This window comes from Carcharhinus amblyrhynchos, chromosome 4, assembly GCF_965287045.1.
Source record: "Carcharhinus amblyrhynchos chromosome 4, sCarAmb.v2.hapA, whole genome shotgun sequence".
In the NCBI taxonomy this organism is placed as follows: Eukaryota; Metazoa; Chordata; class Chondrichthyes; order Carcharhiniformes; family Carcharhinidae; genus Carcharhinus; species Carcharhinus amblyrhynchos.
Genome location: NC_137327.1, coordinates 112,915,500 through 112,987,588, shown reverse-complemented (window position 1 = coordinate 112,987,588; position 72,089 = coordinate 112,915,500). Strand labels below are relative to the sequence as shown.

The window sequence follows — 72,089 nt, the reverse complement described above, 5'->3', positions numbered from 1 at the left end:
AGCGTTGCGATCTGATTAGGGATACGCAACATGGCTTTGTTCGGGGGAGGTCTTGCCTTATGAATCTGTTAGAATTCTTCGAGGAGGTGACAAAAATGGTTGACGATGGGCAAGCCGTTGATGTCATCTATATGGATTTCAGTAAGGCGTTTGACAAAGTCCCTCACGGTAGGCTGGTAGAAAAGGTTAAGGCACATGGGATACAAGGACAGGTAGCTAGGTGGATCGAAAACTGGCTGGGCAATAGGAGACAGAGAGTAGTTGTCGAAGGGTCCTTTTCTGGCTGGAGGTCAGTCACCAGTGGTGTGCCGCAGGGCTCAGTACTGGGGCCTCTCCTCTTTGTAGTATATATAAACGACTTAGAAGAGGGCATACGTGGTGTGATCAGCAAGTTTGCAGATGACACCAAGATGGCAGGATTGGCAGATACTGAGGAGGACTGTCAGGTGACACAGCAGGATATAGATAGGTTGGTATATTGGGCAGATAGATGGCAGATGGAATTTAATCCTGACAAATGCGAGGTGATGCATTTTGGAAGGAATAATGCAGGGAGGAGTTACGTGATAAAAGGTAGACTGATTAAGAGTATAGAAATACAGAGGGACCTGGGAGTGCAGGTGCACAACTCTCTGAAGGTGTCAACATAAGTAGAGAAGGTTGTGAAGAAAGCTTATGGAATGCTAGCCTTTATAGGAAGGGGTATAGAGTATAAGAGCTGCCGTCTAATGCTTCAGTTGTACAGAATGTCGGTTAGACCGCATTTGGAGTACTGCGTCCAGTTCTGGTCACCTTACTACTGGAAGGACGTGGAGACCCTGGAGAGGGTGCAGAGGAGGTTTACCAGGATGTTGCCTGGCATGGAAGGACTGAGTTACGAGGAAAGCTTGGAGAAACTGGGGCTCTTCTCCTTAGAAAGACGGAGATTAAGGGGGGATATGATAGAGGTGTATAAAATACTGAAGGGAATAGATAGAGTCAACAGTGGTAGGCGTTTCCCTAGACTGGGGACAATTACGAGACGTCACGATCTAAGGGTGAGGGGGGAGAAGTATAATTTGGATACGAGAGGAAGGTTTTTCACGCAGAGGGTCGGGGGGGTATGGAACGCGCTACCGAGTGGGGTGGTGGAGGCAGGCACGTTGGACTTGTTTAAGGTTTACTTAGATAGACACATGAGCGAAACAAGGATGGAGGGTTATAGTAGAGTGTATTAAATAGGGTCAGAGCCTCGGGACAACACCGGAAATGTAGTATTACATGTTAATGTTTTGTCTTTTTATTCCACAGGTGTCAAAAGAGGGGCATGCACACGGTGGGTTGTGCGTGGGCTGCTCTTGGAGGTTGCGAGAGTGGCCTAGTACCTCGTGTCGTTGTGTGTGCTTAATCCTGAACCAGCAGACGGGCAGCACAACAGCTCAGTGACTAGCACTGCTAGCTGTGCAGATACATGGATTTGGGCCTGTGTCTGTGGGAGTTTGCACATTCTCCCTGTGGTTGCGTGGGTTTCCTCCGGGCGCTCCGGTTTCCTCCCACACCCCAAAGATGTGCTCTTAGGCTGATTGGTTTACCAAATTGACACTATTCTCCCCTGAATCTGGCTAAGTTAGGGGTTCCACTCACAGACACACAGGGCAGGGTAGGTGTAGGAGGATGCGGCGACGCGGGCTCGTTGGGCTGAAGGGCCTGTTTCCCGTGCTGGGTTGTTCTTTGTTAGTTGTAGCTGACATGCCAAATTTCCTTCGTCTTCTGAGAAAGTAGAGCTGTTGGTGGGCTTTCTTAACTATAGTGTCGGCATGGGGGGAACCAGGACAGGTTGTTGGTGATCTGGACACCTAAACATTTGAAGCTCTTGACCTTTTCAACTTCGTTCCTGTTGGTGTAGACAGGGGCATATTCTTCTCTATGCTTCCTGAAGCCAATGACAATCTCCTTTGTTTTATCGTAAGTAGTAAAAAAGTAAATAAAATATAAAGGCATGATTTCTAAGTAAAGCCGTTGAAACTAAGCTGACCTAGTTTCCGGGATCACAAACTGATAATGACCCATTTGTAATAAATACATCACTATTCTCACTACAAATATAAAACATTAGGCAGTTTATAAAATACACAGAATGACAGATTTATTTTCACAACATTTGATGTTAATTAACAAAAAATGAATGTTTGTATACCATAGCTTGCCTGTATAATTTTCCTGTACTTTAACAAGTCATACTGTCAGCAAAATAAATTTATATAATGAAGTAACATTTATTTAATTCTTTGCCATAGCATTGTTGTGGCTAAACTGGAATATGAGCTGATCCTTGGGTTTAGCACATTCCTGAAAACATTTCCAGAATTCCCTGTGTGTTGCAGAGGTTCAGTTTCAACTCTATCTAGGTCCTGCTGGGACACCAGAACAAAAACACCTGAGCCTGGCATTAAATGGTTAACTTCTCTTGGAAAGATCATCAATGTTGATTTGTCATGAAACATGTCATACAGTTGCGGTGGGGTATGATTCTGAGCTAAGGCTGAAACTACGTCATTAGGACAAAAATGAGGAAGGTTTTACTTGGCATGTAGACCCTAGCTTGCTAATCTAAAGGTCTCATAAATAAACCAAGTGTGAAAAGTTGCTCATATCCACAGCATTGATTTTCATGAGCAACATTTACCAGGAGAAACTCATGTTTATAAATCATGTTACCTACGTTGTGCTATTGATTTAGAGTACTCTGTTCTTCCTAATGGCAGTTTATATATTGGAGTGAACAGATAGAGACAGAAACCACCAATTTATTTTTCCTTCCCATATCTATCCAGATTCAAGGCTGATAATGAACTTGTACCATCAGTGTTTGTAACAAATTATTATGAACATATACCTTTGATTCTTTTCTCAGAAGGAGAAGCATTTCAGTGGTACAATTAGCAAATTTACAGCCCAAACGTGGAAAATTCAACTGCAATATCATTCTCTCTTCCCCAGTCATTTCTAACCATGCAGTTTGTTCTAACCACATCATGTAAAGCTAAACTGTCAGACCAAGTCAGAACGATGGAGACCGCATGTACCAATGACAACATGTTTATAGAGCTTTTGTGGTTGTGGTTTGATTTTCAGTTCAATGGAATTAAAAACAAAGGGCAAAGGTGCCAAACGAAGCTTGCAGATTCACTTAAACCTCTCTCTGTGACAAGAACTTTTGTCATTTTTAAAGTTCAATGTTCCAAACATTGTAAAGAATTATAAATTAGATAGGAAGAAGTGAGGAAGTGGATGGTTCTGAAGACACCAGTGTTTCATTAACGCAAGACAGAACAGAAAAAGTAACTTAATCCAGGTGTGCTGCAGCCTGGAAAAGTGAACACATTTGACACAATCGGGTTTGAGTTTGCCCACCATGTTGTTGTCTCACTCTTATAAGCCATAACTTTTAGAATGTAATCATTCACTCTGTATTACCATAGAAACAGCATGGAATGCAAATTGGAATTGAGAAGGGAAGTTAAATCTAACATGGCACCTCCCACAGTTTAGCAGTTTTGTCGCCCTTCTTCAAGTCTGCTTGAGTAATTAGAATTCAGTGGGAGATAGCTTCCTCCATCATCCATTCTCGTTCCAAAACTAGATATGAGTAAACATGTACGTGATATATCCCCTTGTCATGAGTCAACAAACTTAAAATAAACCTGTTAATGCATTGCCTAAACGTGGTGTCAGTACAACCATCTTAAGCATTGATATGTGAATGGGACCAATTAGAAATAGTATTTTTGTGTTTATCCCTACCACTATTTAAGGTTTTAGTCCCATAGAAAAGTTATGGAGTGGAAAGAGGCCATTCTGTTGTGTTTGTGCCAGACTACTTTAGTAAGGAAGTTAAGCTTAGGGAAAAATAATAACTAGTAAACCTTGTCAAAGATGCAGCATGAACAAATCATGGAGAACTGCACTGGGGCAGGACAAATTAATTCCAAGTACTTACAGCATAGAAATAGGTTACTTAACCCAATTGATCCATGTGTAGACCTCGATGGAAAACTATCCTCCAAAGCATGCACAATGTTAGTATCTAAGCTGGTGGCTGAGTGTCAGAGTGAGTTACATTGTTTCTTTGTCACTGTATTTGTGAAGAATGATCAACTTGCTTCAATGTTACAGATTTTAGGTGAGGCTGTTGACAATAATATCAGACACTGGATCAGTGTGGTATTTGGCCATTTTCTGTGCACCATTTTAAAAGCACAGTCCATTTGCCCATAACTGTTGCCTCCTGACCACATGCCCAACTCCAATGGTAAATCAAAATGGTAGGATCTTCTAAGCAATTCGTGCTCCAGCCCCACCATCAGGCTTAAAACACTGTTGGGTAATGCTGTGGCACAGTGGTTAGCACTGCTGCCTCACAACACCAGGGACCTGTGTTCAATTCCTGCCTTGGGTCACTGTGTGGAGTTTGCACATTCTTCCTGTGTCTGCGTGGGTTCCCTACAGGTGCTCTGATTTCCTCACACAGTCTGAAAGACGTGCTGGCCATGTGAAATTCTCCCTCAGTGAACCCAAACAGGCATCATAGTGTGGCGACTGTGGGATTTTCACTAACTACATTATGGTGTTAATGTAAGCCTACTTGTGATAGATAAATTAACTTTAGAAAACTTAATTGCACTGTTAATGTAAGCCGACTTGCGACAGATAAATTAACTTTAAAAAATTCATTGCAGTGTTAATGTAAACCCAATTGTGACACTAATAAATAAACTTAAACTCTGTTGATGATACAAATCATATTTTCAATAATGTTTCTGATGTCACAGGAGTGTTAAGGGTCACATTCATTATGGGATATCACAATAGTGTGCCACCTACTGAAATCATAGAGTAATGCAATATGTAAATGCTTCCTGTGGTCAATTCAGCATGATGATCACTCTACGGAAATGTTTACACAGAACCTTCAACTGCAGCCATTTGACTCACTTACCAATTTTAATATAGTTTATCATATATTTTGTACAAAATTTATGAAGCAATTTTGTCTAGCAATTGATTTAAAGTGATCTTTCACAGACCACGTTATTCTAATAAATCTATTTACCAATCTATTTTTTGAAAGCCAGAGCTGGATTACCAGGGTTTAGGAATCTCCTGTGAATCACAACTTGACCATCCCCAACCTATCCGCCTGTGATTGTACGCTTCCCCCAAGCACTCTAATTTGCCCATACTGATCCAATTTGATTATTCACCACACAGTCATCACTCACCAATCAGATGCAACAACCAGGTCAATAGGACTACTGAAGGTTGCAATGACAGTCAGTATTAGAAATTCTCTGGTGGTCCCTCAATACATGCATTTCATTGTTCTGTTTTTTTTAAACTGCTTCCAATCCAAAACATGCCTCAACTTGTGCACATTGGTAATAGTTCTGTACAATACAAGTGCATTACTACAAATACTTCTAACTAAATGCTTTATATTGGGCTGCATGGCGACATAGTACTTAGTACTGCTCCTCACAGTGCCAGGGACCTGGGTTCGATTCCAGCCTTGGTGACTGTGCGGAATTTGCACGTTCTGCTTGGGTTTCCTCCAGGTTCCTCCCACAGTTCAAAGGTGTGCAGGTTAGGTGAATTGGCTGTGCTAAATTGCTGTTCAAATATATGTAAATTAGGCATATTAACCACGGTAAATGTGCAGGGTTATGAGGGAAGGGCCATGGGTAGGATGCTCTTTTGGAGAGTTGATGCAGATTGCTGGGCCAAACAGCCCACTGTATCATAGAATTGTTATAGTGCAAAAGGAGGCTATTCAGCCCACTAAGTCTGCACTAATTCTGACAGAGCACCTTAACCAGACCCATCTAATCCCCATAACTCTACATATTTACCCCACTAACCTAGATATTATATGGTTTATGCTGTGCTTCTGTTAAGTATTTGCATATTCACAAATTGTTTGCCTTCAAGGCTTTTACTATGCTGAATTGATATTTAATATTGACAGTGTACAGTTTGTTTTTCCAGAGTGGCTTGTAGCTGCTTAAGGTAAATTTCAAGTGTTATTGGCCTGGCAAAACTGTGGGTTCTGTAGCACACAGGGGTGAATCTGTCTGTCTTAATTTAAATAAGCTCTATATACACTGCTCCAGTACAGTGAAGCAGTCTTAATGTGCATCAATAGATTACAGTAATTCAGCCAACTGGGTTATTGCTTTGCAGGATAATATAAATAAGTTGTGTTGAAAATATTATTTAGCCTCCATTACTCTAAGGTCTACAAAGGCATTAACTTATAAAACTGCAAACTGTGAGTGGCACGGTGGCACATAGCTGCCTCATAGCTCCAGGGACCTGGGTTTGATTCCTGGCTTGGATTACTGTGTGGAGTTTGCACATTCTCCCCATGTCTGCGTGGGTTTTCTCCAAGTGTTTCGGTTTCCTCTTGCATTCTGAAAGTCGTGCATTGACACGAGCAGATGCTGGAATGTGGCAACTAAGGGAATTTCATAGTAACTTCATTGTAGCATTAATGTAAGCCTTACTTGTGACTAATAAATAAACTCTTAATTTAAGACTTTATGTAATGTAAAGGCCAGGACTTTCCCTGCCATGGCATTTTCTGGCAGCAGAAGCGGCTCATCATTGACTAGTGGCTTTGGTTCTGCCAAAGTCCATGGCATTTTGCATGGCTCACCCATCCCAGTTTCGGGAAATTCACCATGGCGGATTATCTTTGTGGGACCAGAAGATCCTACCGGTGGGAAGGGCCAGTAAATCCTGGCCAAAGTCTCATCATATCTCAACTGCCCATTCACCATATTTTCCAGTGTTGTATTTAAGACATTGAGAACTGGAACTGGACAACTATCAGATCAGCCATGATCTTATTGAATGGCGGGGCAGGCTTGACGGGATAGATGGCCTACTCCAGCTCCTATTTCTTATGTTCTTATGAAACATTAGGCACTTTGTAGTGAGGCTTTAAACTCACTACAAAGTACCTGATATTTGTCAATGTCTTGAGTACAACACTGCTACCCAAATTAAAGAAATTTAGCCATTTTAATGATCACAGAGTTTTGCAAATGCTTGGCAGCCAATTGCTTACCTGTTATGTAGGAAAACACAGTAAGATTCCACAATTTTTTTTTGTGTGGTGTTGATTGAGGAATAAACTTTGGCCAGTGTACTGAGGTGAACACCCCAGCTATTCTTCCAACTGTGCCACATATTACATCCAACACTTGTGTGTTAAGGAAAAAATTAGTCCAAAGTTTAAGACAAATTTGTTTCGGGACCTGCTGAGTAAAGACATGGACTCCTCAATTCCCCCCAACAATCAGTGCATTTATATTCTTGTAATGAACCCTTAATACCTCCCCAACTGGGAACAGCTGTTCTTGTTTACTAACTTAAAGCATGTAGTCCATTGCAGCACAATCCCAACATGAATACCATGGCATCTTTTAGATTATAATAAGAAGTTAAAGTGCAATAGGAATATTTGGAATCACGAGCTTTCAAAGAGCTGCTCCTTCCTCAGATGAGTCACAAGCTTTTGGAGCACTGTTCCTTCATCAGGTGAAGGAGCAGGTATGCCCACCCCAGTCCAACACCCGCATCTCCATATCACATCTTTTAGATTGACTTGAGAGGGCAAAGAGCAGCTTGGTTAACATTTCACCTGAAACATGACGTCTCTAACAGCATTGCCTCAGCATTGCACTGGAATGTCAGCCTAGATTTTGTGTTCACATGTCTAAATTGGGACCTGAATCCACAAAGTAGAGGAAAAAGTACTGCCACTGAACCACAGTTGATGTGCAGAGAAGAAAGGGCTACTTGAACTCTCCAAGGACAAGTATATGGCTCATGTAAACTAACACTGAAATTAATGGATAGTTCAGTGTTTGGGCACTAGTTTTACACAAAAGCCTCTTGGTTTGCAATTTCAACCTCTTGTCATATAAAATTCTCAGTGACCTAGCAGAATAAAAGCTAGTTTGTAATACACATGCACACACTCACACACATGTGTATGCACACGTATACATAATCTTGAAATTCCAGTGGGGTTGCAGCTGATGTAACTGTGATTTCTGGAGAAAGTATCTTTTAAATTGCAATTTGTCAGTCTATGCTGTGACACTTCAAGTTGCTTTCAATCAAACTTCTCTATCTCTGTGTTAAATTCCAAAACTAACAGAGAAAGGGCCCCAAACTTAAAAACAGAAGGGACAGATAGAGGTGGTGTGCCTGATCCATTCTACAAAGCTCGTTTGGATGTCTTTGCTTTCTGTGGACTCTCTGTGGCTGCCATGTCATTCACTGGCATTCACTTCTAAGTCACAATCCAAATAAAAACGTAATAGAATTTACCCATCAGATAGTGATGAGGTTCCCAATATCAAGAGCGGTGTCCCAATGACATCCTTTATCCTTTTTAGCCATTGGGATGGCAACAACGGGATTGAACATTCTCATTACCCAATCTTCAGAGTAAGCACTTTACATGGCTTAACATGAATCCAGCAACTTCAAATCATGAACTCCATCCTCCATTTTGATCATCTTTCAATCTTTTTGGCCCCCCAACACCACCTCCTGTAAACACCCCCTATCCCAGTCCACTCTGTAATTTGTTAAGCTTTCAGAGTGTTTTGGCCTTTGTTCTGCTGTTAACACACTCGGCTATCTGACCTTCATGCCATCTTTAGCACCTTCCTTTGTCTTTAACACTATTGTTTACATTTCTTTTGTTTCATGTCTATGATCAAATCTCACCTGAGTTCCCACTTATCCCTGACCATCTATTTTGCATGATGTGGGTATGCCGGCGTTGGACTGGCGTAAACACAGTAAAAAGTCTGACAACACCAGGTTTTAGTCCAACCGATTTATTTGATAATAGACTCACAAGCTTGTGAGTCTATTATCAAATAAATTGGTTGGACTGAAACCTGGTGTTGTCAGACTTTTTACTACATGTATTTTGCCTCAATATATAGTCAAACACATTTCTACCTCTCTTCAGCACTAAATAAGAGTCTTACAGACTCAAAATGTTTCTCTCCACAGATGCTGGCAAGACCTGCTAAGTTTTCTTTTTTCAAAATTTTCTCTTTTCAATTATGATTAAGTAGCCTTAGTTACGCAACTCTTGAATCAGTCATTCGTCCACCATGGGCCTTTGATAAAATAAGGAAGAACTCATCATCACCTCTCTAAGTCTGTGTTGGTCTTTCATTTAAAGTTGATTTATTTATTGGTCACAAGTAAGACTTACATTAACACTGCGACAAAGTCACTGTGAAAATCCAGTTGTCGCCACAGTCCAGCACCTGTTTGGGTCAATGCACCTAATCAGTACATCTTTCAGAATGTGGGAGGGAACCAGAACACCCGGGGGAAACCTCACACAAACACAGGGAGAACGTCCAAACTCCACAAAGACAGTGACCCAAGCCAGGAATTGAACCCACGACCCTGGTGCTGTGAAACAGCAGTGCTAACCACTATGCCACCATGCTGCCCACTTTTCTATCTCCATGGGATGGAATGTGGCTACACAGTGATGCTAATTCACAGCTAGATTTTCTTTTGTCTTTGCTTGGTAAAAGTGCTTTTATAAACGTTCAAAATAACCAATCAGCCAATAAATTAAAGATCGGTGTTCTACATCTCACACATGACACATCGCCATGACAGTGCCTTTTGTCATCCTTTGAAGATTTTAAATTGATGAGATAAGGATATGAAATATGTTTGATGTGTTGGTCGTCAAAGGGAGGTGCACAGAAGGGAATGAGCAAGAGGTGAATGACCAGCAGAGTCAAGAGGCACTGCCTACATCATAGAACAACAGACTAAATCTTGGCTTCTCTGACCTTTCAGAAGAGCAGTGCTTCCGCAGGTCAAGATTATCTGTCAGGTAGAATGGCTGACGTTACACTGCCCACAACCATTTTGCTTCCAGGTACTGCCATTTTGCTTGATAACACTCCTGTGAATTGACTATGTTAGAACGATGCTAATTGGCATTATTTCTAGTTTGTACAGTGCTGTTTGAAATTCCTTTCTAAGTGTTCTCATTATTTCCCTAAGTATTCCTTTTTCATAGTCAGTACCTTAAGATCAAGAAGGAGTAGTTTCCACTCCAGTTCTAAAGGTTCTGAAATGACTGATAAGTCCAAGGTGTGATCTGCAGACTCCGCTACATGTGGGGCAGTTGGTGCTTAAAGGGTTGGATAGATGAGTTGTTTGGAGGTTTATGCGCTCCTTCCGACACTTTGACTTCACCTCTGTATATTCCTGAGAAATGATGTGTTTGGCACTTTCCTGAATGAGTCTTCTCTGTCTTGGTCAGTCAAAAGTCAAGGTCTCCCATGAGTCAGTGGGCATGCTTGACCTACACTTGAAACTTTCAAGTGTCTGTGCTGGCCTCTGTGACCATGTAGAACTGTTGCTTTGGAAGTTTGGCGTCAGGCGTACAAATGAGATGTCCCTCCCCGTGGTTTTGAGTGATTAGCACATTGATGTGCGTTCGCTTGGGAGAGGCACCTAAGACACACAATTAGTTCAGGTTTTCCCGGATCTTATCACTGAACCTAATTAACTGGGGGAGATGTTTTGTTGTGGGAGCTGGTTGCAAAAGGAGCTCAGTTTTCCAGGTGTTTCGTGAAAAACCCATTTTCTCATTAGCTTCACATACATAATACATGATTAATTAGCTTCAACCATTGTCTTCAGTTTTGGAACTAAAATAAGCAAGCTGACCTCTGAGAACCTCCTTTAAGAGATTGTTGAAAAACACTAATGTATCAGAATGTAATGAATTGACACTGGCAAGCATTGCTTTCATGGTCTTTTTGTTCAAACTGCAGATTAAAATGTCAGAGTTGTTCAATGAATTATTTCCTGCAGTGCAAAGTTATTTCCTGCAATGTTCAAAGGGCTGTGGAGAGAAAGTGGAATGGATGTGAATTAATGAAGCTATCTTTAGAAAACATCTTTAGCCGTGTATTAAATGTCCGGAGATGTTTTGCTATCAGACAAAAATTGACACCGAACCAAAGAAGCAGAGAATAGGATAGCTGACCAAAAGCTTGTCCAGCGAATGGGTTTTAAGCAACATATTAAAAGAGGAAAGGGAGATTGAAAAATTTAGACAGGAAATTACAGAGCTTCTCACTTAGGTAGCTGAAGCACACAGGAGCAGCATGGTGGCACAATGGTTAGCACTGCTGCCTCACAGTGCCAGGAACCTGGGTTCATTTCTGGCCTCAGATCACTGCCTATGTGGAGTTTGCACATTCTCCCTGTGTCTATGTGGGTTTCCTCCAGATGCTCTGGTTTCCTCCCACAGTCCAAAGATATGTGGGTTAGGTTGATTAGCCATGCTAAATTGACCCTAGTATCAGGGGATTAGCAGAGTAAATATGTGGGGTTATGGGGAAAGGACCTGGATGGGATTGTGGTTGGTACAGACTTGATGGGCCAAATTGCCTCCTTCTGGTCTGCAGGGATTCTATGACGCTATGATTAGAGTAACATTGGAAGTGAATATTAATTGCTTTCTGCCTAAATATTGCCAGTACAGTGATACGATTACTTCAGTACATCCTGTTTTCAAACCGTCTGCATGCGGCTGACCTCGGACAAAGTTCAATTCTCAGCTCTCGGGAGACCTGCAGACACTGCAATCAAACAAAATGCAAAGATATTCATGGTTTTAAACAAAATACCAATTACCTTGATCACTTGTGAAAAAGAGGAAGCAGTACAAAACAATATTATTCTCCAACTGTGATAAAAAGCTAAAATCGTGGTCCAGTGAAAACAGCAAGATTTTTTTGTTACCATCTTAGAATTCACCCACATTTAGAAACCTTCTAAACATAGGCGTGGCACAGTGGGGTGGCATGGTGGCACAATGGGGTAGCATGGTGGCACAGTGGTTAGCACTGCTGCTTCACAGCACCAGGAACCCATGTTCAATTCCTGGCTTGGGTCACTGTCTGTGTGGAGTTTGCACATTCTACCCATGTCTGCGTGGGTTTCCTCCGGGTGCTCCAGTTTCTTCCCACAGTCTGAAAGACGTGCTGGTTTGGTGCATTGACCCGAACAGGTGCCGGAATGTGGTGACTAGGAGAATTTCACAGTAACTTCATTGCAGCGTTAATGTAAACCTTACTTGTGACTAGTAAATAAACTTTACTATATCCGAGGATCTTTTCTGGTTAAAATTACACAAGATTACCACTAAATTATCATTAAAAAAAGTTGAAAAATTGCCAAAGATATTTTGGACTCCAAAGATTAATGCTTTGTAAGTTGAACAGGAAGTGGCACTAGCTCAGTGTTTGTGCTTAGGAACACCACAATGAAGGCCAGAGGATAAATGTGTTTTGAGTTATCTATTTAGGTGTTAATATACAGAGGTGTTGGCTGCATTAAGAGCAACTTATTTTCAAATCTTTATTCCCACAACTTTGTCTCACAGTCATGAATAACAAAACTATCTGGTTAGGATAACAGTGATTAAAATGAGAGAAATGGGAAAGGCAAAAGAACATATGTATGACAGTTGTTAAAGGTAAGTGGTGAGTTCTTTGCCAAAGCAACAAAGTGCTGATGAAGGTAATACAGTTGGATGTTTTATGTGTGGACTTTCAAAAGGCTTTTAAAAGTCCACATAGACAAAGCATAATTCAAATATAGTGATATATAATGGATAAAATATATAACTGCTTTATTCACAAATTAGCAATAAGAAGGTGATAACAAGAGCATGTAATTGTTTAAGGGCTAGGAGCGGAAATTAGTGATGAAAGGATGTTTGATATCACATTGGGGGATTCCAGGAGGGTGCAGGATAAGACAGAGGCAGGGGATCAGTATTTAGATGACAGCTAATCTTGCACGGTAGCATAGTGGTTAGCACTGCTGTTTCACAGCTCCAGGGACATGGGTTCGATTCCTGGCTTGGGTCACTGTCTGTGTGGAGTTTGCACATTCTCCTGGTGTCTGTGTGGGTTTCCTTTGAGTGCTTCAGTTTCCTCTTACCGTCCAGAAATGTGTGGGTTAGGTACATCTTTGCCCTCAGTGTCCTGAGACGCGTAGGTTAGTGGGATTAGTGGGTAAATATGTAGGGATATGGGGGTAGGGGGCTGGGATTGAGGTTGGTGCAGACTCAATGGGCTGTATGGCCTCTTTCTGTACTGTAGGGTTTCTATGATAAATGGCTTGGATAAGTAGAAAGAGCACAATTTCAAAGTCTGAGATTTATATAAAACTTGGCAATATAAACACGGATATTCTGGTCTCCAAATGATCATACACCAGCGTTACCCTGGAAGATGCATTGGGGAATGCCTCAAAAGCCCCAGTGCAAGGTCTCCATGGGAAGTGCCCAGGAGATTTCAAGTTCCATTAGGCAATTTCCTTGCTTCAGAGAGGTGAAATCTTCCAGGACAGATGGACAATCTTGTGAGCCATGTGACCTACGGCAGCCATTCTTTGATTCATCAAAAGTCCACTTCAAAAGTAGCAAAACAAAAATAAAGTATGGTGAATGACTTTTTGACTTTTTTCCTATCTTATCGACATGTTAGTCATTTTACCCTCTGGGAAAAATATAGAAACTGGATGGATCCAAATGGTTCTGCATTGACAACGGAAAATAAATGCAGTAACTAGGGCCAACTCCTATCCAGTCTCACACTGTTAGGATTCTAATGACAAGACTCCAATGATGGTTTTAGTTCTTACACTAGAGAATTCTCCCAAAATCACCACACTTAGCCTTGAGAGTGTTTATCAACTCCAACAGGTCATAGAGTCATAGAGGTTTTCAGCATGGAAACAGGCCCTTCAGCTCTACTTGTCCATGCTGCCCCTTTTTTAACCACAAAGCTAACCTCAATTACCTGTGTTTGGTCCATATCCCTCTATACCCATCTTACACATGTAACTGTCTATATGCTTTTTAAAAGACAAAATTGTACCTGCTTCTACTCATACCTCTGGCTGCTTGTTCCAGACACTGAACACTCCACCCCACCGTGTGAAAAAATTGTCCCTCTGGACCCTTTTGTATCTCTTCCCTTTCACCTTAAACCCATGATGTGGAGGTGCCGGCGCTGGATTAGGGAGGCACAGTAAGAAGTCTCACAACACCAGGTTAAAGTCCAAAAGGTTTATTTGCCCCTTCATCAGGTGATTGGAGAATTGGGTTCACAAACAGGACATATAAAGACACAGACTCAATTGCAAGATAATGTTTGGAATGTGAGTCTTAACAAGTAATCAACTCTTTACAGGTACAGACAATGCAAGTGGAGAGAGGGTTAAGCACAGGTTAAAGAGGTGTGAATTGTCTCCAGCCTGGACAGTTAGTGAGATTTTGCAAGCCCAGGCAAATCGTGGGGGTTACAGGATCCAGGTTGAGGCCATCCTCTTGTACGGAACTTGGCTACCAGTTTCTGCTCAGCGATTTTGTGTAGCTGTGTGTCTTGAAGGCTGCCTTGGAGAACACTTACCAGAAGATCAGAAGCTGAATGCACTTGACTGCTGAAATGTTCCCCGACAGGAAGGGAACATTCCTGCCTGGGGATTGTCCATTCATCCGTTGTTGTAGAGTCTGTATAGTCTCGCCGATGTATCGTGCCTCAGGACATACTTTCCTGCAGCGTATCAGGTAGACAACATTGGCCAAGTCGCAAGAGTATGTACCGTGTTCCTGGTGGATGGTGTTCTCACGTGAGATGATGGCATCTGTCTCGATCCGACATGTCTTGCAGATGTTGCTGCAGCAGAGTTGTGTAGTGTTGTGGTCGCTGTTCTCCTGGGTAGTTTGTTGCAGACAATTGTCTGCTAGAGGCTGTGTGGTTTTTTGAAGGCAAGTAGTGGGGGTGTGGGGACAGCCTTGGCGAGATATTCACCTTCATCGATGACATGTTGAAGTCTCTGAAGAAGACGTTGTAGCTTCTCTGCTCCGGAGAAGTACTGGACGATGAAGGGTACTCTGTTGGCCAAGTCCCGTGTTTGTCTTCTGAGGAGGTCAGCGTGGCTTTTCGCTGTGGCGTGTCGGAACTGTCAATCGGTGACTCAAACACCACATCCTGTTCTTACGAGGATGTCTTTCAACGTCTGTAGGTGTCTGTTACATTCCTCCTCATCTCAGCAGATCCTGTGTATACAGAGGGCTTGTCCATAGGGGATGGCTTCTTTAATGGGTTTAAGGTGGAAGCTGGAGAAGTGGAGCATCGTGAGGTTATCTGTGGGCTTGCGGTACAGTGAAATGCTGAGGTGACCGTCCTTGATGGAGATGCATATGTGCAAGAAAACTGAGGCAGTTGCAGCAATGCTGTCATCTTGGGGGATGCCGGTGTAGTGTGCCGAGACATCCATTGTGATGAAGAATGTTCCTGGTTCAACTGTTCCATGTGTGCTGAGTTTCTGTAAGAAGTCCATAGTATTGTAATAGAAGCTGGGGCTTCCTTGTATGATGGGTTTCAGGATGCCCTTGACATAGCCAAAGAGGTTCTCACACAGGGTCCCATTGTCTGATACGATGGGGCGGCCAGGTGTGTTGGCTTTGTGTATCTTTGGGAGGCAGTAAAGATTTCCAACACGGGAGTATGTGGGATGAGAGCATGGAAGATGCTCTGAAGGTCCAGATCAAAGATCTTAATCAGTCTATTGAGTTAGCAGGTGTGTTCTTTGGTCGGATCTGCGGGTAACTGTAGTGTTCCTGGTTGTTCAGTTGTCGGTACACTTCTTTGCAGTACTGTTCAGTATGACGGTGGCCCCTTCTTTGTCTGCTGGTTTGATGACAATGTTGCAGTTGGTTTTGAGAGCATGGATAATGTTGTGTTGTGCTTGAGTGAGTTTGGGGCTGTCTCATGAGTGCGGCTGATGAATGCATCTCCTGATGCCTTAGGCATACATGCCAGGCGTTTAGCCTCCGACCTATGGGTAAGCGTTCACCAAGGTGGCCTTCGCGACACATGACAATGCAAAATTGCCAAGCAGAGACTGATAGTCAAGTTCTGCACGCATGAGAACAGCTTCAACCAGGATCTTGGGTTCATGTCACACTATCTTTAATCCCTACGATTTGCCTGGGCTTGCAAAATTTTACTAGCTGCCCTGGCTTGAAACAATTCACACCTCTTTAACCTGTGACTAACCTTCTCTCTACTCGCATTGTCTGTACCTGTAAAGATTACCTGTTAAGACTCACGTTCCAACCATTATGTTGCAATTGACTCTACGTCTATATATGCCCTGTTTGTTAATCCAACTCTTCACTCACCTGATGAAGGGGTAGTTCTCTGAAAGCTCGTGCTACCAAATAAACCTGTTGGATTTTAATCTGGTGTTGTGAGACTTCTTAGCTTAAACCTAATCCCTCTAGTTTTAGACTGCCCTACCTTTGGGAAAAGATATTGACTATATAGCTGATCTATGCCCCTCATTATGTTATAGACTTCTATAAGATCACGCCAATGTCCCCTACATTCCAGGAAAAAGAAGTCCCAGTCTATCCATCCTCTCCTTATAACCCAAACCACAAGGCCCCAGTAGCAGCCTAGTAAATCTTTTCTGCATTCTTTCTAGTTTATTATTATCCTTTCTTTAGGCTTTTTTAAACAAAGACATGACATTTGTCACCCTCCAATCTTCAGGTATCTCACCTGTGGCTGTTGCTGATTGAAATATCTCTGCCAGGGGACCTGTAATTTACTCTCTAGCCTCCCACAACGTCCTGGGATACACTTCATCAGGTCTCGGGGATTTATCTACCTTAATGTGTTTTAAGACTTCCAGCACCTCCTTCTCTGTTATACGTGCACTCCTCAAGACATCACTATTTATTTCCCCAAATTCCCTAGTATCTATGCCTTTCTCAATAGCAAATACTGATGAGAAATATTCATTTAGGATCTCATCCATCTCTTGTGGATCTGCACATAGATGACCTTGTTGATCCTTAAGAGGCCCTACTCTCTCCTTATTTACTCTTTTGACTTTTATATATTTGTAAAATCTCTTTGGATTTTCCTTTGCCGTATCTGCCAAAGAGCCTCGTGTCCCCTTTTTGCCCTCCTGATTTCTCTCTTCCACATACTAATGCGGAATTCATGCCCAGGCTCACTCACATTTTCATTTCCTTGGTGTTCCCAAAGCTAGGGGAGTCTAAAACTAGAGGGCATTGGTTTAAGGTGAGGAAGGAGAGATACAAAAGGATCCAGAGGGGCAATTTTTTTCACACAGGTGTTCCGGAACAAGTTGCCAGAGGTAGTAATAGAGCAGGTACAACATTGTCTTTTAAAAAGCATTTAGACAGTTACATGGGTAAGATGATACCGAAGGATATGGTCCAAACACGGGCAATTGGCACTAGCTTAGTGATTAAACAAAAAGGGTGGCCTGGACGTGATGGGCCAAAGAGCCTGTTTTCATGCTGTAGATCTCTATGATACTATGACACATAATGTTAATGGCTTTCTATAACAACAGAAAGAAATTTGAACTTCAGTGAGAATATAATTCAACATTTTGCAATTTTAGTCTGGAATTAGAATTATATTTAGCGCCATAATAATGGAGGAAAAAATTACATCCAGAAAAATTGGCCTTCAACTAAGATCTGAGAGTTCTTTCAAATGGGCACAAACCCAACAGTGGCTGAGGGTATATGATCTGCGACTTGTTGAGGGGTGAAGCTCTCTGATAGACAATGGAACACCACCCTGTTCCAAGGCAAAGCATACAGAAACTAATTGCCATCTCCAGTTGAAACTATGGGGCATAATAAGAGATGTATTATCTCCTTAACAGATATTCTGTGCGCAAAGTCCAGACATTTGTAGAGTTTGCCTTCTGAGATCATACATTCAAAAAAGGGGATTAAAAGAAAGCTAATTCCAAGTGTGTGTATGTGTGGGTGTGTCAGTGTATGAACCAACGTTGGGGTGTTTGAACATGTGTCACACCAAAGAAGGAGCCAGCAGCATGTCAAACTTGACTACTCACCTGCTGAAGTCAGTGCTAGTGGAATGTTGTAATAATCCCCATGAGATCCATGGGGAAATCACTGATTGGTCTCCCTGCAGGGCTTGTATGAGCTCCCCCGATAACAGGCAGTGGCCTACCCAGTTCAAATTCATTCACTGAGCCTTTCAGAAGGCCCAAGAATGCTGTTGCTGTTATGAATTGCTGCAAGTGAAGCAGCTGTGAGCTGTGAACAAACTGTTGTTCTGGGAGGAGCTATGAGGAGAAAGAACTGTTTTTCCTGTCTACTGGGAGCCATTGTACAGAAGAACTGCTGATTGGAGGGGGAGAGAGTGAGTGAGTGAGATGCCTGGGCCACAGGGGCCTTCAAGCCTGCAGGCCCAGAGGCCCCACAAATTGTGTGAGGAGGAGATAAAAAAACATCAGGAGAGATTAGGGCATGCTGCCCCTGCCTTTCTTTGGAGCTTGGCGATTGTTAGATGTGGGGGAAGGCTTGTTTTGTCTCAATTTGCTGACTAGCTGCAAGGGTGCGAAATGAAGCTGCAGGTGTTATCTTTGGACCCTTTCTGGGCTGATGACCTCCCCCTCCAAGTCCTCCCACCTGTGGGCTGAGGAATTTCTTGGCTCCTCATGCTCACAGACCCAGCTGACCTACAGTGGATGCATGAGTGCCAGGCTGTGTACTCTGCCACGTCTTCTGCCAGGATCAACCAGGCTAAGTGTTCTGGACTCCCGATCGGCCTATGGCAGATGAACCCCCTCCCAAAGGGGCTCAGGACTTCCATCTGGAGCAGGACCAGCCGCCTCTACTTGGGAGTCCACCTTTGCCAGCTGGGGAATCCTGGCCGGCAAATTGGCATGAGCCAAGGTCACCACTCACCTGAATCGCTGGACAGCACTGCTCTGAATGTGAATTCTCATCATAAACCAGATCTCATCTCCTTGCCTCCATGCTGTGATACCGGCTTTGACTCCTTGCCCTGATTTTGCCACAAACCTCCAGAGAAGGCTCGTGCAATTTTTTTTTTTAGGAAAAAAGGCTGCTTTGCATCGCTGCTGAGGTTCTGAGTCTCCCACTTAGGGAGGGCGGTCAGGCACCGGTGTGCCTTTGCACCCAGGTGCCAACTTTCCACCTTCAAACCCTGCAGCGACCCTTTTCACCAAACCCCTTCCTCGATAGTGTGCCCTGGCAACTCATTCCTTCCGTCAGGTGTGTGGCCTGAATAATGATGTGGACCTCCTGTTCATAGACCTGAGGGAACTCCTTGCAGTCACTGCTCATCTCTTACAGGAAAGTTTGGGATACGGTCACCTTGCGCCATAGTTCTCTCCTGTCTTGGAGTAGTGGCTATCGTTCGGGAGTTGCTGTCCAGGCATCCGGTCCTCCACCAATATCATTTCAAGTGGTTAGCGGAGAGATGGGTTGTGGTTGCTGGGGTGACCAGCATCAGGGACGTGCTGGGTGGCAGAGGAGTGGGCTGGATGACACCCCACAAGTTGGCTCAGACACGGAGTGTTTCATGTGGTCTCGAAGAGGCACAGCTATGCAGTAGAATCCCATCTGACTGCACCCCCGCTCAGGTGGAATTTCACATTGGCCCCTATACCCCCTCTGCCAGGGTTGGAACCTCAAAGCCTGAGCCACCTCATGGAAATGCTGTCTGTGCCCTTTGCCACTGCGTGGAAGGGTTTCCCGTATGGGGTGCTGCACACTTCCTTGCCCTCACCCAGACATGCCTTGACATAACATGTTGACTGACATCCCTGATGTCAGATTGCACTGGCTCACAAGCTCCCAAGAAGACTGCCCTTTTTTGTGGTCTTGTGGAGTCGGGTGACCACATTTATATAGGGCGTTTCAGACTGCACTCCTTTTTCAGTTATTTAAAAAATCTTTCATGGTTGTTTTGTTCGCATTTCAGCCCCGATTTACAGGCACCCGGTGAGGGGGAGGGGCGAGGTGGGAAAGAAAGAGGACCTTCTTATGAACATGACCCTGGGCCTGACCAAACTTGGCATCAGCAAGTTCAGGCAGTGGGCGACTAAGAGAGTGGGGGTGGTGGGGGGTGGGGAGGGTCATCCAACCCAACTGTCTGCCCCTCCATCCCAGCCACATTCATGGCTGGATGTCCCTGGGGAGGTGTCGGCGGGCACCATTCAGGCATTCCGTGCTCATTGGGCATCACAAGGAGGGCACTATTGACCCCTTAAAATCAAAAGATGATTAAAGTTTCCTTTGTGCTTTGTTTTTGGGGGCTGCCTTTCCTGCTTTATCACTCAGAATGGCACAGACTAGTGTGTACACATCACAATGGTGGTTTTACTTTGCATTCTGTGATCAACCACATTTCTTTCCACTCGGGCTTCGTGAGTCATTACAATCTCAAAGCCCGCCATTAGCCTAATGAAATTCTGAATCACAACAGCCGCAATCATCTACTCCTCATGAATTAAGGGCTGCTTAGTTTATCATTTTATTTTATAATTTTCTAACTTTGAACTCAATTCTCACCTCTAATTGACCTGAACCTTTATACGCACGTTCTTTTTGACATTTTCTTGTCCTTAATTAAGAAACCCATTTCATTATTAACTCCAGAAAGCCTGGTTAAATCGACACCTTTTGAAACAGAAACATTGCGACTGGGAAAATTTTTAGATTGATCTGGGAGCCAGTTCATCCCTCCTCACACTGGGGATAAAACGTTGGGAGGTATCCCAGCCAGTCGGTAACAAATTGAGGGATCTCATCCCGGTTATCAAATTTGGGGCACCTCGCCCAGGGACCAGTCATAACATGAGGTCAAGTTTGAAATGACCTGGAGTAAAGTGCATAACAGAGGTCACAGTATAATTTTTGTCTTTTATGTTTCTTCTCATACTACATTAATACTGCTTTGTAAAATGTTTCATAAAAGGAACAATACTTTATAGCTTTATTATTAATGTAAAAATAACCTTATTCGAACCAGCGAATTCTCAGCAAAGTCACCTGCTTGCTTTTGTTTTGTCATTTCTGTAGGCAGTTTCTTTAAGTGCTCATTGTTTGCTGCTGACTATAAAATGGTGACAGGTAAATGAGTTCTGATAATTGCCAAATCTATAAAAAGAGATATTGCATTGATCTATCACTGCCATGGTACATCTCAGAAGATTTTCATCATCACAGATGCCAATCTTCAATCTTACAAAATACAGTTCAATTTCTGTCATAGTTGCTAGAATTGCAGTTCTCTAGAAGTAACGTTTGGCTTCAAGCTTCAACTGACAGATCTGCTGGGTATTTGCAGCATTTTCTCTTTTTATTCCAATCTTCAACCAATTTGATTTCTTCCACATGTTATCAAGAAATGGTTGGAGGCATTGGTTACTGCAAAAGCTGTGGGCCCTGACAACATCCCAGCACCAGTATGTCCCAGAACTAGCCACACCCCTAGCCAAGCTGTTCCAGTACAACTACAACACTAATATCTTTCTGACAATTTGGAAAATTGCCCAGGCATATCCTGTCCACTAAAGCAAGACAGATGAATCCAGCCTAATTGCTGCCCCAGCCTCCTGTCGATTATGAGCGAAGTGATAGAATACCTTGCTGTTATCAAGTAGCATTTAGACCGAAATAAGCTGGTCACTGACATTCAGCTTTGGTTCCATTACAGCCACTTAGCCCTCATTGCAGCCTTGGTACAAACATGGGCTAAAGAGCTGAACTCAAGAGGTGAGGTGAGAGTGACTCCCCTCAAGGAGCCCGAGCAAACATGAAGTCGATGGGAATCGGGGGTTTTGGATGGGGGTTGGGGGGGAGCTACCCACTGGTTGGAGTTAACCCTAGAAAAAAAGGTGGCTGTGGTGCTTGAAGGTCAATTATCTCAATCCTAGGACATTGCTACATGGGGCCCTCAGGGTAGTATGCTAGGCCCAACATCTGCAGTTGCTTCACCAATGACCTTCCCTCCATTATAAGATCAGAAGTGGGGACATACACTGATTGCACAATGTTCAGCATCATTCACAACACCCCAGTCAAGGTTCATATGCAGCAAGACCTGGACAACATTCAGGCTTGTAAGTGGAAAATAACATACATGCCATATAAGTGCCAGGCAATGATTAGCTCCAACAAGAGAAGAATCTAATCAAATCTCCTGATATTCAATGGCATCACAGCCACTGAATTCCCCTGTTATAGACACCTGGGGGTTATGATTGATCAGAAACTGAATTGAACCAGTAATATAGGTACCGGAACTGGATCATTCCAGTGTCTCTCACTGCCCTTTGGGTAGGTGTAATGATTTCAATCAGGCCATTGAAATTGACCTATTGGAGTATGAACTCCCTGATTGGCCCATCAATTGGAAGTTAATCAGGGAGTTTTTGCCTCGTACCTAATGAGGAGTGTCAGTAACTCTGACACCAACCAGAGATAGACTGCTAACTGCAAGTACTCTGTGAGCTGCTGTTAGCGCTTATAAATAAAGGGATTTTGGTGAAGAGAATTCTGCCTCTGAAGACTTATTACAGTAGGGTACGGGAAAATGGTTTCTTCTCCTACACGTATTGGCAGTGTACTGATGTGGAACTTGAGAGGTGCAGCTGTAACACCATCCTTGTCAGATAGCTGATACCTTCTCTCAAGTGAATCATGTTCACTTTGTTGAATAAGCTGCACTGTCACCAATTTTGGCACCATAAACTGAATAATTATGGGCAGGATTTTCCAGCCATGCTCATCCTGAACCAGAAAAATCTCACCCGAGATCAATGGACCTTTCTATGGTCCATCCCCCATTCACAATAATTCCGATGGGGGCAGAATGGGAAAATTCACCCCAACATTTTAAAAGGTGACATAGACCTTTTATACTCTTAATGATACGCCTAAACTATTTCTTCCACGACACATCCAGAATAACACTTTAGAAAAACAAATAAACTTTTAATCAGAAATTAGAAAAAAAATTGAATATTTCTTAGAATTTGATTGGTTGAAACATCCTGAAAATAGGAATATAATGATGCTTTCTGGTTCAAAATGAGCCCAAACTTTAGTCCATTGGTAGACTTCAAACCAATTTCCAATGTGACACACGTCCAGAGAACTATATACTTTTAGCCTGAGATATGAAAGCTTGGCTTTTGACCCCTGTTCCAAAACTCAGTCACTTATTACTTGAGGTAGTTTTATAGATTGTACTTGGATTTTCTCATTTGCTGTTTAGAGACTGATCAGTAGCTGCTGTTAAGTCATGAGTCAATTGGGAACACAAGTTATCAGTGCTCAAGAATTCCAATGTTTCATCACCACACGAACTGACTTCACTGTCCTTTTCAGAGTCACCACTGAAATAAAGTTTTACTGAACTCAGAGGAACATCTGCCCATTTCCAAAACTCCGTATTCGCAGTCTCTACATGAATTTCCTGTAAAGTAAGACCGTGTTGCAAAGTCTTTAGTGCTGGGTCATACTCATCAGCATTGCAGCTTCTCATTTCTTCAGTGTCTTTTGAACTGGAAACTGGTTTGCATTGTAAATTATGGAGGACAGGTGTTCCAGGGCTGTTCTGCTGAACAGAGCTTGTACCATCTCCATTTTCAATAGATGACTGCATGTAAGGAAGAAGGCAGCCGACACCCTTATACTTGTAGACGTCTGTTTCTTTCACTGGGCTATTATGCCCATAGCCATCGGTATCCAAGCCATTACTTTCATAGCAAATGCTCGCATCCGTGAGCTGCAATTTGCTGGCAAGGTGTGTGCTCTGACATTCCAACTGATGATCATTTGGGCGATCGTCGTGTGTAATGAATGAGATGTGATCACCTTCTAGATTCTCATCCAATTCCTTGCAATATAGGTTCACATGTAAGTCCTCAGAAATAATGGCCTGTTCAGAGAAGAAAGACATGTCCTTAGCTTCAGTGATTATTGGTGTGAACATTTGCGAGAAAAAAACGCAACCCTCTGAACAAAGGTTCAACTGGATTTATGATCCGATGTTCATCAATACAATAGAGGCTCGGGGATTGTGTTCATGGTGAATTATCCCTCCCTATCTTTGTACAAAGAAGGAGCAATGATAATTATGACAGTAACTTGCAAAACCTATAAAAACAAATAGCTTCAACAAGGAGACAACTTAGCAGACAGGAAGCAAAGACTTGGAATATATGATCTTCTTTCCAATTGTCAAGCAGTAACTACTGGGGTATTGTAGGGACCCCAACTGTTCACATTATATATTAATGATTTGGATGATGGAACTAAACGTATTATCTACAAATTTTCAGATGATAAAAAGTTGGTGGGAGGGTGAGCTGTGAGGAGGACACAGAGGTACTTCAGCGTGATTTTGACAGGTTGGGCATGTGGGCATACATGTGGAAGATGCAGTATAATGTGGATAATTGTGAGGTTATCCACTTTGGTAGCAAAAATAGATTAAGACAGGTTATTATTTGAATGGGTGTAAATTGAGAGAAGTGGCTATTCAGCAATCGAGACCTTGGTGTCCATGTGCATCAGTCACTGGAAGTAGCTCACTGGTGCAGTAGGCAGTAAAGAGGGCAAATGATATGTTGACCTTGAACACAAGAGCATCTGAGTACAGGGATAAAGATGTTTTATTGCCATTGTATAGAGCATTAGCGAGATTGCACCTGGAGTATTGTGTGCAGTTTTGGTGTCCTTGTCTGAGGTACGATGTGCTTGCTATAGAAGGAATGCAGCAAAGATTTAATCAATATAACAATGTAATCTTTGTAAATTCCCTAAATTCCAGAAAGATCCCAATAGACTGGAAAACCACAAATGTAATCCTCCTATTCAAGAAAGGAAGAAGAGACAAAACAGGAACTCAGAGGAACATCTGCCCATAACATAGGCCAATAAGTGTCATTGGGAAAAATACTAGAATCCATTACGTAGAAAGTAGTAACAGAATATTTAAAAAATAAGAATAAAATCATGTTGAGTCTGCCCAATTGGATGAAGGGGAAGTAGTTTCTCACAAACATATTCGAACTCTTTCATGATATTACAAATAGGGCAGATTTAGGGGAACTAATAGATATCATAGAACCCGCAAATATTTATAGGGCAGAAAATTGCCAATCAGCCCATTGTGTTTGTGCCAGCCAGAGAAAAAAGAAACTAGCCACTCATTTTAGTCCTACTTTCCAGCACTGGTCCGTAGCCTTGCAGGTTACAGCACTTCAAATGCAGATCCAGGTACCTCGAGTTGAATGTTTTAGCCTCAACCACCAACCCTCTGACTGGAAAAGCTTTTCCTCATGTTCCCTCTAAACCTTCCATCATGCTAGCTATCAGCAAACAGTCAGGATAAATGGGTCATTTTCAGTTTGGTAAACTGTAAATAGTGGAATGCCACTGGGATCAATGATGGGGCCATAATTATTTATAATCTTGATCAATGGCTTGGATGAGGGGCTAACTGTGTTTGTACCCAAATTTGCAAATGATGCAAAGACAAGTGGGAAAGCAAGTGGTAAGGAGGACACAGTACAATTTAAATGTCCACCCTTGAGACATATTTGGTGGCCAGGAGGGGATATTTATTGGGGCAGGAGGATGGCAGATGGGGACCCTACTATTTTCAAGCTTTAGCTCCAATTATGATGATAACAGGGAAGATATCCCACAATGCTGCCATCCCATTGCTGGTATCCACCGATGGCAGATAGCGGACTAGCCATGTGTGAAGGCCGAAAAGTAAATCCTGTCAGGATTTCTTACAGGTTTCCTGGGCAGTGGGGGTGGGGGTTTCTCATTCAAAGGAATTCAGTGAGGAACCTGGCATCAGAAGGGTGCGAACCTGCTGAGAGCCCCCTCCAACTGCCCCACCCCACCCTTTGACTCCAACCTGCAATCTCCTCCCATTATCTGTGGCCTGGGTGACTAAGGGACCCAGGACCTAGGATGGGGGCATTAGCAATAGCAGCCAGCGCTTTCCTGGGCAAGCAATGAAGTAAAACACGGGAGAACTGGCAGGAGAATGCGATCACTCACCTCACTGTGCTAGATTACTGACCCCACCCCACTCCGGTAAATACCACCCTGCGCAGTGATCACTTGGCTTCTCACTATAGTTACTCCCTCATACACCACGAACACTCCCCGCAATCCTTCACCCAGTGAGCCCTCTACCAAAACTCAACCATCCCTCTTTATCAGTAACCTCTCTGATACCATTAGCCCTGTGCATTCACCGACGCACCCCCTGCCATCAGTGACATCCCCACGCTGCCTCAAATCACCAGTATCCCCCCAACACTCAGTGATCATCAATCCAAATTATGCTCTGTCATCACCCCCTCACCCCCAACTATGCAATCTCTACCCCAAAATATGGAAGTTGTTCCTGGAACTGCTGAATCTCTTAGGCAGCTTTCACCATCCCACACAGCCAGAATTATCAATCAGCTTGGCTTCTGGACAGGGAACTTATTCAAAAATATATTCGCTGCAGACCAAGACTCTATCCCACCAATCCAGTCTTAGCAATACCACCCTAGTAAATATTGGGCTCAATACCTTCAATACTTTCTGAGCCAGATAACTATCTATCCGTCATAAACTACCGCACAGCCAAAACATTGATGATTATCTGATACTTCAGTTTTAGAATTATTTTCCTTGACTTTACCAGCTTTTGTGCCTTCATAATCTCTGGCACCCTCCCCAGTCAGGTGGCACAGCGGCACAGTGATTAGCATTGCTGCCTCATAGCATCAGGGACCAGAGTTCGATTCCGGACAAGGAAGACCATCTGCATGTTGTTCCCGTGTCTGTGTGGGTTTCCTCCGGGTGCTCCGATTTCCTCCCACAAAAATGCGCAAGTTAGGTGTATTGGCCATGCTAAATTGCTCCTTAAGTGTCCCAAAATGTGTAGATTAGGGTGATTCGCAGGGTAAATGCATGCAGTTATGGGGATAGGGCTGGGGTAAGATGCTCTGTCAAAGAGTTAGTGCAGACTTGAATGGCCTCCTTGTGCACTGTGGGTATTCTAATCTATCAGTCATATCACCCATAGGCTGCCCAGTCCTCGTGATCGGAAATTCTCTCATTAAACATTCATTGCTGTTCCTTCATTGTCACTGGGTGAAATTCCTAGAATGCCCCACCCATCAGCATTGCTTGGCTTGGATTTCATTTCCTCATGCATCAGTACGATGGCATGTGACAAGCTGCTTGCATTCATGTTGATCACAAACCCACACAGAAGCCTGTTTTTCTTGTTGTGCCAGCTGGACACAGGTGCTACATTACATTCCAACCACAGCAGAATAACAAAACTGTTATTCAAAACATGCTCTTTAAACGCTGCTGATCATCCACTTCATTCTGGATCCCAGTAACACACCAAGCCCTCCTCCTCCTTGCACTAGGTTCCAAAGGCACTGGCACCCATAACCTTCCATTGGATCGGAATCACTTGCAGTCCCAGCAGTGGCCACACCTGATGCTGCTGAGCTGCCATGGCATCAGACTGGCCAATGGCTGTCAAAGGCAAAATCTCCCCTGAGGGGCGGTGTGTGTGTGTGTGTGTGTGTGTGTGTGTGGAGAGAGGGGAGGGGGGGGAGGGGAAAGTGGGCGGGGTGGCTTCTAGCCCTGACCCAATTAATGCCTTGCCACAAAATGGATGCAACCAGCTCTATCCTGGGTGGGCTTTCGACCAACTTTTCAGCCAGGAGGGCCGTAATCAAGGTGTCTAACAAATTCAGCCCAAATTTGCAGCAGATGAATGGCAATTGAAGTTATTGTACTCCTACCCTGGTTGTGTTGACTAATTCAACAGGGACCAGTGATTGAGATTGGAATCTGTCTCAGCTTCAAGGTTCGGTTACCTCACTGGAGAAATTTAATGATTGATCGGAAGAATGGAGTTCCCAAAAACCACATCAAATTTTATGAGACTGCATGATTTGGACAGGCCGAGTGTGTGGGCATCTGCATGACAGATGCAGCACAATGTGGAGAAATGAGATTATCCACTTTGGTAGCAATAATAAGAAGACAGATTACTACTTGAATGGGTGTAAATTGAGAGAGGTGGATACTCAACAAGACCTTGGAGTCCTCATGCATCAGTTGCTGTAAGTAAGTGCGCAGGTACAGCAGGCAGTAAAGACAGCTAATGGTATGTTGACCTTCAGGGCAAGAGGATTTGAGTATAAAGATAGGAATTTTTGCTGCATTGTATAGGATATTAGTGAAACTACACCTAGAGTATAGTGTGCAGTTTTGGTCCTTATCTGAGGGAGGATATGCTTGCTGTAGGAGGAGTGCAGCAAATGTTTACCAGGCTGATTCCTGAGATGGCAGGTTTGTCATATGAGAAGAGATTAAGTAAGTTAGGATTATATTCATTGCAGTTTAGGAGAGTGAGAGGGGATCTCATAGAAACTTTTAAATTCTGGAAGTGTTGGACAGGGTAGATTCAGAAAGAATGTTCCTGATGGAGGAGGAGTCATAGTTTGAGGATAAGGGGTAAACCTTTTAAGAACTGAGATGAGGAGAATTTTTTTCACCCAGAGGGTGGCGAATGTGTGGAATTCACTCCCACCGAATATAGTTGAGCCCAAAACATCTGATTTCAAAGAGGAATTAGATATAGCTCTTGGGGCTAAAGGGATCAAGGGATATGGGAGGAAGCGGGAAATCACGATATTGAATTCAATGATCAGCCATGATCAAGATGAATGGTGGAACAGGCTTGAAGGGCCAAATGGCCTACTCCTGCTTCTAGTTTCTATGTAATAGTTCCTTATGACCAAGTGTGGATAGTTAGTGCACAAAATGATTACATACCAGGGATTTGGGAAGTTTCGACTGTGCCAAACACAGGTAAGTAAATTCTCTCAACATCCAAACCACAACACAGCACAGACTTGTGACGCCAATGAAAACTAGCACTGCTATCAAAACAGCAATCCAAAGCATGTCTGGTGAAGAAACAGAAAACACAGGCAGCAAGGTTATGACCTCTATTTAGGCATATAAATGGAGACAATATCCAGAAAATAACAAAACAAAGTCATTTCTTCTGATTCACTTTCTACTGCTTTCTTCAGTTTGGATGCTAAATTGAATAGATTGACATTGTTCATAGATAGTTTGTGGTATTGATCATTACTGGGAGTAATTAGGTAGATAAATTGATAACGTCTAACATTACAGACATTTCATACACTGTTGCAAAGTTATATTTAATAGGTTCTTGTAAATTTTGTGACCTTGAATCTGTTTATTATGTACAAAGTTCTGGGCTATTTTTATTCAATGGCAAGTGAATCTTGACACCACCCCCCCCCCCCCCACCTCGTTTAAACAGTAACGAGCAGCCAACTGGTTCCTGGGAGGAGGTTGGCAATTTGAACACGATAACCTTGGATCGCCAGGTTTTCCAGGTCTCAGAAGAGGCCTCTGACCTCCCACTTTCACCAACAATGTCCACCAAACCAAGACTTCCAATTCATCCCCCTGGCTTTTTGGCCAAGATCAAGCCTTGGATCAAACCCAAGATGGGGTGTGATGCCTTATCATGTCAGTTTGGATCTTGTCTGTCTCTCTTATGGAGATAATGAATTGGATTCAATTTGAATTTGTTCATCGAGAAATAGATTCAGGTCTGGCCAGCCCATTCTGAGGATTGGCTTTGAAACTTTAAGAATGAATAAAAATGTTTTTAGAAACCCCAAGATCCAATCTCTCCATTGAGGTCTCTGACCTCATCCCAGGCTTCTGATGCTGCCATGATTTCTGATCTCACCCTCCCACTCAGGATCAGATCCTCACTAAAGCCCAGCAACAGCAGGGATCAGCCACTTACCCTGCAGATTGAATCTTCAGTGTGCAAAGAAATCCTGACATCCAGGTTTCCTGGAGGCCTCAGGGCACGGTGGTAGTGGCCTTGCCTCTGGGCCAGAAAATCTGGGCTCAGCGCCTTGACATCAGGATGTTTCACCCTGCCCTACCCAACCCCCACTCCACCCACAGTGGGTCTGGAAGTTTAAACCCAGCACCACGCCCATTACCCACCATACCTCCACCACAAAATGTCTCAGTTGGTGACAATTTTAGATGGCTGCTGGAAGAGTATTTTTAAAATATTTTAAACTCCATTGGCCCAAAAAAAATTCTTAGGAGAGCCTTAATGGAAATTCTCAATGAGAAAGTACATTTAAAGGAAATGAATTCCCCTTCCAGGCAGTACAGGCCGATGCTTCAGTGCTGGATGGGGTGCCTTCTTTCTCAGGTGAGTATGAAAGATCACATGGCACTACTTAAAGAGCAACAAAGTAATTCGCCTGGTGTCTGAACCAAAACTCATCCCTCATGAAGAACAGGTTATATGGTGAAATATCTTGTCACTGACTGTGGGATTGATGTGCCTGGCTTCCCTACATAACAACAGTGAATACAATGCATTGGATGGGAAGTTTTTGGAGTATCCAGAGCTCTTAAAGAATTAATATACATTGAAGTTCCAGCCAAGTCAGTTAAACCAGATTCCAATTGTAGTTACCCTGTCTTGTTGGAGTATTTTACGTCCCTCATTTAGGGGCAGGGTTGGTGGGGGGATGGTGAAATTGTAAAATTGGGCACATGCCAATGGCATCATTCCTGACATCCACCCACCCGCTCTCTACCCTTCTGCAATTTTAGCCAGCAACGGACGAGATGTCAGCTGGCCCACGCACCCATGGGCTGCCTCCAGTTGCTGGGATTTGATTTGCAACTAGGGATGAATGTAATGGGTTCTAACTATTTTAGGGGTTGAGGGTTTTAACACAAAGAAAAGCTGTGGTTTGCACATTGTGGATTCAAACTAACAACAGGCTTATTGTAGGATCTCTTGTCTGTACAGAGGACAAATTGAAAGTAAGACAGCAGCCTAATGGCATCATCATCAAATCATGTGCTCAGCTTTTAAAGCAACTTAAATATATATAACAGTTTGGGGGGGAGGCTTGCACCAAAAGCCAATCAATCAGCACCCTCTTCTCGTACAGCATAACTTGTTGTTTTCTTTGACATTTGATACCTGTAAAAAAATCTATCCTGATGAGTACAGGATGTAAAACTTTGACAGCATGTCTTTTTAAGCAACATATTATCGAGAAAATATATTATTCATCATAATTTATAACTAGATAGGAAAACAAAGATTAATTACCTGCATTTTGGGGTGAGGTAGTTGTGCAGACTTTTACTGAATCTTCAGTGTGTTTATTTGCTGCTGACCAGAGCCTTGCTGAAACACAGTATGTAGACTTGGATTTTAGATTATCAAATTGGTAATATCCTTTCCCAGAGTCATCAGGCTTTATTGTATCCAACTGGTGGGGTAAGCACAGTCATGAATGTAACATATACAATACAGCAAATCACAAAACAATAATAGTCTTTAAACTACTGTAGATGTTCAAAATCTAAATTAAAATCAGAAAGTGTAAGGGGTGGTTCTGGCAGCATCTGTTGAAAGAGAAGCAGAGTAGCTGATAAAAGGCATTGGCCTGAGACATCTGCCATTCCCACCGACGGGTTTCTTGCAGAAGAGACAGCTCACCATTGGCCCCGGCAGGATCTTTGGTCCCACCAAAGTCAGTGGCAACTTGCGTGGTTCGCCCATCATCCCACCATCAGAGAACCAGCAGCGGGGGTCAAATTTGGCAGGACTAGAAGATCCCATTGGCAGGAAAGGCTGAAAAATCCCACCCTTCATGCTGTTTCTCTGTCCACAACTGCTACCAGATCTGTCGAATATTTCTACCATTTTCTCTTCCTATTTCGCCCTCAGTCAGACATTACATGAAAAAATTATGGACTGCGGAAATGTAGATATTTACATAGAGCGATGATACAAATGATTTATACTGCAAAAATAAGTAAAGTAAATATATCAGCACAAAACTCTGCTCTCATATTAATAGTGAAAATAAAGCCTTAAAAACAATGTTTAAATCATGATGTCCCAATTTTCTAAATTGTGTGAATGGTCTGAGGTAACGAGAACAGTTTATCAGCATTTTTGATCCATCTTTGCAGCCTTAGAGCCCAGTTGAGCAGCATATATTTCCCATTCCTCATATCAGCTTATTGTGATGGGAAGTCTGAGGTCATGCACCAACCAACATGGAAACAGCTTCTTCCCTGCTGCCATCAGACTTTTGAATGGACCTACCTTGCATTGAATTGATCTTACTCTACACGCTAGCTATTACTGTAACACAGCTCTCTCATTTCCTTCTCTATGAACAGTATGCTTTGCCTATGGCATGCAAGAAACAATACTTTTCACTGTATGCTAATACATGTGACAACAATAAATCAAATCAGTGTGTAATCCTGTTATGTGCGAAGTACCACATTGCTATCAGATAGGTGAACACACGCCCAATGACTTGCACGTGGCATAGATATTTATTCAAATAACTAAAGGACATGGAACAGAAGTAGACCATTCAGATCTATAAGCCTGTCACAGCATTCAATTAGCATAAGCAAATCTTCACCTTATTTCCTTTTGTGACCAATTCATATCAAGTATGGCGCAGATGCAGGAATAACATTTGTCAATGAGGTTAACTTAATTTTTACACACAGTGCCATAAACATTAACGGGGCAATTGACCAGATGACCTGTTTGTTAATGATGATGTCTGAGAGACAACTGGTTAGGTTATTGGGAATACAGTGAAAGAAACAACATTTTTAAAGCAGACTTTCGTTCCAATTAGATCTTGAATAGGAGAGCAGATAAGCTGTTTTAATGACTGCGAAGTTTCTGTTCCTCCTTGTGGCATAATTGTTTTGAGTGAATGGACACTTAACAAGCCTATTTACATGTAACATACAATCTGAAAACACCATTATGTTTTATATTATGCATATGCCTGGCATCTTAATTGAAACATTATTAAAATAATCTTGCCAGTATAGAATAAACAATTGTTAATAATTACCGCAAGTTTTTTGCCGTCTTTGTTGAGTAAGGTAAGAATATAAATTAATGTTGAATCAATATTCTGCACTGTCATTAACTCATTCTTATCCTTGTGTGGAGTCAGAGGCATATCAAGAGTGATGTTGATAGTCTGAACATGGCTTGTTATATTAATAAGTGGAGGACCCAGGATGGCTGTATGAAATTAAGAAAAACATGAATGAATTACCCAGGTAAGTGGAAGCATCTGGAAAAGATGTGAAGGTTATTAGTCCAGCATAGCATCATTGTCTCTCAATGTATATGTTAGATATTTTTCAAGGTCAGTGTCAGTAATCGATCCTCCCAAAGGAACTGCATTCCTTACAATGAGGAGTTTCTAATTCCAATATTTAGCTAAACAATAGCATAACCTTGGGATTTGTAACATGCCATATACTCCAGCTAACAATGGGGAGGCAACTTACATACTCACAACACCTGGCATGAATCATGCTGATGTAAAGATACTGTGTCTTAAAAATATTTATATTAGTTTTCTTGTGAAGAGACTATTTTAAACTTCAGCTCTGATTATGGTACCAATTTGTCTGCTACAGGTAACACACATGCAGAGAATGTAAAAGCATAATTGACCCTGGATATAGGAATGTTTGCTTTAATCCAAGATAATGCAGTTTTGATCCAATTTTTTGGATTGTCCCTTAGGACTTCAGAGTAGGGTTTAATTAGGTTGATTGACAAGAGCAAGTCTTGTGCTAATGGGAGGAGCTAGGCTAACAGAGAAAAAAAGCAGGCTGTGTCGGTTTGGATTTGCAAGGAGCAACTCTTCTCTCTCTCTCTCCCAAGATTATAGCTTGGACCTGCTAGAAAATGGATATCTCACCACCGAAGTGTACTGGAGACTGGAAGACTAGCAACTCATGTATCAGCACATAAGCCTGTTGCTTGCTAACTGATTTTGAAGAGAAGTTTACGTCTATGAGAAATATTGCTTAGATTGGAACGAATAGAGATGGGAGAATTATACCTTATTTCAGTTGGTAACAGTTATGCTAATTCTTTTTGTTATAGTTAAACTATATTGTCAAATAAAGTTTGTTTTGGCAAAAGCTTCCTAGTGGATCAATAGAATCACACTGAGAATGAAACACCTTATCATTACACTAATGTCAAATTAAAAATAATTATTATCTGGGGTCTAACTTTATAATATCGCTTGGAGTTTCTGATTTGGTCCCAAACACTGAGCCCAGAAAATAGCCAGTGGACCTAAAAATTGGTTTCAAGTTGACATGACACCAAGATTGGGGGAAAGGCAAATTGTGCGGAGGGTGTGGAGAGTCTGCAGAAGGATCTAGATAGGCTGGGCGAATGGGCCAGGAAATGGCAAATGGAATTTAATGTTGGCAAGTGTGAGGTGGTCCACTTTGGTAGGAAGAATGGTAGGAAGGACTATTACTTACGTGGCGAAAAACTGCAGCAGGCGACGGTGCAGAGGGACCTCGGGGTCCTTGTGCATGAGTCGCAAAAACCCAGCTTGCAGGTGCAGCAGGTGGTCAGGAAGGCGAATGGGATGCTGGCCTTCATAGCGAGGGGGATTGAATATAAAAGTAGGGAGGTCTTGCTGCAGCTGTATAGGGCATTGGTGAGGCCGCAGCTGGAGTACTGTGTGCAGTTTTGGGCGCCGCACCTGCGCAAGGATATTTTGGCCCTGGAGGGAGTGCAGAGGAGGTTTACTAGGCTGATACCGGAGTTGAGGGGGTTGAGCTATGAGGAGAGGCTGAATAAACTAGGCTTGTACTCGTTAGAGTTTAGAAGAATGAGGGGAGATCTCATTGAGACGTATAAGATGATGAATGGGATGGATAGGATAGAGGTGGAGAGACTCTTCCCGCTCAAAAAAGACAGTAGGACTAGGGGGCACAGCCTCAAGATAAAGGGGAGGCGGTTTAGAACGGAGTTGAGGAGGAACTTCTTCACTCAAAGGGTGGTGAATCTCTGGAATTCTCTGCCCGTTGAAGTGGTGGAGGCTGCCTCGCTAAATATTTTTAAGAAGCGGGTTGATGGGTTCTTGATAAAAGAGGGGATTAAGGGTTATGGGGAGAGGGCGGGAAAGTGGAACTGAGCCACGACAGATCAGCCATGATCTTATTGAATGGCGGGGCAGGCTCGAAGGGCTAGATGGCCTACTCCTGCTCCTATTTCTTATGTTCTTATGTTCTTATGAAACAGTTTGCAATTGTTCTGGCTCCTGTCTAACAGTGCGAACCAGAAAGGGCATGAGGCTGATTAGCTTATATAAAGTAGCATGTAAGTATGCCTAGACCGTTCAAAACCCAGCAAATAGAATCTTCTGGCATTCGGTCACAGCACAATAATGGCAAGAGTCATAGCTAGTCTCAACTAGGGGAAACCTGGCACAGTGGTCACACCAGGAGGCTCGAAGGGCATTGAAGTTCCCAGGTGTCCAGGAGGCATGGCCAGGCAACCCCCACCAGGCAGTTGGGCAGATGTAGTGCCAGTGGGGCATGGGCAGCACATTGGGGGAAGCACGTGCTGTTGATGCCAAAATGGGGCGGGTTTCTCAGTACCACACCCCCCCTCCTACTTTAGGAGGGAAACTTTGCCCAATAATGTATTGCAAACCATCATATGTACTTGCATTCCAATAAAGTTGTCAGACTATTAAAGCACTCCATTACAAGCCATAACAAATACTTGAATGAAGATTACAGTTTCCACAGATATATATTTTTTCCTACATTCCTACGTAAAACAACTCACCTTCATTAGAAATATAATCCCTCAAAACAGGTTTTATTTTCTATGACCCCACATTTTGTTTATTAAGAGGCAAAGAAATGTAAAAACTATTTAATTTTATTTTGTTAACTTTGTATTAGGGTCTTTGCACTCTCTGCCATCTTAAAGACTAATAGATAAAGCGCCATCCAATTTTGAGCTCTAGAAAGCCACCGGGTTGAGGAGATTTACGATTCGAGGGCTCCTTCCTTCCTTAACACGCTCTGTTATTTTGCTAGACAGTAGTGACCTTTATTCTGCTATTCACACCTTCTTTGGACTAATGCTTTATTTCTTTATTACTATGAATATCACTCTTTGCCTTTGTCCCACCCATCCCCTCCTACCCCTGCCATCTTTGGCTCCATCTGCCCCTTGTCCCTTTTGCAACAATATGAAATCCTTCAGATTCCTTCCCTCTTCAATTCTACAAAAAAAATCACATTGGATTTGGAATGTCAACTGTGCTTTTTTTCTATTCATTCATAGGATGTGAGCATCGCTGAGTTGGTCAATACATATCGTCCATCCTTAATTGCCTTTGAACTGAATGACTTGCTTGGCCATTTCAGAGAGCATTTAAGAACCAACCACATTGCTGTGGCTCTGGAATCACCTGCAGGCCAGGCAAGGATGGCAGATTTCCTTCCCAAAAGATTTTTTTTAACAATAATCAATAATGGTTTCATGGTCATCATTAAATCTCTAATTCCAGATTCTTATTGAACTCAAATTTCACCATCTGCCTTGGTGGGATTCGAACCTGATTCACAGAGCATAACCTTGGGCCTCTGGATTATTAGTCCAGTAACAATATCAATTTTCCATTGCCTCCCCTAACCTCCAGCATCTCCCCAGATGCTACCAGGCTTTTGAGCTTGTCTCCTACATCACTGTTGCGAAAACTAAAAAGAACAACTATTATGACATCCATGATAACTTTCAATAAGAGACACAAATTTCTCAATGATTGATTGAAATAATTACACGATAAGATGCTGGGGGCGACTCTTATATCAGCAGGGGGCCTGTAGCACGATTCACAACTGGTGTCCAGGCAATTATGACTCTCCCAGGCCTCATGCGGAAATCAGTGCGTGGCTGATTACCATATTAAAATTCATATTTTAATATCATTAACAAGCCAGGGAAGGGATCCTCCAGGCTCATTAATGCCTCCCTCCCACTGGGAAATGTTTGCACCAGGCGGGATTAAAGCTGGTCCCCATCAATGGGGATCAGATGTGATCACCCCACTGATGGGGACAGAAGCGACAGAGGCCCCATGAGATGTCAGGTGGCAGGGTGGGGTGCCCTTTGGGCAGTGCCCAATGAGCACTGCCAAGGGGGTGTGGCCAGTCAGTGGTTTGGGGGGTGGGGGGGGGGGGAGGGAAGTCAGGGATGCCATGGGTGATGAGTGAGGGTGGGGGGCAACAAACATGCGCAATGGCCCACTCAGTGTTCTGATTCTGGCCTCGCAGGCAAGAATAGGCCCTGCACCCCCTTACCAAAGTAAATCACATTAGGGGCTCTGTTAAGCTCAGGAATCCTGGAGATTTAATGCCATGAGCCCCACCCAAAAAAACAGGCAGGAAAAACTCATGTATTCCTGTCCATTGGGCACTTTTTTTGGAACATAAGAACATAAGAAATAGGAGCAGGAGTAGGCCATCTAGCCCCTCGAGCCTGCCCCGCCATTCAATAAGATCATGGCTGATCTGTCGTGTCTCAGTTCCACATTCCCGCCTTCTCCCCATAACCCTTAATCCCCTCGCTTATCAAAAACCCATCAACCCGCGTCTTAAAAATATTTAGCAAGGCAGCCTCCACCACCTCAACGGGCAGAGAATTCCAGAGATTCACCACCCTTTGAGTGAAGGATCACCCTCATCATGTTTTGAGATGCTTAGTAACAAGCAAAGTAAAATCAACATTGACTAAATAGCCACAGTAGGTAATTAATCCTACATCAATATTTATGAGGTTTTCTATTCCAATTCTCTTCTTACACACAGTGGTGCACTAAGACAGACTTCTGTCTCCATATTTCCTGGAACAGGTTATTACTCTGTCACCAGACACTTGTAGTTTGGGAACAGAGGGAGTGGGGTTGGGGAGGTGCTACTCCTCATCAAGTGCGGCTGACCAAGAGTCTCATCCTCTCTTATCACCAGTCATTGCTGTGTTTGGAAGGATTTGCAAGTTACCACACTCAATCTGTGTAACCACATTATAAATGCATCTTCCTTGGCCACTAAGACCTAGGACCCAGACCTGGAGCTTCTGGTTCAGTGGCAGGGAGGCCGCCCACTGTGCCACAAGACCACCTCAATAAGGTGTAGTCACTCTTATAATGTAGGAAAACACAACTGGCAATTTGCACATCGCAAGTTTCCACAGACAGCAATGTGAAAATGATCAGCCAATTTAATTTTTAGAGGTGCAGATTGAGAGATAAATATTGGCCAAGACATGGGGGGAAAGAATGGAAATGGTATCCTGACATCTGCAAGGACAGACAGGACTTCAACAACTCTTCTGAAAGTTGGCACTTACAAAGGTTCGGCATTACCTCGGTACCCAGATTTAGTACTCAAGTCTCTGAGCTTGGACTCACAGCTTCCTGACCTAGAAGATAGAGTATTTACCAACTGTCTACAGATTTGATATTGTCAGAGGAACAGGGCAGTGAAGGTTTTAGTATTGATCTATCAAAAATCCAGCAGGACCAAAAGCCATCTTCTTCGCTGTAACCAATAGTCCTTGGGAGGTGTTAGCAACAAATCTGTAACCTATTTAGTTCAGATCACTTAACAGTAATCTCAAGCCATTAATCTTTAGGCTAGTGCAGTCTACATTTCTGATCCTAAGAAAACAAATTAAATTCAGTGAGCTCTTTAATAATTAAAGCTGAAAAAGTAGATTTGCACTAATTGCAGTTAAGCTTTAGCTGGTGTGATGTCAAAGTGTGTGAAAGAATGATGCTCAAGTCAGCAAATTCAGACTAGGATAACCCAAAGTTGCTGAGCTGATGTAACACAAGCACCACATCAGAGGGCAAGAACAGCAGAGCATCTAGTCCGATGTTGATGTACATCAGGTTAAATTTCGAACCAACCAGCAAAACCATGGGCAAAATTTTTCTGTCCCACCCACCACAGGAATCATAGCAGGCAGGACGCAGACCAGCAAAGGTCTGTTGTGTTGGGGCGAGAATGTCTGAGGAATATGACCAGAAAATCCTGAGCCACTCACCTGATGAAGGGGCAGCACTCCGAAAGCTCGTGCTACCAAATGAACGTTGGACCCTTAGAGGATGAGAGGGGGGACTTAGTGGTAGGGGATGGGGAAATGGCTGAGGTCTTGAATAACTTTTTTGTTTCTGTCTTCACGGAGGAAGACATGAATAATTTGCCGGGTGTTAGAGATGGAAAGGTGGTAGGACTGGAGGGTCTCAATGACATTATTGTTAGTAGAGAGGCGGTGCTTGACAGACTGGAGGGACTGATTGTGGACAAGTCCCCTGGACCAGATGGAATGCATCCGAGGGTTCTGAAAGAAATGGCGGAGGTGATAGCGGACGCCTTGGTGGTTATTTTCCAGACGTCACTGGATTCCGGGGAAGTGCTGGAAGATTGGAAAATGGCTAATGTTACGCCGTTGTTTAAGAAGGGTGCCAGGCAAAAGGCAGGGAATTATAGGCCGGTTAGTTTAACGTCTGTTGTAGGTAAAATGTTAGAATCCGTCATCAAGGAGGAAATAGCAAGGCATCTTAAGGGGAATTGCTTGATAGAGCAGACGCAGCACGGTTTCGTTAAAGGAAAGTCGTGCCTGACAAATTTATTGGAGTTCTATGAGGATGTGTCTAGGGCGGTGGATAAAGGAGAGCCGGTGGATGTGGTCTTTCTTGATTTTCAGAAGGCGTTTGACAAGGTACCTCACAAGAGGTTATTGCAGAAGGTAAGGGGGCATGGAGTTGGGGGTAGGGTGTTAGCGTGGATAGAGGATTGGTTGGCAAATAGGAGGCAGAGAGTGGGGGTTAATGGGTGCTATTCGGATTGGCAGTTGGTGACTAGTGGAGTGCCCCAGGGGTCGGTGCTGGGGCCTCAGCTATTTACCATTTATATAGATGATCTGGAGGAGGGAACCGAGTGTATGGTGTCGAAATTTGCTGATGACACCAAGATTGGTGGAACGGCAAATTGCGCGGAGGGTGTGGAGAGTCTGCAGAAGGATCTAGATAGGCTGGGCGAATGGGCCAGGAAATGGCAAATGGAATTTAATGTTGGCAAGTGCGAGGTGATCCACTTTGGTAGGAAGGACTATTACTTACGTGGCGAAAAACTGCAGCAGGCGACGGTGCAGAGGGACCTCGGGGTCCTTGTGCATGAGTCGCAAAAACCCAGCCTGCAGGTGCAGCAGGTGGTCAGGAAGGCTAATGGGATGCTGGCCTTCATAGCGAGGGGGATTGAATATAAAAGTAGGGAGGTCTTGCTGCGGCTGTATAGGGCATTGGTGGGGCCGCAGCTGGAGTACTGTGTGCCGTTTTGGTCACCGTACTTACGCAAGGATATTTTGGCCTTGGAGGGAGTGCAGAGGAGGTTTACTAGGCTGATACCGGAGTTGAGGGGGTTGAGCTATGAGGAGAGACTGAATAAACTAGGCTTGTACTCGTTAGAGTTTAGAAGAATGTGGGGAGATCTCATTGAGACATATAAGATGATGAATGGGATGGATAGGATAGAGGTGGAGAGACTCTTCCCGCTCAGAAAGGATAGTAGGACTAGGGGGCACAGCCTCAAGATAAAGGGGGGGCGGTTTAGAACGGAGTTGAGGAGGAACTTCTTCACTCAAAGGGTGGTGAATCTCTGGAATTCTCTGCCCGTTGAAGTGGTGGAGGCTGCCTCGCTAAATATTTTTAAGACGCAGGTTGATGGGTTTTTGATAAGAGAGGGGATTAAGGGTTATGGGGAGAGGGCGGGAATGTGGAACTGAGCCACGACAGATCAGCCATGATCTTATTGAATGGCGGGGCAGGCTCGAAGGGCTAGATGGCCTACTCCTGCTCCTATTTCTTATGTTCTTATAAACCTGTTGGATTTTCACCTGCTGTTGTGAGGCTTCTTACTATTTAAAATCATTTAGAAAACATTCACTGCGTTCTCTCCCTCAACCCTTTGTTAGTTTACCACAGAATTCAATTGGATCTTTTACAAATCTGTGAATGCTCTCTTTAATTAACTCAAAATGCAGAGTGTTTGCTCTTTTTTACCCTCCGATTCTGAATTATAAATAACCCCAGTGACAGTGTTATTACATACATTATAACAGTGTTTAGTAAGTAAATACCCCATTTGTTATAGCTATTATATTAAACAGCTAAACAATTCCAGTCAGTCAGTTTGTTCAGTAAAACCCAAAGCTCCACCCCAAACCAACATATTTTTCTTTTTCCTTAAAATCATTGTTAAAGTCAAGAAGGACAGCTGCACCCATTCAATGTTTTCACCTGCAGTTTCTGTGGCATAACTTCACAATGACTAACCCACCTAGATACATTTCCTTAAAAAAAAATCACAGCTAAGGGAAGCCTGAAGGAAAAAAGATGATAAATACAGCTTGTTTTCATTCTTGAATGGGAAGAATACTTCATTGAAAGTCTACTGATGGGGTGAGTCTTTCAATTCTAACAGTGTTGAATTTGTGCAGAAACTGGAGTAAACTCCACTGATTTTTTTCAGCGGGCTTTCAAAATGAATCTCCCACATACTGTGCACTGCAGAGTGCTTCAGCATGAATCACACTGAACATCAGTGAATCAGTGATACCATCCAGAGCAAACAAACAATCAGTGGGCAGACCCTCCCACTGGAGAGACTGGCTACATAAAGCTGAGCAGGCCACTGCATATGTGCCAATCTGTCACAGCAGAGATCAACGCATGCACGGTAGCCCCGCACTGCCGGCCTCCCAATTGCTGGCCACTTTGATCACTGGCCAATCCCACAAAGCTGGCCATACAAATCTCCCCTGTCCCCCACCCACCCACCCCCTCCACTCCCTTATCCTCCAACTGCTGCCTCCCTGATGTGTCTGGACCAATCTCGATCCTCCCCCGCCTCAATTTCCCATCTATTCCCCTCATCCACCCCCATAGACAGACATTGACTAGTTCACCTTTCTTGACCCACTTTGTGCAGAATATCACATAGCTATATTGGAAAACAAAAGCATCTACCCATCGAGGCTCTGACAAAGAGTCATCCAAACTCTATCCTTTCTCCACAGATGAAATCAGGCCTACTGAGTTATTCCAGCATTTTCTGTTTTTGTTGTGGTAAGGTGTTTAACTTAAATCACTGGAGTACAGGTGCCTAGCATGTGGGGTCAACAGTAATAGAGAAATTGACACATAACTGGTCATTCTCTGATATCAAACATGAACACGACACCCATGCTTGCACTCAAATGCCAAGAAATAAACAACATCATTGAAGTCTACTCTGTCGGAACTACAGGCCATTTGCATTTTTTAAACTGAAGTTAGAATCTAATGGTACAATGAACAATGGGTTCCCCAATATTTATTCAGTCACCACAAAAACAGAGAAGTCGTCGCCAGTTTTAAAATTTGGATTATCTGGTTTATTGACTTCTTTCTGTTCTCCCAAATTACGTAACCATGGAAAATTGCCATCATCACATTAACTTTTGAACCAAGTTATTGGTTATTCCATCAACCTTATATTAAGTACATCTATTATATGGTTCACTTCCAGCTTACACTGGGGAAATATGACAGCAAAATCCAGCTATACTGTCAAGTGACAATTTTTTTTAACATGTTTTCATAGAATTCCTATGGTGCAGAAAGAGGCCATTTAGCCCATCCAGCCTGCACTGACAACAATCCCACCCAGACAGTCTCCCTGTAACACCACATATTTATCCTGCTAATCGCCCTGACACTAAAGGGCAATTTTACAATAGCCAATCCACCTAACCAGCACATCTTTGATATGTAATCATATTTAAAAGATTAATCAGATGTATTAAAATGTTAAGAAACAATTAGAGGAGGGTACCTAGGCCTAACCAACTTTAGCTGCTTCATAAATGACCTTCCTTCCATTATAAGTGGGGATGTTCACTGATGACAGTGCAATGTTCAGCATCATTCAGAACTCAGGTACTGAAGTATTCCATGTCCAAGCAACAAGACGTAGACAGTATCTCAGCTTGGACTGACATGCAGCAGGTAACATTCGCAGCACACAAGTGCCAGGCAATGACATCTCCAACAAAAGATAATCGAGTCATTTTCCTTTGACATTCAACTGCATTACCATCACTGAATTCCCCATTACATCTTGGGAACTTACCATAAACCTGAAGGTGACCTGGATATAAATATGTGGCTACTATAGCAGTCTAGGAATCCTGCAATGGATTACACACCTCTCGTCTCCCCAAACACTGTCCAATATCTACAACACACAAATCAGGAGTGTGATGGTATATGCACCTATTTGGATGAGTGCAGCTCCAACAACACTCAAAGTTTGACATCATCCTGACAAAGCAGCCTGCTGGATTGGCACCCCATCCGCAAACACTCACTCCCTCCATCATCAACACACAGTGACAGCAGCGTGTACCATCTACAAGATGCACTGCAGGAATTCACAAAGGATCCTTGGCATAACCTTCCAAACTTGTGACTGCCACCAATTTGAAGGACAAGGGCAGCAGACACAAGGGAACACCACCACCTGGAGATTACCCGCCAAGCTGCACACCATTCTGACTGGAAATATAAATCGCCATTTCTTCAATGTCGCTGGGTCAAAATCTTGTAACTCCCTCCCTAAGAGCACAGTGGGTGTACCTGCAGCACATGGACTGCAGCGATTCAAAACAACAGCTCACTACCATCTTCATAAGGATGGACAATAGATGCTGGCTTAGCCAACGAAGTACACGTCCCATAAACAAATGAAATAAAAAAGTAGCGAAACCAGAATTTCAGGAACTTTCTTGCTGTGATAAAAACATTAGTAAGTTTTCTATCAAAACAGCCTTTCACCTTGGTGAGTACATTCAAAGCTAGAAACTCATTCCTATTCATCAAATGGGGTCCATATGTTGAACATTCACCCATACTGCTGTTAGTGAGGGAGTTCCAGGGATAGGGCCTGTATGGGATTGTTGTGGGTGCAGGCTCAATGGGCTGAATGGCCTCCTTCTGCACTGTAGAGCCTCCATGACTCTAAGAAGAAACAAAGTATTTTTCCAAGGCATTTTGCTGTGTAACTTGGGTTTTCCAGTTAGTACAAATCATGGTTTGGGAAGTGCTGTTGAAGAAATTTTAAGAAGTTGTTGCATGTAGATAGCAAACACAGCAAGCAGGTTGGAAGGAACGAAAGGAGATGGTGGACATGGTGCCAATCAATTTGGCCACTTTGTTCTGGGTGGTGTCAAGCTTCTTGAGCATTTTGAAGCTGCACCCATCTAGCAAAGTGAAGTCTTTCTTATTTGTACATGGGATGTGGACATTACCAGTGAGGTCAAGATTTATTGCCCATCCCTAATTGCTCTTAAGGCTATGGTGAGCTACCTTATTGAATCACTTCAATCCATGTGGCATAGGTACATCCAGAGTGCTGTTAGGAAGGGAATTTGAAGGTTTTGACCCAGTAATAGTAAAGGTAGAGCAATGAGGTCTGCCTTGGAGAGGAGCCTGCAGGCAGTGATGTTTCCATGCATCTTGTCCTAAGTGGTAGAGGCAATATGTTTGGAATACCCTGTTGAAGGAGCCTTGGTGAGTTGCTGCACCTAATAGGTGGCACACATTGCTGCTACTGTGCAATTGTGGAGAGGGCGATTATTTGAGATTGTGGATGGGATGCCAATCAAGTAAACGGTTTTATCCTGGATGGTGTCTTGAGAACTGCACTCATCCAGGAAAGTGTTGGATACTACATCACATTCCTGACTTGCACCTTGTATACAGTCAACAAGCTTTGGGAAGTCAAGAAATGAATTACTTACCACAGAATTCCAAACCTCTGACCTGCTCTTGTTCATGTAGCAATTATATGGCTAGTCCATGATAATTTGAGCTGATCGTAGAAATATGTCACTGTTCCTTTGCTGGGTCAAAATTGTGCAACTCCCTCCTTGACATCAGAATGGGTGTACCTACAACACATGCGCTGTAGTGGTTCAATAAAGCAGCTCGCTACCACCTTAACAATGGCAATTAGGGGTGGACAATAAATGCTGGCCTAGTCAACAAAGAACATGTCTCATAAATCAATAAAATAAAAAAATTAAAATTTAGCCAAATCAGAATTTCAAATTAACAAGTTTTCTACCATAATAATATTTTACTTTTGGGAGCTTCATCAAATTTCAAAGCTAATGAATAAAGATACTATTAAACCGGCTCCTAATATCCTTGCACATCATTTCAGTATTTGAGGAATGTTTTTGTTTTTTCAGGACGACTACTATTGGGTAAAAGATCTTGCAGTCTTCTATTTTGCTTGTCAATGCTTCATTGGTTCTAACGCAGCCCTTGGCTGATTGCTGCTAGATACTTGGCAGTAATCCAGAAAGGAATACCATTTTAAACCTGTTTCTCTTGCAATTAGTCACAAAGCCTCTCCTCACACATCCTTGCACAGTGTGCATACCGGATGCAGCACACTGGGAAATTGAACACATATTTCTTCCCAATCTATGGCTTCTGACACTGATGCCCCAATATGAGGTACCGCCCCACCATCTAAGTTTGATCTTTAAGGCATGAGTCATCAATGGGTGTGATAGGTGACACAACAATGTTCTGTGCATCACAAGTAAATCACTTTGTTAACTATCCTCATGACTTCTAATCAATCTGCAATGCAGGAGAAGTAAGATGCACCAACATATTAATCCATTGTTCTTATTCTTGGCTTGATGGAACTGCTGCATGTTTCTAAAGTTTTTGGTATTATCTTACAGATATTATTAAAAGTTTTCTTTAATCTCCCTTAAAAACTTTGTCAAGTTTTGATAGGGCTGCACGGTAGCACAGTGGTTAGCACTGCTACTTCACAGCTTCAGGGGCCTGGGTTCGATTCCTGGCTTGTGTCACTGTCTGTGTGGAGTTTGCACATTCTCCTCATGTCTGCATGGGTTTCCTCTGGGTGGTCTGGTTTCCTCTCACGGTCCAAAGATGGGCGGGTTAGGTTGATTGGCCATGCTAAAATTGCCGCTTTGTGTCCTGAGATGCATAGATTAGAGGGATTAGTGGGTAAATATGTCGGGATACAGAGTAGGGTCTGGGTGGGGTTGTGGTCGGTGCAGACTCGATGGGCAAAATGGCCTCTTTCTGCACTGTAGGGTTTCTATGATTCTATGACTTTTTCCTCAAACCTCCCTACCTTTATTCTCTACCTTCACACCTCCCTTCCCCTGCTTTCAAATTTGGTTTAAATCTTTTCAAACGTTTCCTTCTATGGCTCCTGCTAACTTTGCTTTGATTCCTGGAAAGCACCCTGGGGCATTTTATTTCAGTAAGGCCACTAGATAAATATTGCAATGACATTTCATGCAGAAGCAGTGTGGCAAGTAAAACATGTAACTTCTGTAAAATATCTGTGGAATCTGCTTTTTTTTAAGAAGTTTTAAAGAGTATCAGAGTTTGCATCAATAGTAAATGGATCAATTGTAATTTTCTTGGGAAGAAATGCTGCTCTATATGATGTGGCAGCCCTTGAACATTGAAGTAGTACCAACAGGAAGAAAATTAAGATCTAATGTCATGTGGTTAGAAACAAAACAGCTACAAGCAGAGGGTGAGAACAATAAAGTGTACAAGTGCTGAAAGACAGCCAGAAAGGTAAACACAGAATCTTTCTGAGAAAAAGGAGCAAGTCACACAAGAAGAGATCAGTTGTTCTCCTTGGCAAAAAAAAATGGGAGTTCTTGGAAGCATTGTACGTGCTGGCTAAAAGGGTCCAAAACCTGGAAAGCTGTGTGAATAGTTACAGAACTAGGTGTTTTTCCAGAAATGGCCAAACCACTGTTCGTTGGTCAGTTGAAAAGGAACTTTGCAAAGCTAGACCATCATGACTGTTGTAATTGGAGAAAGAGAGGGCTCATAGAAGTATGCCTTGCTGATGATGATTGCACCTGTGAAATTGAAGGAAAAAGCTGTAGCCAGTTGTATTCATCACATACCCCGTGTTAAAAAAGAACATCATATTTTGTGTTATGCTGGGTAGTACCTCCTTCAAGGGAACTACCCAGGGTGTGGTTGAGCTGGCCGGGAACCACCGAGGGGACAGTTGTTGTTTGGAGTGTGGAGCGAGTAGACTGAATGAAGACCTGTGTTCCCTAATGCCTGTCTGTGGAGTAGTTCTTGAGGGGACACATTGGTACAATTTAATAGTATGGAAAAGCATAACTACGTAGTGTGACATTTCTGTGCAGAGTGATATGAATGCTTATGGCTTATCTTCACTGTGTCAACTATTTAAAATGAAATTCACCTTACTTTGTTGAAAATGTATCTGTTAGTTCATACATAATTTATTTTGGTTCTGATTCATGTTAAAGCACAAGTTAAAAAAATGATTTTTTTTATAATTTCTTCATTTGGGGGTCATTCTGTAAATGTGGTTATTTTGGTTAACTGTTTCCCATTGAAATTGTAACAATGCAAGTTGTTGTAATTAGTACCTCTTGCTTTGACAAGCTAGCATCAACCCAAAAATAAACTACCTATATAATCCATCAACACTTCCTGTGAGCTAGTGTGTGCTGCCACATTGACTAGTGGTTACAGCAACTTGGCAACAGATACCAATCCCAAAAATAATGATAACTGATTAGGTTTGTAGTAGGGCAAAACCCAGCACTGGTAGCACAGTGGTTAGCACTGCTGCTTCACAGCGCCAGGGCCCAGGTTCGATTCCCAGCTGGGTCACTGTCTGTGTGGAGTTTGCGTATTCTCCCTGTGTTTGTGTGGGTTTCTTCCTACATTCTGAAAGATGTGCTGGTTAGGTGCATTGACCCGAACAGGTGCTGGAGTGTGGCGACTAGGGGAATTTCACAGTAACTTCTTTGCAATATTAATGTAAGCCTTACTTGTGACTAATAATAAATAAACAAAACTAAACAAAACAGGGAGTGCGAGCTGCAGCAGGAGAGGAGCGTGTGGAAAGGGTTAAACAGACAGCACTGTAGCATCCACATTCACTGCAGGCAGACAGGACAAAATACAAATAATTACATCTCAAACAGCACTAAAACAGTCACACCCCAGATGGTATCGCTCCAAGGTTACAGCAACCATATAAGAATTGATAGCATTTATCAAGACCATTAAAGATCTAGAGGAACCATTGTGCCTCCGAAAATTTAATCAAATATCTAGGAGGTGAGACAATTAACACCCCATCAAAATCAGTTTAATAAACACAAATCTTTGACATTGTAAACAGGTAGACAGGAGATCTCCAGAAAATGATTAAACCTAAAGTACACAAGACAATGGAACCATATAATGAACCACAAACATAACAGTAACCAATTCAAAGTAACAATATGATGACCTGATGCAAATGTAACACTTTGTAATGTAAAGAAACTGTATAAGAATCTATAAGAGCCAATGCTCAGTAGAGAAGCTTGGAAACAAGCTATGGTTCCAGCCACGAATTCTGCTCTCCCCCATTCATAAATACAATTGGATGACTGTTGAATAAATGTTAGAACCCTTCTTGAAACTAAGTCCACATGTACTCAGGAAACATTCCCACAAAATCAACTTCTGTGTTCTGTCCACTGTGTTGACAAGGCTAAAAAACCATTTTCCACACCAGGCCCTGTGCTCTCAGATCACCAACATTTCAGGGCAGGGCAAAGGAAACACTTCCAAGGCAATGTGAAGTTCTCCTTACAGCACCATGGCATCAGTCTTAATGGCTGACAGAAGATCAATGACTTGTCCATCAAGCTGCATCGCACCTCAAGATGCCTTAATGAGGCAGAGGGATGGCAGAGAAGGTAAATAAAGGAAGCAAATCCGACACTCCACCTCTCACTACCCCATGGGATCTCCTGCCCCACAAACCCAAAAACCAGCTTGTTCAGTCAACTCCTGGCAGCAACTCACCACCCCAACTAGACATCATCCTTGAATCGAGAGACATCTGACACACCTTCAGTTACAAGATTTGCTTAATGCATTACCACAGTATGCAGCCAGATATTTGCAAACAAAAAGTGATTAGTCTTAGTTACTGCTAAATTACTGCAGAGTTTTTAAAAAATAATTAAGACACTCACTGTCACGCATTGGCAGAAGTTCATTCGACTCCACCCAGTTGGATTTAGATGTGCTGGTGATGCTTTTAACCCGGACCCAGTAAAGATTACGAAAATTCTTAAAAGTCTGTGAGAGGTCGCATGACAGAGTTGAAATATTGGTGCATTTCTCCACTGGAATGAATGTCCCATTACTCTTGCTTCAAATAAAATAAAACAAGATAAGTCAATCATGACCACGTGAGGCTTTTGTGGGCTGCATCAACCAAGGTTTTAACAAATTTAATGGCACTGCAATTTTCATTTATTATAAAATTCATGTAGAGGCTAAGCTGCTGTAAAGTTGTCAAGATGGATTGTTTATAACGGCCAACACTGCACAAGGCATTCAAAAAGCAGAACCCAACACAGGCTTTAAAATTGCTGGTTGTGACACTTCACTAAAGCCCATCTGTTGGTGCCTTTTGATTTCACTCAATGGGGGTCAATACAGCAAGTAATCATAAAGTAAAGCAGATGGGCAGCAGGCCACATTGGAGCTTAGTCCCCATTTCAGAGGCATACATTTATCCTTATTTATATGTTAAAATGGCTTTACATAAATAGTCACAATTAATTAACAGAACGTATAGACATTTGAGAAGCAAAGATTTATAATGAATTGGAGGAAGAGGATTTATCTGTTGCAGGGAACTTTGCCACCAATATTGCAGTAAAGAGATGGGTGGGGAATAAAATGACTGAAAAAGGGTGAAGCAAGGATACAAGGCTGGAGGAGGTTAGCAAGAGAGTGGGACACGGCCATTGAGGAATTTGAAGTCACAAAAAGCTGGGGGAAATTCTTTGCAGGTTCTCTCTCTTTCCTGCTAGAGCATTGACAGACGTTTGGCCAAGCCCTGGAAGAACTATTGTATTTAAATAGGCATTTTCGACATTATATATATAGCTTCTCAAAGAATGCAACAATTTCTGTTGCAAGAGATTGGAGAACCCCCAAAAAAGCTCCAGATAAAGGGATTTTACAGCCAATATGTTGAAGGGCTGCTACCTCACAGTGCCAGGGATCCAGGATCAATTCCAGTCTTGGGTGACTGTCTGTATAGAATTTGTACATTCTTTCCCTGTCTGTGTGGGTTTCCTCCGGTGCTCTGATTCCCTCCCACCGTTCAAAGATGTGCAGGTTAGGTTCATTGGTCATGCTCAATTGTCCATTAGTGTCAGGGAGATTAGCAGGGTAAATATGTGGGATTACAGGGATAAGGTCTGGGAAGGAATGATCCATCAGAGAGTCAGTGCAGACCTGGGTGGTATTCTTGCCAGTTCAGGCTTGATGGGCTGAATGGCCTCCTTCTGCACTGTAGGGATTCTAATGGCAGGAAGCTAAAGCTTAGCAAGGACCAGCTGAAGAGTGAGCTGGATACTGAATTTTGAACAAATACAGTGTTGATGTTTATAATAAAAGAAAATTACACTAGATGCTAGAATCAGAACCAAAAATCCAGACTTGAAATTTTGGCTCTTCCCACAAATGCTGTCAGACTTGCTGAGATTTTCCAGCATTTTCCATTTTTCATGTGTATGCTAACTGAAGAATGGAAGCCCAGGGAAGAAAACATTGGAATATTGAGAGAAGCTTTACCGAAATTCATTATTCACAGTGTTTGGAAAACCTGGGTTGAGTTGGAAGGAAGGGAAGAAGTGATATGAGTAATTGTCATGGAGGTGATGGCCTATGACGATGCGGAAAATGATCAAATTAAATTATGTGCAAATTTTCCACAAGAACTGCTCATGTCGTCACCTTTGAAAGTGATAGGATAAGTTGATTAATGGCATAAATGTTAAATGGTATTGTCTTTGAAAAAAAAGGCATTAAGAATACGAAAGTAGTAATGCAACATCTTTACAAGACATTGGTTAAGCTGGTGTACTGCATCCAATTATGGATACCACACTTTAGGAAGGATATCATAGATTTGGAGAGGGTGTTCATTAAAATGTATTCATGGAATGTGGATGCACTGATTAGGCCAACATTTATTGCCCATCCCTAATTTCTCTTGAGAAGGTGGTGACGAGCTGCCTTCTTGAATTATGGCAGTCCATGTGGTGTAGGTACACCTACAATGCTGTTAGGGAGGGAATTCCATTGTTATGACCCAGTGAAAGAGCAGTGAAATATTTTCACTAGAGTGAATGTTGGACCCTTAGAGGATGAGAGGGGGAATTTAGTGGTGGGAGATGAGGAAATGGCTGAAGCCTTAAGTAAGTTTTTTGCCTCGGTCTTCACGGAGGAGGACGTGAATAGTTTGCCGGATATTAAAGATAGAAGGATGGTAGGAGTTGAGGGCCTGAATGCGATTACTGTCACTAGAGACGTAGTGCTTGATCGACTAGCGGGACTGATGGTGAACAAGTCCCCAGGACTGGATTGCACGCATCCCAGGGTTCTGAAGGAAATGGCAGAGGTGATAGTAGACGCCTTAGTGATTATTTACCAAACTTCGCTAGATTCCGGGGAAGTGCCGGAAGATTGGAAAACGGCTAATGTTACACCGCTGTTTAAAAAAGGTAACAGGCAAAAGGCAGGGAATTATAGGCAGGTTAGTTTAATGTCTATTGTTGGAAAAATGCTTGAATCCATTATCAAAGAGGAAATAGCGAGGCACCTAGAGAAAAATTGTTTGATAGAGCAGACGCAGCATGGATTCGTTAAGGGGAAGTCATGTTTGACAAATTTATTGGAATTCTATGAGGATGTGACTAGTGCGGTAGACAGAGGGGAACCGGTGGATGTGATGTTTCTCGATTTTCAAAAGGCGTTTGATAAGGTGCCGCACAAAAGGTTGCTTCAGAAGGTTAGGGGGCATGGAGTTGGGGGTAAGGTGTTAGCGTGGATAGAGGATTGGTTGTCTAATAGGAGGCAGAGAGTTGGTATCAATGGGTGCTATTCTGATTGGCGGTTGGTAACTAGTGGAGTGCCGCAGGGATCGGTGCTGGGGCCTCAGCTATTTACCATTTATATAGATGATCTGGAGGAGGGGGCTGAATGTAGGGTGTCGAAATTTGCTGATGACACAAAGATAAGTGGAAAAGCAAATTGTGCGGAGGGTGTGGAAAATCTGCAGAGGGATTTGGATAGGCTAAGCGATTGGGTGAGGATCTGGCAGATGGAGTACAATGTTAGCAAGTGTGAGGTTATCCACTTTGGCAGGAATAATAGTAGGAGGGATTACTATTTAAAGGGCGAAAAGCTGCAGCATGCTACGGTGCAGAGGGACCTGGGGGTCCTTGTGCATGAATTGCAAAAACCCAGTCTGCAGGTGCAGCAGGTGATCAAGAAGGCAAATGGGATGCTGGCCTTTATAGCGAGGGGGATAGAATATAAAAGCAGGGAGGTCTTGCTGCAACTGTACATGGTGAGGCCGCAGCTGAAGTACTGTGTGCCGTTTTGGTCGCCGCACTTGCGTAAGGATATTTTGGCCTTGGAGGGAGTGCAGAGGAGGTTCACTAGGCTGATACCGGAGATGAGGGGGTTGGACTATGAAGGGAAACTAAATAGACTGGGTCTGTACTCGTTGGAGTTTAGGAGGATGAGGGGGGATCTTATAGAGACAAATAAGATAATGAAGGGGATGGATAGGGTAGAGGTGGAGAGATTCTTCCCACTCAGAATGGACAGCAGGACTAGAGGGCACAGCCTCAAGATAAGGGGGGGGCGCAGTTTAGAACGGAGTTGAGGAGGAACTTCTTCACTCAAAGGGTGGTGAATCTCTGGAATTCTCTGCCCGTTGAAGTGGTGGAGGCTACCTCGCTAAATATATTTAAGACAGGGGTAGATAGGTTTTTGGTAGGCAAGGGAATTAAGGGTTATGGGGAGAAAGCAGGAAAGTGGAACTGAGCCACTTCAGATCAGCCATGATCTTATTGAATGGCGGGGCAGGCTCGAAGGGCTAGATGGCCTACTCCTGCACCTACTTCTTATGTTCTTATGAGCTCAATGCATCATGGACTAGCCAAATAATGGTACGGCTACAAGAGCAGGCTAGAGTTTGGAATTCTCTGAATAATTCACCTGATGACACCCCAAAGTTTATCCCCTGTAGAGAAGAAGCAAGTCAGGAGCATGATCCATCATCTCAAATTATCACTCGCTCCACCACTATACAGTGGTAGCAATGTGTGCCATCAACACGGTGCAGCAACTCACCCAGGCTCCTTTGATAGCACCTTCCAAACCCATGACCTCTACAACTGAGAGGACAAGGATAGCAGGTGCATAGGAACACAACTAACTGCAAGTTTTCCTCCAAGCTAGGTACCATCCCTGTACTTTTACTGATGTACCTATGTCACATGGACTGCAGCAATTCAGGAAAGTGACACATCACCATCTTCTCAAGGGCAATTAGGAATGGACAAGAAATACTGGCCTAGCCGGTTATATCCACATCCTATGAACAAATAAAGAAGACTCCACTTTGCCAGATGTCTGCAGCTTCAGTACACTGAAGAAGCTTAATGTCAGCCTGAACAAAGCAACCCAATTGACTGGCACTATGTCCATCATCTTTTTTCGCTCCCTCCATCATGCTTGCAGTATTTGCTATCTATATGTAACAACTTCTCTTCGACAGCCCTTCCCAAAAGTGCAGGTTAGGTTGACTGGCCATGCTAAAGTTACCCCTTAGGGTCTCATGATGTATAGGTTGGGGGAGGATTAGCGAGGTAAATAAATGCGGTTACGGGAATAGGGTCTGGATGGGATGCTCCATCAGAAAGTTGGTACAGACTTGATGGGTCCAATAGCCTGCTTTTACACTGTAGTGATTATATTTGATTTATTATTGTCACATGTATTAGCATACAGAGAAAAGTGGTGTTTCTTGCGCGCTATACAGGCAAAACATACCGTTCATAGGGAAGGAAACAAGAGAATGCATAATGTAACATTACAGTCATTGTTAGGGTGTAGAGAAAGATCAACTTAATGCAAAGTAGGTCCATTCAAAAGTTTGATAGCAGCAGGGAAGAATCTACTCTCAAGTCGGTTGGTACGTGACCTCAGACTTTCGGTATTTTTTTCCCGAAGGAAGAAGGTGGAAGAGAGAATGTTTGGGGTGCGTGGGGTCCTTAATTATGCTGGCTGCTTTGCCAAAGCAGCGAAAAGTGTAGACAGAGTCAATGGATGGGAAGTTGGTCTGCTTGATGGATTGGGCTAAATTCACGACTTTTTTTAGTTTCTTGCGGTCTTGGGTAGAGCAGGAGCCATACCAAGCTGTGATACAACCAGAAAGAATGCTTTCTATGGTGCATCTGTAAAAGTGAGAATCATAGTTGGCATGCCAAATTTCCTTAGTCTTCTGAGAAAGTAGAGGCATTGGTGGATTCTATGACTTGTACCAACTCAGTGGCAAGGGTATCAGATTCAAGGGGACACCCAAGTTACACACAAAATTCCTTGGAAGAATATGCTTTGGTCCTTCATCCAATGGGTTAGAATCTGGTAACTCCCTCACTAACAGCAATATGGGTGAATATTCAGCACATGGAGCAACCCAAGGAGAAAACAGCTCCTCACCAAATGCTCCAAGGCAAACTGTGATGGGTTTAAAAGCTACTTTGCCTCGCCATGCCCACATCCCAAGACAGAATTTAAACAATACATTGTGTTCACTGGAGAAATCCAACAGCAACAGGCACAGCTACCTACCTTAAATTACAGGCTGCAACTGAATACCATGTGTCTGGACCTGATCCAGCTCCTGCTTTCCATGTCACCAAATACCGAAAGTTTACAGAAGTTAATTTCACATTCTGTGGTGCGAGCAGCTGACCTAAAACTAAAGAACAAATGCACATTTAGGCTTCTGGTACAGAAACAATGCACTCACTATCCACAATTAATTTGAAGATTCTTTCGACATTAACACATTTTTGGAGCTTGTTTGTATTTGTTAAAGATTACCATTTTAAGATCCAAGTCTATGGTGAACTGCGGGTCACCAGAGAAACAAGGAGGTAAAAGAAAAACAGAAAACAAGTTTCAGAAAATGGATGTTCATTCAGTAAAATAGGGAATAAACATAAAAAGTGAAAAGAGACAAATTGTTTTTAAAATTTCAATTGACATTTTAGCCTAGATTTCCATTCACACATTGGTTACACAGGGTCAGGAGAATTCCCAACTTCCCAAAGCCAACTTCAGAAAATGTTTGAGCAAGCATCAGATTTTTGTTCGAGTGATGGGTTATCCTGGCGTTGGACCAGGCTACCCTGGAACAATGGTGGAAGATTTTGAGGGCGGAGGCAGGCTGGGTGGGCAGAACTCCTGCTTTGCTATTCCAGCACAGTGTTGATGTTTACAGTCCTCACATCTCTCCACCGTCCCCAACCATGCCACCTCATGCCCTCTTCCCACTTCCACGGCCCTTATGCCAACTTGGTCCCAACACATGCCTCAACCCATTCACCAACCATGCCAAATCACCAAATATCAAGCAAGGGCAGAACTCAGGACCCTTTCTGAGATTAAACAAATTTCCAAATTGTCCATTGAAGACTTATGGACATTAAACTCAAAATTGTGGTACATACCTTGCAGTAGATACCACATAAACACACCTGAAAAAAAATCACTTGTTCATTCAAGTGGACTTTCTACAGTGTGATTAGTATTAATTTTGCCAAATAACCTCTTCGTCACTGAAAATGGATTCCAACAAAGATAGCCTAATCTAATTTTAATTATTGATGGAAATTTTTTCACAAATTAAATAAAAATGATTTTTTACTTTTCTCTTTATGCTACTTATCTCTTTAGTTCAACCAACCTTCTCTCACTGCTTATATTTTACTTTCCATGTGTAACTTTTGCATTGAATTAACTATTCTGATCCACACTTCCAGGTGTGGACTCTACAAAGCACTGAAGAATTTCCAACATCTTTGATTAAAAGAAACATACCATTGCTTGCTCTGTTCACAAGCATCCCAGATTTCCCACAGAGAACTGCACAGTTTAAGTTTTTGAATAACACTAGGCTCTAATATAAAAACTCACAAAAAAATTGGTGGCTAAGTGTAACAAAAGGCTAGCACCATTAGTTCACTGCTGATAGCAAGATGAAGGCTAATATTTAGTATTGCAAGAGTACTCTCCAAAATTACAAAATACTCCAAAATACTCTCCAAATTACAAAAATAAATTTTTACAAGAAGGTGGGCCTAATTTTAACCCATTCAAAATCCATCCACTTGCACAGAGTTAATAATTGCTGAAATAAAATAATTTCTCCTTACCGTGTAAAATAAGGTGTGACAGCATTATTATCCTCACTGCTGATTTAGCCATACTCCCATTGGCCCACACAGCCGAAATGTTCTCATTAACATTTTACAGCATTCCTCCCAGACAGCATTATATAACCTGCAGAATCAACAAGAGAATTTATCACAGGGTTTTCCCCTCATAGCCTTACTCCAACTTGCAATTATATTATACAGCGCCATTAATGCGAGGAGCATTTCACAGGAGCATTATCAAACAAAATCTGACACCAAGCTATGCAAGCATATATTGGAACAAAAGCTTGGTCAACCAGCAGTAGCACTGCTCTCAGTGCTGCTGCCCACCCTCAGACTCACTTGCAGGTTTAGCTGGAAGGGATTTCCACCCCAACAGTGGTTATTTAACTGCCTGACAGGCACTCAATTCTGTCAGCTCGCCCTTACCAAACCAGATGGTTCTCCAGGTCCCAGGTCAGGATCACCAGAAAATGTCCATATCAGTTGAAAGCCGAGACAAAAGGTTGGTCTGGATGACTGGAGTGGTTGGAGAAGATTGGGGCCACCCATAACAAACAAACCTTTCTTTCACTGTTGGTTCTGCACGACCTCGAGGCAAGCAAGATGAGCTGGTCATTTTGGGAAACCCAGTTGTAAATGTTTTTATTTATTATTCTCCATCCCCAAAATGACACTTAACAAAATAACCTGCAAAATTTGAGTATCTTTTTAAAAAAAACTTCGCATATTCCTCAAATATACTTAGACACATCCAAGATTTGTCACACTTCAGTTGCAAGGTTGGAAAATAAAGTAAGGATTGGAATGGGAATGATGATGAACTTTATTCAGTTCTAAAAATTATATTGAGATAATCAATAACCTGTACCTGAGATATGCAAAATGGGCCTTTGATTCTGTTGTGGTGAATCGGAATACAAGTGGTTGTATTCCACTTTGAAAGATATTTCCTGTTGCTCTAGGTGTTCATGACCACACTCCCTTCAAAATAGAGAGAAGCTGTAGTGATAACCCAGAAAATGTATACTGGAGTGGTCAGTGCTATGCACGAATAGGAAGACTAAGGCACACGGATTAAAATAGATAAATCAGCGGTCATGGTAAGCTGAGAGCAGAACCTTTAACTCTTGATTTGTGGTTAGAAGTAGAACATGATGTGGGCAATTGGACTGTCTTTAATCAGCTTTATTTCCAGTGCAAGAAGGTAAACATCTTTGGCATGACCAAATAAGCAAAATAAATTTGATTTGTTATTGTCACATGTATCGGATACAGTGAAAAACATTGTTTCTTGTGCGCTGTACGACAAAGCATACCATTCACAGGGGAGAAAGGTAGGATGACAGACTTTTGCATCTTTATCCCGACTGAAGAGAGTATGTCCGAGGTGTGAGGGATCCTTAGTTATGATGGCTGCTTTTCCAAGGCAGTGGGAAGTGTAGACAGTGTCAATGGATGGGAGGCTGGTGTGCGTGACTAATGTGCGTGATTGACTGGGCTATGTTCACAACCCTTCATGGTTTCTTCTAGTCTTGATCAGAGCAGGAGCCATACCAAGCTGTGATACATTTTGAAAGGATGCTTTCAATGGTGGATCTGTAAAAATTGGTGAGGGTAGTAGTGGACATGCCGAATTTCCTCAGCCTTCTGAGGAAGAGGCATTGGTTGGCTTTCTTAACTATGGCATCAGCACGGGGGGGGGTGGAGGGGGATCAGGACACCTAGAAACTTGAAGCTCTTGACCATTTCCACTTCATCCCCATTGGTGTCGACAGGGTCATGTCCTCCACTACACATCCTGAAGTCAATGACTATCTCCTTCGTTTTACTGACATTGAGGGAGACATTATTGTCGTTGCACCATTTCACCAGATTTTCTATCTCTTTCTTGTACTCCATCTCATCATTGTTTGAGATCCGACCCACTATGGTGGTGCAATCAGCAAACTTGAAAATGGGGTTGGAGTGGAATTTGGCCACAGTCACAAGTACACATAAAGTATAGTGAAGGGTTGAGGACACAGCCTTGCGGGGCACCATTGAGGTGGATAACCATTGAGCAGGCATCGCTGCTTATCCTTACTGATTATGTTCTGTGGGTTAGGAAGTCTAGGATCCAGTCGCAAAGGGAGGAGGAAGCCCTAGGTCATGGAGTTTGGAGATGACTTTTGTCGAGATAATGATGTTGAGCTGCAGTCAAGAAACAGGAGTCTGACATGTATCCTTATTATCCAGGTATACTGGTGGAGTGTTGGGCCAGGCAAATGGCGTTTGCTGTGGACCGGTTGCAGCACTAAGTGAACCTCAGTGGATCCAGGCAGTCTGAGAGACTGGAGATGATACATGCCATGACTAACCTTTCAAAGCATTTCATAATGATAGATATCAAAGCCACTGGATGATAATCATTATGGTACGCTGCCTGGCTTTTCTTTGGTACCAGAATGATAGGTATCTTCTTGAAACAGATAGGGACCTCAGATTGGTATAAAGAGAGGTTAAAAATGTCTGAAAATATCCCCACCAGCTGGTCCATACAAGATCTGAGTGCTTGTCCAGATATTCCCATCAGTCGTTTTACATGGATTAACTTCCAATCTGACATCAGCAATGGTGACCTCGGATATTGGTTCGGCCAAGGCTTCTGGGGTGATGTCCTCTCGCTGACCTCTTGCTCAAAACGGGCATTGAGCTCACCAGGGAGAGGTGCATTGTTGCCGGCAATCCTACGTGCCTTCATCTTGTAGCCTATTATATTGTGTAGACATTGCCATAAAAATCGGTGGGTGTTCATGAGGCTAGTCTGGGATCCTAGCTTGGTCTGGTACTGCCTCTTGGCAACTTTGATGGTTTCCTGTAGATCGTACTTGGATGTAGATTTCTTGCAAAGATCAGGCTCACCTGATTTGAATGCCTCGGACCTACATAGGAGCATAATGTTGCTGATAGGGGCAGATGAACATTTAACACGTATAGCTGCTGTTTTACTGGGAGGTGTTGATCAGTACATTATAATTTTGCGAAGCATTTGCTTTATTTTCATTTTTACATTACTTGAAGCTGATGCAGAATAAATTAGTTTTTGTTTGAAGTTTGGAACTACAAAAGGGCTATAAAATTCCACATGGCTCACTAAATAATTGTTAAAAATCAACATTTTCTCAAGTTTATGCCCTCCAATCTCCCTCCAAGACAAATCTCATAACATTCAGCATTCACACCTCCCTTTAGTAATTTCCAAATCGACCACTGCTGCACACTGTGTTCTTATTTTAGTTTTCTCCCTGCAATAAAATTTAAAGGTTGGGCTCATTGGCAGGATCAGTTATAAATAAACCCTTTTGTTTTGAATCTTAAAAACTCATGCCCTACTCAATCTTGTTCCTTATCACCACCTCTTGAGAGCTATACCATATATCAATGTCAGATTTTTGAGGCTGTCATGTTTTCTTAAATGTTAACTATTGATAGGCTTTTTAAATGCCTGTATTCCTTGGGATAAATCTGTCTCCAGACAACAAGTGACTGTACCTGTATTTTTCTCTCGCTTACCCTGTATCACTGTGTTTCTTTCCCTGGGGAACTGAAATTCCTGTTTTCACAAAATTAATAATTATAAGCGTGAAAAGTAATGCTCTCTCCAGAACAGATAGGAAATTTCAGAACCAACCATCCTGCAGTCCAACACAGGTCTTTGTTAATCTCCCCATTTTTCTCTACATTTCTCCACCTCTCTTTCACAGCTATGCTCTCCGTTTCTCACTCTTTCTTGCTTCTTCCATTCAATAACACAGTTGCTTTAGAACTACCCAGTTTGGGATGGCACTCTCTCTATAACACTGGACAATTTAGCAACAAGTTGAGCCAAACTCCAAAAAGGACACCTACTTGAATGGTTTTATTAAGTCAGGTGGTCTGTTGAAAACGTTCAGTGAAACTGATTCAATGAAACAGGAACCTCACTCACATGTTTGTAACCATTTGTAGTTTCAAAACATGTAGCCATAAAAATAATGAACCTTTCTGTATGATAATCCTGTTCACATTTTCAGTACCACAAGTGAAATCATCACAAGTGTCAACAAAGGATATTTTCTTTCTTATCTAATATAAAGAAACTAAAAAGGTTTGATAGATTTGAAAAATTGACACTTTCTACATTTTCTAAAATAAACAGAATGGAGGAGTTCCCCATAGTCCTGACTATGTTTCCTTTTCAATACAGGTCAAATTTCCTTTTGAAAGTTGACACTTGTCTACTTCCTCTGTCACTTCAATCAGTGTGGTGCGAATCATAACTCATTCTGTAAAGAAAGGTATCTTGTTAACCCACAATTGCCAATTATCTTATAACTATCCTTTAGTTACTGACCCCCCCCCACCACTCCGCCACTGGAAGCAATTTCTTCGCTCCAAGTCCTGTCACAATTTTGAATGCCGTTATTAAATCTCCTCCCCTCCTTCCTCCATTAGTACTGCTGAATACACCATGAAACTCAGGGTTAGAGTGCACCCCATCTGGCAAAACATAGAAAATGCTGCTATACACAATGTACATCAGTGCCTCATGACGTCTGACATCATGCTATTCAGAAAAAAATCCTAAAGTATATATAGCTCAAGTAGCTGTTAATACTTTAATCTCATTCATTAGCTATATTCCTGCCACACTGGGCTGTCGCTCTGTAACCCACAAAGACATTTGACATTAGGATCAGTTGATTGAGGCCACTTACTAGTTAGATAAATAGTCTGAAACGATAAAAAGGAACAGGCATTTCAAATGCTGACATGCAGCATTCAGGTGTTCTGAGATACAGAAGAAGAAATGTCACCTTGCCTATGATGATATCGTTTGATAAGACTATCATCCTCCTTAAAGCCCATAGGTTCTGTACAAAACTCATATGCACTTGTTGAAAGATAATTATCTTATAACTATCCTTGAGCACTCTTGGTAAAACACTCAGACGAGATTACGCGGTCGATTGTTGGGTGTATGTCATGAGGTCTAGGAATTGTATAGAAAGCCCTCAGGCTGTAAAATTCACACTGAATGTACACTGAATGTGGATTACAGGGGATATTGAGGACTTGGTTAGGAAGAAGAGAGAGGCATATGTTAGGTTTAAGCAACTGGGAACGGAGAGAGCGCTGGAGGAATATAGAGAGAGCAGGAGGGAGCTCAAAAGGGGAGTTAGAAAGGCGAAAAGGGGGCATGAAATTGCTTTGGCTGATAGGATTAAGGAAAATCCAAAGGCATTTTACTCTTATACTAGGGACAAGAGAGTGGTTAGAGGGAAAATAGGTCCTCTTAGGGACAAAGGAGGGGAACTATGCATTGAGTCTGAGGGAATGGGGGAGATCCTGAATGAATACTTTGCGTTGGTATTCACGAAGGAAAGGGGCTTGGTGTCTTGTAACATCTTGGAGAGAGCTGTAGACCAGTTGAAGGAAATATCCATTACGAGGGAGGAAGTGTTAGGGTTTTTAGGTAGCATAAAAACTGATAAAGCTCCGGGGCCTGATGGCATTTATCCCAGGCTGCTTAGGGAGGTGAAATTGCTGGGCCTCTGACGCAAATCTTTGTCTCTTCTTTGGACACAGGCGAGGTCCCAGAGGACTGGAGGGTAGCTAATGTGGTACCGCTGTTTGAAAAAGGTAGCAGGGATAACCCTGGTAAGTATAGGCCAGTGAGTTTGACATCGGTGGTAGGAAAGTTGCTGGAAAAAATGCTTAGGGATAGGATGTATAAGCATTTGGAGCGTTGCGATCTGATTAGGGATACGCAGCATGGCTTTGTTCAGGGGAGGTCTTGCCTTACGAATCTGGTAGAGTTTTTTGAGGAGGTGACAAAAATGGTTGATGATGGACGAGCCGTTGATGTCATCTATATGGATTTCAGTAAGGCGTTTGACAAAGTCCCTCACGGTAGGCTGGTAGAAAAGGTTAAGGCTCATGGGATACAGGGACAGGTATCTAGATGGATTGAAAACTGGCTGGGCAGCAGGAGACAGAGACCAGTAGTGGAAGGGTCCTTTTCTAGCCGGAGGTCTGTCACCAGTGGTGTGCCGCAGGGCTCAGTACTGGAACCTCTTCTCTACGTAATATATATAAATGACTTGGAAGAGGGCGTACGTGGTGTGATCAGCAAGTTTGCAGATGACACCAAGATGGCAGGACTGGCAGATAGCGAGGAGGATTGTCAGGTGACACAGCAGGTTATAGATAGGCTGGTATATTGGGCAGATAGATGGCAGATGGAATTTAATCCTGATAAATGCAAGGTGATGCATTTTGGAAGGAATACTACAGGGAGGAGTTACATGATAAAGGGTAGACCAATTAAGAGTATAGAAATGCAGAGGGACCTGGGAGTGCAAGTGCACAAGTCTCTGAAGGTGGCAACCCAGGTGGAGAAGGTTGCCAAGAAAGCTTATGGAATGCTAGCCTTTATAGGAAGGGGTATAGAGTATAAGAGCTGGCATCTAATGCTACAGTTGTACAGAACGTTGGTTAGACCGCATTTGGAGTACTGCGTCCAGTTCTGGTCACCTTACTACCGGAAGGACGTGGAGTCCCTGGAGAGAGTGCAGAGGATGCTGCCTGGTATGGAAGGACTGGGTTATGAGGAAAGATTGGGTAAACTGGCGTTCTTTTCCTTAGAAAGACAGAGATTAAGGGGGGATCTGATAGAGGTGTATAAAATAATGAAGGGTATGGATAGAGTAAACAGTGGCAGGCTTTTTCCTAGATTGGAGACAAATATCACGAGGGGTCACGAGCTAAGGGTGAGGGGGGAAGAAGTATAATTTGGATACTAGAGGGAGGTTTTTCACACAGAGGGTCATGGGGGTATGGAATGCACTACCAAGTAAGGTGGTGGAGGCAGGCACGCTGGACTTGTTTGAGGTTTACTTAGATAGGCACATGAGTGAAACAGGGATGGAGGGTTATAGGAGACGGTTTTAAAAAGGGTCAGAGCCTCGGGACGTTACTGGAAATCTAATGCTACGTGTTGATGTTTTGTCTCTTTTACTCCGCAAGTGTGTCGGTCCACCTTGTTGTCTAACGAGGGGCATGCACAAGGTGGGTCATGCACGGGCTGCTCTTGGATGTTGAGAGTGGCCTAGTACTTCGCGTCATTGTGTGTGCTAAAAACTGGACCAGCAGATGGGCACCACAACAGCTCAATGACTATCACTGCTAGCTGTGCAGATACATGGATTTGGGCCTGTGTCTGTGGGAGTTTGCGCATTCTCCCGGTGGTTGCATGGGTTTCCTCCGGGCGCTCCGGTTTCCTCCCACACCCCAAAGATGTGCTCTTAGGCTGACTGGTGTAACAAATTGTCCCTAATTTATTCTCCCCTGAATCTGGTTTCCAATGGGGGTACCTTACGCATACACACGGGTCAAGGTAGGTGTAGGAAAATGCTTTGTTAAGATGGCGGCGCGGGCTCGTTGGGCCGAAGGGCCTCTTTCCCGTGCTGGGTTGTTCTTTGTGAAGATTACATCTCTCAATTGCATTGAAGTGCCTCAGAGTTCAACATGATCCAAGTAAAAAATTGAATACTGTTTGCACTTTCTGGAACAGTCATTTTGAAATCTTTTGTAATATTCTTTTTACAAATAAAGTATATTTTTGCAACAAAAAATGTCCTTCTAAGACAAGACTTTTCTATTCCTTGCTGGTTGTGCTGACACCTGTAAAGTCCCGAAATGCAGGGTAATCGACTGGACTATTTGTGGTCATGAGGGACCGCATGTGACTGAGCAGCGTCCACGCTACAGGCTGAGTGGTGCTATTGCTTGGCTTTGGGGATTTTCATTCACCAAATAAATAAAATCTCACGACAGTCTTTTTTTTGAGGTGAAAAAATGTACTCGGGTTATACGATTTTGCATGGCCTGATTACATAAAGAAAGAAATTTGGCACTAGCTGACATGCTGTATCGTAAAATGTAAAAATTACAATTTATTTAAAAGAACTTACATTTATTTTAAGCATTTCCTCAGGACATCACAACACTATAAGCAGGGAATCTGTTTTAGCGATGTTGGTTGAGGGATAAATATTGGTCAGAACACCAGGAAAACACTTGTGTTCTTTAAATAGGAAAGAATGTCTTGTTCATCTGAGAGGGTAGATGCTGTTTTGTTTAATGTTTCAGATGAAAGGTGACATCTCCGACAATGAAATGCGCTCTTGGCAAAACACTCATGGGATTACGCGGTCGATTGTTGGGTGTATGTCATACGAATTGTGCAGAAAGCCGTCGGCTGTATAATTCACACTGAACGTATACAGTGAAATTACATCTCTCAATTGCATTGAAGAACCTCAGAGTTCAACATGACACGAGTAAAAAATTTGAATACTGCTTGCACTTCCTGGAACGGTCATTTTGAAATCTTTTGTAATATTCTTTTTACAAATAAAGTATATTTTTGCAACAAAAAATGTCCGTCTAAGACAAGGCTTTTCTGTTGCTTGCCGGTTGTGCTGACACCTGTGAAGTCCCAAACGCAGGGTACTCGACTGCACTAAATGTGGCCGTGGAGGACTGCATTCACACATCCTACTGATTTGCAATCAAAACTAGAACTTGTAATTGATACCATTCTGTGGCTTGTCTGTAACAAAAAAAGCCTCAATTGTGTATCCTGAATCCACAACCTTCAAAGTCAAAGATGTCAGTAGTTTCGCTTAGTCATGGCTGACACCCTGGAATTTAAATTCAAATTTATTTTCACTCCTTCAAATGAGCTCTTCAGCTGTCCTTCTTTAATTCACCTCTACATTAATGCAAGAATTTTCAACCAGTAGGGTAAGTTGGTCTGCCTATAGAAACCTCCAAACAAATTGTTGGTGGCTAGAGAAGATGTGTTTATGATTTCTTCCTGCTTTCAGCCTCACATCTAACAAAATACCTCCAGTAAAGTCCCAGTGTAAAATCAGTCCATTCAAGCAGTGGTTATCCACTCTGTGGATAATCCACCAATTCTATTGATAAAACTAAAATTATAGAATGTGCCCCAAGTATCACATCTGCTTTAAGTACAAACAGAAAAGAACTTTACAACTACTAGAGGTACTGCCGTTAATGCATTACCAGGGGCATCCTGGATATTCTGAGTATTTCTTTTGACAAAAGGAATCATAATACACCTAAGCAATCTATAATGAATGAAATTAACTAAGCGAGGAATAAGTACATATTTAATTGTACTTTCATTGGAAGATGATTTGGGACATCCTAAGTTGTGAACGGCACCATATCAACATGAATCTGTTTCTGTATTTAAAAACAGAAGGCAGGAGGGAATGAGTGAGACAAAGTGTGTAATTTGTTCATGGGATGTGGGCATTGCTGGCTGGGCCAGCATTAATTGCCCCATCCCTGAGGGCATTTAAGAGTTAACCACATTGCTGTGGATATGGAGTCACACGTAAGCCAGATTGGGTGAGGTTTCCTTCCCTAAAGGACATTGATGAACCAGGTGGGGTTTTTAAGACAATCGACAATGGTTTCATGGTCATCATTAGACTTTTAATTCCAGATTTTTACTGAATTCAAATTTCACCATCTATCATGGTGCGATTTGAATCTGGGTCCCCAGGGCATTACTCTTGGTCTCTGGATTACTAGTCCATTGACAATACCACTACACCACCACCTCCCCTCAGAAATATTAAGACAGAATATTATTAGCATTATAGTCTTCCTTCTCCTTCACTTCTGACCTAAACTGATTGGTAACCCAGTTATTGCCAACAGCGCACAAAGTTACTTTGCAACTTCATATGCACCACTTGAGGCAGGATAGGCCCCTCAAAGATAGAGGCATAGAATTTTACAGTACAAAAAGAAACTCTTCAGCCCATCGTGTCTGCATTGGCCATCAAGCATCTACCCATTCTAATCCCATGTTCCAGCACTTGCTCCATAGTCTTCTATGCTATTGTGTTTCAAGTGCAGAGCTAAATCCTTCTTAAATATCGTGAGGGTTCCTGCCTCTACCACTCCTTGGGGTAGAGTTTCAGATTCCCACCACCCTCCGGGTGAAAATAGTTTTCCTCAAATCCCCTCTAAATTTTCAGTCTTTTATCTTAAAACTATACCCCCTGGTTATTGACTCCTCTCCTCAGGGGAGTCTATCCTATGTGCTTCATAATTTTGTACAGCTCAGTCAGGTCATATCCTCAGCTTTCTCTGCTCTAAGTAAAATAACCCCAGCCTCTTTTCATAGCTGAAATGCTCCAGCCCAGGCAACATCCTGATAAATCTTCTCTGCACCCTTTCTATTGTAATCACATCCTTTCTCTAATGTGGTGACCAGAACTGCACAGAGTACTCGAGTGAATATTTTATAGAGCTCCATTATAACCTCCCTGCTCTTATATTCTATTGGCCTTCACAGCCATCAGCAAAGGTGCACCAAATAAAGAGACTCCATCTGAAATGGATTATTTACAAGACGCGGGTTGATGGGTTTTTGATAAGAGAGGGGATTAAGGGTTATGGGGAGAGGGCGGGAATGTGGAACTGAGCCACGACAGATCAGCCATGATCTTATTGAATGGCGGGGCAGGCTCGAAGGGCTAGATGGCCTACTCCTGCTCCTATTTCTTATGTTCTTATGTTCTTATATCTCTCGTAGATGGAAGGATACCAAAATCATTGAATAAACCCGCTTGCATGAAAATCAATGCACTAATTTTGATAAGAAAAATATTGCAGATGCTGCAACCTGAAACAAGAACAGAGCACACTGGAAAAACTCAGCAGGTCTGGCAGCATCTATCAGGAGAGAAATAGAGTTAACTTTTAAGTCTATAGACTCATCAGAAATGAGGAAGCATGTAGAAATTGAAAATAACAACTTTAAGAACAAAAGACAGATGACCTGGTGTGAGAAGGGTAGGGGGATGTTTGCATTGAGGCAAAACATGTATGCACTATTTTTAAAAAAAGGGATGGTGAGTAGAGGGCGGGGGGGGGGGGGGGGGGTGCGGTGTTTAAGATGGAGGAGAAATGCCAAAATCTAAAGTTGTTGAACTCACTGTGGAATCCTTAGGACTGCAACAAGTATCATTCTGATGTTGTTTATTGGAGGTTGCTCAGCTGCACAGAAACATAGACACATAGAAAAACTACAGCACAAAGTTGTGCCGAACATGTCTCTACCTTAAAGATTACGAGGCTCACCTATAACCCCCCCTATCTTACTAAGCTCCATGTACTTATCTAAAAGTCTCTTAAAAGACCCTATGTAATCTGTCTCCACCACCGTTCCCGGCAGCCCATTTCACGCACCTACCACTCTCTGAATGAAAAGCTTCCCCTGAAATCTCCTCGGTACCTACTCCCCAGCACCTTAAACCTGTATCCTCTTGTGGCAACCATTTCAGCCCTGGGAAAAAGCCTCTGACTATCCACTTGAACAATACCTCTCAACATCTTATACACCTCTATAAGGTCACCCCTCATCCTCCTTCTCTCCTAAGAGAGAAGGCTGAGCTCCCTCAACCTATCCTCATAAGGCATGCTTCCCAATCCAGGCAACATCCTTGTAAACCTCCTCTGCATCCTTTCAATGACTTCCACATCCTTCCTGTAATAAGGCAACCAGAGCTAAGCACAGTACTCCAAGTGGGGTCTGATCAGGGTCTTTTATAGCTGCAACATTATTTCTCGACTCCTAAACTCAGTTCCTCATTTGATGAAGGTCTGTACACCATACGCCTTCTTAACTACAGCTTCAACTTGTGCAGCTGCTTTGAGGGTCCTATGAACTCAGACCCTAAGATCCTTCTGAGCTTCCACACTGCTAAGAGTCCTACCATTAATATTATATTCTGCCTTCCTATTTGATCTGCCAAAATGAACCACTTCACACTTGCCTGGGTTGAACTCCATCTGCCACTTCTCCACCCAGTCTTGCATCTAGTCATAGCTAACTTTTTTAAAAATGACAATTCTACTGGTTTATAGTATCACACTAGGTGAACAATACCTCACTGTGAGGATTAAATGTTTGTCACATACCGTAGGAAACTTCACAGCATGGGACTGGGAAGAGGTGTTGTGGAAAGAATTTAATCTGTTATCTCCACCTCAAGGAAACAGGTGCCAAGGAAACCAGATCATCCAAGCAATAACTGATTTGCATCAGACATTGCTGCTTTTTTCTAAACCAGGTAAACATGCTCACTTTCCCTGCTGGTCTTGGAATAAGTCCAAAACACTATCTATCTGGTCTCTCCACGCCGATACTATAGTTAAGAAAGCCCACCAATGCCTCTACTTTCTCAGGAGGCTCAGGAAATTCGACATGTCCGCTACAACTCTCACCAATTTTTACAGATGCACCATAGAAAGCATACTTTCCAGATGTACCACAGCTTGGCATGGATCCTGCCCTGACCAAGACTGCGAGAAACTACATAGCCCAGTCTATCATGCAAATCACTCTCAGTCTACGCTTCTTGCTGCCTCAGAAAAGCAGCTAGCTATTAATCAAGGACTTCATGCACTCCAGACATGCTCTTTCTCACTTTCTTCTGTCAGGAAAAAGCTCCAAAAGTCTGAAGTCATGTCCAAGGAATTCAAGAATAGCTTTTTTATTCATCTGTGGGATATGAGCATCGCTGACTGGCCAACATTTGTTGCTTACCCCTAGTTGCCCTTAGAGGGCAGTTGAGAGTCAACCACTTTGCTGTGGGTCTGGAGTCAAATGTAGACCAGCAGACTTCCTTCCCTGAAGGACATTAGTGAACCAGATCGGTTTTTCTGACAGTTGACAATGCTATCATGGTCGTTAGTAGATTCTTAATTCCAGATATTTTTTATTGAAACTTTTTAAATTTTTTTATTGAATTCAAATTCCAGCATTTACTGTGGCAGGATTGAAACCCGGGTCCCCACAACATTAGTTGAGTTTCTGGATTAATAGTCTAGCGATAATACCACTACACCATCACCTCCCTTGTTGCCATCAGCCTTTTGAATGGACCTACCCTACATTATGTTGATCTTTCTCTACACCTAGCTATGACTGTGACACTACATTCTGCACCCTCTCCTTCTCCCTATATACTCTATGACAAGTATGCTTTGTCTGTATAGTGCACAAGAAACAATATTTTTCACTATATACCAGTACAATAATAATTCAAATCAAAGATTGTTGCATGACATAAGATAGATTTTAAATCAATTGTGACAACAGCTTACCTCATATAACTTAAACTCCTTTCTTATACTAACAGGTTGTGGCTTCACCAATAATTTGAACTAAACAAAATAGACAAGTAGCAATTCGGTGCTAAGAAGGAAGTGAATGATTTCATTTATAATAAGCAATTTGGAGTTGCGCAAACAGCCCACATTAGCTTCAATTGGGCGTCCAATCAAACGGAGCAAAATTAGCATTTCATAAATTTTGCACAATTTTAATTAGCTTCGATTCCCAAATCAATTCTAGATATTCGTTGTTTGTGGTTTCCAAGCGGGACTGTCTAATTGTGCTCCAAGTACAATGACGTGTGAAAAGACAGCTGACGAGAAATGATGGGTGGATTTGAAAGATAGTGGGGAAGAAAATCTATTTCCATTCCCTTCTTTTAAAATAAAAATCGCCCTCACAAATTCTGATTTCCAGGGAGTAGCGCTCTCTTCCGAAGTAATTGGAGTCCGAATTTCCAAATGGGCAAACTGGATTGTTTCCATCAACACAAGTGTCTTACCTTGAAATTCAGCGTGTCCATTCAGGCAAGCAGTGACCCATGGCTGTGTTTGGCCGGCCCGATATCAGCTCCGCCAGAGGCTGCCCCTTGAAGTTTCGTTGCCCTGGTCTCATCCTTGTACATTTCCGTGAAACGTACTCCGCCTCTGGGCGTACCGCTAATGTCACGGTGCCACTCACTGGAAGCTCAAAACCCAATTGCAAAATACTTGGAGGCGGTCCCTAGGGTTGTGCAGGCACAGGTAGCTATCACATCGCATTGTTCAATGGATATTAAGTGCGGGTCTGTGGCGTTTCAATAAAGATTGCTTTAATCTAAAATTCATGTTGCTCTTATCGCAGACGACTTTATATTTCTGTCTAATAATTTCTTTTTAGCTATCAATGAGAACAACTTTAAACCACCTTTATGACCTTCATGTGGCAGGGTGTATGTACTGTATTCGATTTTTTAAAGCTTAGTCACGTTGTTGGAATCCTTTATTCATGATCAAATGATCCCGAGATCTTGGAATGAAATACGGAGCTAATGAGAGAATTTGCATAAGCGTCTCAGGCTGTTGCAAATCACTCTTTAAAATTATCCTTGGCGCCGTTAAAGCAACACAATTTCATTGATTTTAGTTTGTAGCACTCTTTGAATGCCCAATCATCTTTGCTGTTTGTGTACATGCATGGTAAAGTGAGTATAGTCCCAGATTACAATTGGCTGCTCTCCACTTTGAGAGGGGAGAACTGACTGATGATGATTTAGCCTAAGGATCACCACACCTCAGGCAAGGGGCAAGATTAAGAAGATGGGGTCTTCATATATATGTAACCAGGTGTCAAAAGTTGCCAACTTAAACTGAAGGCCAGTCTGCCCGTTCAAGAGGTGGTTCTCAAAAGATTCTGTCCTGTGGCATTATCTGTTGGAGATCTCATGGGGCTTACACTGGACGCACCAGCTCAAAATTGTTCGCCCATTCGGATGCCAAGGCGCAAAATTGATAACGGCAAAATGCCAAAAATCAGAGCGTCTTCGATGTGAGCGAGTGCCTGTGCATCTTAACGAATGAGATTTAAAGACTGTCAAATAAACAGAAAGACTGAGATAGAGTCAATGAATACAACACATCGGGTACAAACGGAAACAGAAGGGAGAAGAAAGATTGGATTAAGGACAGAAAAAAGTTGAGGGAAGGAAAGGTAAGTCATAACTCTTACGAATGGTACTCCACATAGTGGATTTTATGTGTCAGAGGTTGGTTGGCATTGTTAAGAGTGCTAACGCTTATAATTAAGAGCCCCGGATATCTGTGGCAGGTTTCGTTTGTATCAATTGCAAATGCAGCAATTTCACAACATTCGATGCAGAGTAATTGGCAGGAGATCCGCAAAATTGAATTTCTACGAAGCTAACATTGGATTTAAATAAGACAGCAACTTTCGGATAATCGCAATTAATCACACATTCCCCCCCCCCCCCCATTCGCTGAATTTGCTCCACCGCTTTCATATAAATAATAGAAAATAAAATTAACAGGCAGTTGTAGATATGATACTCTTGATGCACACGTGGAGGTAATTTCTTCTTCCTCAGCAACAGGAGAGCCTTCAATCATTTGGTCGGGAATATCCGAGCAATACACAAGCCAGAGTATTTTGTGCTATTCCGAATTTAAGGCTCAATTCCAACAAAACATAAAACTCCCTTAAAAGTCATCACAAAATACAGCAGAAAACTATTCAGGTCATGTTAACGGACAATCATCTGCCAACAGAGATTTACTATGAAACTAAAGGTTTTTTGAGATGACGTGATATTTAAACAAGCTGGTTATACTTTCAACAAAGCACAGCCAGGTGAAGGTGCTGCAAAATGCATGAGGAAATGATGAGTGCATCTTCATCAAACCATCACACAAACCAGC

General features: G+C 42.7%; 1 protein-coding gene across 1 annotated transcript; it reads right to left on the bottom strand.

Annotated features, from left to right (window-relative positions):
- Positions 1-21,436: 21,436 nt before the first annotated feature.
- Positions 21,437-70,282, bottom strand: LOC145342692 (interferon alpha/beta receptor 2-like). The gene is made up of 8 exons (XM_080188250.1): positions 70,178-70,282; positions 56,421-56,547; positions 54,832-54,961; positions 49,140-49,318; positions 33,010-33,185; positions 31,221-31,383; positions 28,853-28,986; positions 21,437-23,909 (listed from the first exon to the last, which is right to left on the bottom strand). Exons 2-8 carry the CDS (start codon positions 56,470-56,472, stop codon positions 23,229-23,231), a joined length of 1,515 nt encoding a protein of 504 aa, XP_080044376.1. The 5' UTR covers positions 56,473-56,547; positions 70,178-70,282; the 3' UTR covers positions 21,437-23,228.
- Between the last annotated feature and the right edge of the window lie 1,807 nt (positions 70,283-72,089).

Coding starts and splice junctions, on each gene's coding strand:
- LOC145342692 (XM_080188250.1), bottom strand. CDS start 56,472: ATGGCTAAATCAGCAGTGAGGATAATAATGCTGTCACACCTTATTTTA. Junction 49,319..54,831: donor GTTGCAGCCTGTAATTTAAG/GTAGGTAGCTGT, acceptor TTTTATTTGAAG/CAAGAGTAATGGGACATTCA. Junction 33,186..49,139: donor ACTTCTGCCAATGCGTGACA/GTGAGTGTCTTA, acceptor AATTTCATACAG/CCATCCTGGGTCCTCCACTT.